This window comes from Hyaena hyaena, unplaced genomic scaffold, assembly GCF_003009895.1.
Source record: "Hyaena hyaena isolate Hyena2069 unplaced genomic scaffold, ASM300989v1 scaffold_94, whole genome shotgun sequence".
Taxonomy (NCBI): Eukaryota; Metazoa; Chordata; class Mammalia; order Carnivora; family Hyaenidae; genus Hyaena; species Hyaena hyaena.
Window position 1 is genome coordinate 984,160 of NW_024080726.1, and position 68,398 is coordinate 1,052,557.

A 68,398-nucleotide genomic window follows, 5' to 3' on the forward strand; every position below is an offset into this window, starting at 1 on the left:
ACCTGCCTCTTTCTTCTTTACACTCCTACGCTCCCGCCCCCAAAACTTCACACAAACAAATGTTCGGGCCATCCTCTCCACTCGCAAAATTTGGGAATTCATGTGAAACCCTTACTGCCTCCGATAAGGGATGAGTACGAGGAGAGACAAAAGGGAAAGGTAGGCCAGAGAAGGAGTCTGTTGGGTTGGGTTTGGGGTTTTTTCCTCCTTCTTCCCTCTCCCTCCAAAGCGGAGGATCCGGCCGGGCCAGTTTGGATATTTATTAAGAAAAAGCCAAAGATAATTAACTTTTTTGTTTTTGTTTTGTTTGCGGGTGCCTCCCCTGCTGGCACTGCTGACTGCCTGGCAAATTAAACCTGCTCCCTGCCCCGGCAGCTCTGCTGTTGGCTGTCCCGACACTGCCGGGCCCCTCGGCTGCCCACCTGGCCACCCACCTTGGGTTTCAGACCTAGGGTCACTTTATGCCACCACCGATGCCATGTCCCCAGGCTCTTCTGACTTCTAGAGCAGCCTTTAGAGCTGGGTAAGTGGCCTACGGGGGATAGAGAGGAGGGCTCCTGTTGGGGTTGGGGCCAGCATTTCCCTAAAAGGAGAAGGGGTGAAAGAGTAAGAGCTGCCGTGGGGCCAAGGCACGCCCTCTGGCCAGTTCAGGGCTGCCAGCTTTCCAGAAGAGGGTGAGGAGAACAGAGAATGAGCTGCAAGTACAGGAGAGGCCAGATTTGGGCCGTGCCCGTCACCAGCCTTATCCTGGGAGGCTGCGACACTGCCAGGGCCCGGGGCCCCCTGGGATCGCTCCGGAGTAGACTTGGGGGCCACAGAACCATACCCTGGTATCTGTCCACCCTCACCACTGCCCTCCATCCCCCTCCCACATCTGATGCAGCCTGAGTCGTGTGGGGGCCCCCGCAGATGGGCCAGGGAGCCGGCGCTGCCTTGGGTCTACTGCCCTAGAACCATGCAGAGCCCTGAGGCCGAGCTCCGACCTGAGCCTGAGCCCTTTCCATGGGCCAAGTTATAGACCTCCCGGTGGGTGGACAGAGCTGGGAGCATCTCGGGAGCCAGCACAGCCCGTGAGGAAGGCAGGTCCTCTCTAGGGGCCAGCCAAGCCCAAGCTTGGGGTTGGAGGTGTGGTTGGACCCTCTCCTAAATTAATAGGCCTCAGCCCCTCCCCTGGCAGAGCCCTCTCCTCTGCCCCCCTGGCTTCATCCGCAGCTGGGCGAGTAGGTAGCCATGTGAGGTCCTTCCAGGAGGGGAACCTGCTTGGGAGCTGGGTACAGAAAGGAGGGCATTTTTTCAAGGATTTTGCTGGCCCTTTTTTTTTCTCTGAAATATAAGGATGTGCAATTTTTTTGGTTTCAATTTAGCATTGGAGAATTTTATAATTTAGTAATTAAAATCTCTGATAGGCTTTAGAAATTGCGGCTAATTGAATTTAATGGGAAGATGATTTTCAATTTTATTTGATTACCGGGACCCCTGGCATCGGTATTTATGGGAAAAAAATGGGAAATGTGCTGTGTGGGCTAAGATGGCATAATTGAATTAGGGATAATCGGATTTCTCCGTCATGAATTTCACTATAATTTTCCTATAATTTTCCATTAGATATCTAGTTTACAAATATTCACAAAGAAATGAAGCTCTTTCGGAATGGAGATTGCTGGCTAACAGGATTACGGGGCCGAGCGCGAGGCTGTGCCCGCCCCTATACCGCCATAATGTGGTCCCTGTATCTGCCTTCTACTTAGCTTAAGCCTGGCCTCAGCCGCGGGCTCCGCCACCCACACCGCCACTCCTCTCTGTCCCTATTTGCCCCCTGCCCCGACACCCGCCCGTTCACGGCCCACGGCTTCTTGCGCCCCTGGCAGACTGTCCCATCCCCGTGGCCTGGTGCTTCCTGTCCACAGTTTGCGCACTTGACATCCTCCCGGACGCCCTCCCTCTGTCAGCCCGAGGAGCGCACTCACACGCAAACACACGGACTCCCTCGCAGGTGCGAACATGCTTATTCACATGCACACACACTCCTTTGGCCAAGGCTCCTGTGCCCTGGCCCAGTCGCCTCAGAGAGAACCAGTTTATTGGGATCCTGGGGTGGGGTGCAGAAACAAAAGGAGCTTTGTTCAAGTTTATGTGAAAGTTACAAATTCAGAATGAGAGCAGATAAAGCCTGAGATATCTGGTGTGTAAACAGGCTGGTGAGTGAGAAGGCCCCGGGCTCGGGAGGGGGAGAGAATGAGTGGGCCCTCTGGGGGTGTGAGCCGACCGACTGGGAGCCAACCGCGGAAGCCGGCCTGGGGAGGGCCAGTGGTTCCCCCTGGACTCCTATGAGGGGCCTGGTGGGTGGGCTTGCTGAGCACAGCTCCGCATTTGCTCTGGGGACCGGGTATATAAGGATGAACTGGCGTCTCTGGGCCCGGGGCCTCAAGACCGGGAGGGATGGTGGCATTGGGCTTTCCATCCCAGATCCCAGGCGCAAATGTCCTCCCTGTGGCCTGGCCTCAGGGTCTAAGAGGTGTCACCACATCGGGGTCCTCAAGGCAAAAATGGGCCAGAGCCTCAGAGAGGCCGGAGTTGTGGGCCTCTCCCCTTCGTACGAGCACATACCCAAAGAGAAAGAAAGAGAAATCTGGGGACCCCTCCATTGTGCAGACTCTGACTCACACCTCATGATCTTGACGCCTCAGCCTTCTTTCTTCTCAGACCTTCTCAATCGTAACATGCCAAGATGGCCTCATTCTCTGTACAGCTACATTCTCTCGGGCCTCTGCCCCCTCTTGGACCAGGCCTCGCAGGCATGCAGTGGCTGATGGCGGCCATCGCCTGGGCAGGGCAGAGGCTCTTCAGGCAGCCCACACCTCCCTCCACCACTTTGCCTGATGCATCCCTCTAGCTGGCCCCGTGTGTTCTGTGTCTGGCTCTCCAACCTTTGTCAGAGGTCCCAAAGTTACTGTGCAGCCAATCCAGTTGGCCTTGTCTAGGTCACTGGAAGGCATGCCCTCCCCTGCTGTGACCACCGTTGGCAGAAGCCCAGAAGGACATTCAGAGACAGCCAGCGGGTCGTGTGGGTCACATACGCAGGGGGCTCCTGATACGCACCCATCAAATAAATGAGGGGATCGTACTTCCACTCCTGTGTGGCTCTTCGGGCTTCCTTCCACCCCCTAGTTGGCCAGGTGGAGAAGCAGGCACTCAGGACTGGGGCTTGGGATTGACTGCCTGTTGTGACAACCCAAAGCTGTAAGCCTTACTTTGGAGAGTCACAGGTGACAGCACCCAGAGGCATGTGTATACTCCAGAGTAGTTCTGGACACAGAGGTCCCCTGTCCGAGGTCCCACGTGGGGAGCAGAGCCCAGGTCTTCTGTGTGGGATTGCCCCACACTAGCACCTGTCCTAGCTTCCGGGTAGCACGTGGCTGGGTCAAGAACCTCTGCTCCTTTATTCAGGGCTTTAGGGTCACGGGACACTCAGTAAAGCTTCTGGGCCTCTCCAGCTGCTCTTCCTACAAAGAGACAGGGCGGGTCTGGAGGGTGGAGGGTTGTGGGTGACAGGCAGGAAAGAGGGTTGCTACCAAGTCCACAGGGAGGGCGGTCAAATAGTGAAGAGATGCAGACCTCCTCCTGGTGAGGCCATTTGGAACTAAAAAGAAGATGAAGAAGAACAATAAGGGCAAAGTGGGAGAAAGAGTAGATTGGGTTTTCTCGGACTTCTTTGCCCCAAGGTCTCCCTGGGCACCTCCCTTTGCAAAGTAGAAACACTGCAGAAATAGGCTGGTGCTATTCTGCTGAATGCGGCCCAGAGACCAGAGAAAACCCAGGGTCTATTCCACTCCCCTCACTGAAGGCAGCGTGGCTTCCCCGAAGCAGGAGGGGAGGAAGGCAGCAGAACGGTTACACAGGGATCGACGGAGAGCTGGAGACAGTAAGATCCAGGTGCTGTCGCAGCCAACCTGCCCATGGTCCTGTCCCTGCTCACCTGGCTGCCTCCTTCCTTGAGCACCCCTCCCCCAAATCCAATGGGTAACTAAAATTTAAGGAATTTCCACATACCTGTCTGCAGCAGGGACTTCTGGGGACAGGGGACCCACCAAAGTGATTTCTCCAGGGGAGGCGGGATAGTGCTTTCCAGGGCCAAGGAGAGCACAAGGAGCCCTGGTCCAGAGAGGAACTGGGAGGCAGGAGATGCCGCTGCTGGCCGAGGGGCTGGTGGCACCACCCTGGCTCCTTCAGTCAGGGGTGCCTCTGCCCTCTGTGCCCGGATCCGTACTGGAGCATGACAGAGGCAAAAAGGTGGGGGGGGGGGGGGAGTCCACGCGACGGCAGGGATCTGTGGTGGGGTGCTCAGAGTAAAGGCTGCCCAGCGGGGTGAGGGAAGGAGGAGGTGCTGGACACCCCTCAAGGCTCAACTGCGGGGCTGGGGGCTGAACTCTCAAGGAGGAGGAGAAAGTCCAGGAGAGCAGAGATTGGCCCGGGTCGGGAGGGCAGCAGGGCCCAGTTCAGGGCAAAACCAAGCGAAAGTGGCCGAAGCCAAGGGTCCTGGCTCTTCTGGAGCCTGCGGCGGCTGCGGTGACGGCGGCGGCGGCAGCCGGCGAGCGGAGCAGCGCGAGCCGACTCACGTGTCCCGGGCCACCCCCCCCCCCCCCAGCCCCCGCCAGACCCACCACTCAGCAGTCTTTCCTCCCTGGAAGTAAAAAGCCCCGCCATCACCCCCACCAGGAGAGTCCGGTTTGAGGGGACACAGACGCCTTGCTACCTACCCCCGCACCCGGAGCCCGCCGGGCGCGCGAGGGGGAGCACGAGGGCGCGCGAGGGGGAGCACGAGGGCGCGCGGCCCGGCGGGCGCGAGCCCGCAGCGCTCACACCTGCGCCCGCCCGTGCGGAAAAGTTTGCGCGGCCGCGCGCGCCGCGAGCCCTTGGCCGGGAGGCGCCGGGAGGGAGTGCGCGCGCGGCCGTCGTCGAGTGGCGCCCGCGGCGCCCGGGGTGCAGAAGGGAGCGTGCGAGCGCGCGCCCGCCGGCGTCCGGCCGGAGTTGGCTCGGGGACGCGAGCGCCGCCCGCCTCGCCCCTCCCGCCCCGGTCCGCGCGGCGAGTCCCCGCCTCCCTCCTCCTTAAGTCTAAGGTTTGGGGACTCGCAGAGCCAATGAGGCCGGTCGCCCGAACGGGTGCGCTGGAGGCGCGCGCGCGGAGCGGCGGGGGCGCGCGCGGGGGGGGTCAGCGGGGCGGGCGCGTGCGTGCGGCGCGGCGCGGAGGGCGAGCGCGCGCCCATTCACTCCAGCACCGCGGCGGGCGGGCGCGCGCGGGCGGGCCGAGCTCTGCTCTTTCACCTGCCGGGGCGGCGCGGCCCGGCCCGGAGGAGGCGGCGCCGCGGCCGCCCTGCCAATCACCTCGGCGCCTGGCAGCGCCCCCGGCCGCTCCCGCCCGCCCGCTCCCTCCTGCCAAACTGTTACCCTGAGTGTTACCGTCAGGAGCAATGACATCAGGGCTTTAAAACAACTTGTTATTCGGGGAGTAATCAGTTGCAATTAGGCATTAATTAAGTATTATGAAAGTTGATTATTTAAGTGAATTCGGCTTTCGACTCTCCGACTATGGTGAGTACGGGAGTGGGGCGGGGGAGGGCAGGGGGCGCCGCCGCGGGGCTCGACCCGGGCGCGGGCGGGGGGCGCGGGCGCGGGCGGGGCCAGGCGCGGGCGAGAGCGCCCCTCGGCCTCGAGGGCCGCCCGGGCCCCCGACCCGGGCCGCGTCTATAAATAGTTTCTCTTTTAGTTTAATAAACTCGGGAGCAGAGCGGAGCGGCTCCGAGTGTGCAATGCCGGAGCGCGGGAGCGAGCGGGGAGGGAGGGAGAAACTTTCGCTCTCCCTCCCGGGTCCCCCTGTCAGTGCTCGCCGGGTCGCGGGGACCGCTCCGGCCCTCGCTGGGGGGTGCGGCGAGCGGAGGGGGGCGGGAGGGGGGCGGCGGGGGGCACCGCGAGAGACTAAACCGATGTTTTTTCTTTCCTCTTCTGTTTTTGGCGTTCCTCGAAGAGTTTGGGACCAAGGAGAGGAGAATGGATCTCGGTACAGGTACCGGCGGTGGGAACCAGCGGAGGCTCTTTCGCTTTTCTTTCGGTTCTTTTACGGAAGTTATTATTTTTAGCCCAATGAGGTAGCAGCTGAGCAGGGGGTGGGGGCTGGCCTGGGGAGGGTCCGGCGCCCGCTGCGCTGCTCGCCCTGGTTTCTGGATTGCGAGGCTTCCGACGATATTATTGTTATTATTTGTTACTTGCTTAGTGACTGTGACTAATTTGATGCTTGTCATTATGAAAGAACCGAGGGGAGAGGGAGCTGGGGGGCACCCAGAGAGAGGATTTAGGGGTTTTTCGTGGGGGTTTTTGTTCTCCGTGTTTTTTGAGTGGCTCCGTGGTGTGTGTGTGTGTGTGTGTGTGTGTGTGTGTGTGTGTGTGTGTTTCTTTTTCCCCTGCAAAGATCTCTGTTTGTTGGACTGTGGGGTGTGTGTTTTTATTTTTTTAGTTGGGGGGTGGTTTAGTTTTTGAAAGCAGCGTCCTGTTGGGAAAGGTGGTTAGTCTGGTTTCGGGGCGACTGTCTCAAGGTAAAGGAATTTAATTTATTTGGGACAAGGCTGTGTCGGATGATCAAACTGCTTATTATGGCTAATGAGTATTTTTCACCTGAGAATCCGTGGGATGAGGCGGCTGTTATCAGTTCAAAGTGAGGGGCCCAGGACGCTCTCCAATCCCCCCTCTTCGCTCCCCCCCCCCCACAGGGGGACACCAAACAAACTACTAAATTTGGATTCTGGGTTTTGGAGGGCCTAGTATGGTGCACAGGCTAGGGTTCCGACAGCATGATGCTGGCCTGGGGCAGCTTATCCTGATATTTTGGAGCTTTTCTCAGTTTCAATCCAAGTTTTTCAATAGTTCTCTTTTCATTTGGGGTTCCAACCTGAGCCCAGAGTGAGGTTTACCATAAGCTCCTCAGGCTTTCATTTAGCCGGCTCTGTTGAAACCCCATTTTGACCCGGACCCTCAGATCCTAGCCTGACAAAAGCCACTGTCCTCTTCCTAAATGGTTTTAGAAGAAGTCAGTCGTAAACAGGTTGAGAATTCATTGAGGCTGATCTCTGAACCCTTGTGTTTGATTTATAGAAGAATAGATGGTTGTTAGGGTTGTTATTTATAATGGGCCCAAGTTCATGGCATTGCCCCTTGGGACCCATGAGCTGACATTTGACCTTCTGAGGTCAAAGGAGAGTGGGCAGAGAGGGCAGGAGGCAGCAGGAGGGCAGGCAGGGCCGGTGACATGGTGACTAACTTTGGGAAGTGGGCATGTGTTTGTGGGGAGAGGGTGGCTCGGAGTTTGTGATTCCATGCAGCCAGGTGTGATCTCTGATAATCAGATGCGGAGGTCCTTGGGACCTCCGGTGCCCAGGAAGGGTGTGACACCCCCTGCTGGGCAAAGTGGTGAAGGTGTCTGAGGCCACTTCTGCCACCCTGCCCCTCCCTGGCCTCCACTCCCACTGTAATCAGGTGTCTCAGCACCTCCTTCTCCCGGGCCCCACCCCCTTTCTTCAGAAAGAGGGCCCCCACCCAACCCAGCCAAGAAGCAGCCCTTACAGATGGGCCAGGGTTGGCACCACCCCCTACCTGGGGCGGAGGAGCCTGTGCGTGTGGGCGGGCACAGTGGACCCAGGCATTACTCAGCTAGAAGGCCGGCCCTCCCCATCGTCTTCCTCCTTCTAACCTGTGTGCCAACCGGAGCTGGCGTCCGTTCTCCCGCCCTACACCGACCAGTCCCTTCCAGTCTGCTATGAGTGCAGGACTCCAGAGTCCTTCTAGAGGGTGTCCCCGACCGGAGAGAGAGCCCCCGGGCCTGTGGGTGGCAGGGCCTCTTGTAGCGTCTCTCCTGGGCCTTAGGGGGAGACCTGTTTCCCCTGGCATTCCAGGGACAGCCTCTGGAAACTTTTCCTAGAAGCTAGAAGAGCCGCTGAGGTGGACTCATCCCTCCTGTAGCTGGAGTGAGGCTCTTCGAGCAGGACCCAGGCCTGGCCTCTGGCCACTCGGTGAGGAGAGAGAGGTCAGGGTGTCAGAGTTCTCACTGTTTTCTGGAGGAGTCATTTGGTGATACCCCCTCAGCCTTTTCTTTGAACTTGGAAGTTTCACTTAATTTCAGCACTTCAGAAGAAAAGCACTTTTGTCCCTGTTCACAGAAAAAGGGAAGCAGGTGGGAACTCTCAGATCCCCTCTGAGCCCATCTCTGGGCTGATTCCATGCTCCTCTTCCATTGACATCTGGAATGTTCTCCTGGACACAGCATAGCCAGAGACCTTGTCACTGGCCAGGGCTCATTGCTGGTGCTGTGAAGGGCTCTCTTTTTGGGGGGGGGGGGCGGAGGGGACCATGGACACCTGCTGAAGGCCTCTCCGGCACAGTAAAAGGCTGGAGGTGCAGGACCCAAAGAATAGTTGGCACCAGGGACCCAATAAGCATTGGGTTGTGGAGTAGCATCATGTCCAGCCTGGGACAGGTCCAGGTCTTGAAGCGCTTTGGCTATAAGTCACTCAGTGGTGGGAGAGCCAAGCTTCTCAGGAGAGGGCAGCAGGACCTCAGGATCCTCGGGGACCATGTGGACCCCTATCCCCCCACCATAGTTCAGCCAAGGGCTGGATCAATCTGGACGTCTTTAGCAATAAAAAATGCCGATGTCGTCCTAATTCACCAGGCCCCGAGATGACAGCAAATTTACATTTTTTAATTAAACTAGCAGCCAGTTTTTATGAGAGGGGGTTGGGTTATGCAAATCAAATGGTTGTGTACGGAAGATTAGGAGAGTTTGGGAATAAATTCCACAAATGCTAATAAAAAAAAAAAAAAGGAAAGGGAAAGAGAGGAGGGAGGGAGGAGAGAGAGGAAGAGAGGAGGACATAGTTCCATTAGGCCCTTTTAGAGTGATTTCCCTGGGGGAGGGAGCCAGGCAGGGGAGGGGTGGGGAAGGGAGCTTTCAGACACAGGTAAATCCATCCTGCAGTTGGGAAGCTCCCCAGCCCAGGATTAGGGACCCCCTGAACTGATTGCTAGGCCCCCCAACAGGACTGGAGGCGGGGGCAAAACGGCTGTGAAGCAGCAGCAGAGCTTTGAGAAGGACCTTGCCCTTGATTCCCCGGGGTCTGGTTGTCACTGCCCCGCTTTCCCTAGGGGGAGCATGAGAAGAAGAGGAGGGGCTGTCCAGGGCTAGAGCTGTCCATCAGGATCCAGGCTAGGCTCTACCAGGTAGAGGGCCTAATAGGCAAGAGAGCGAGTTTAAGGGGATGGCCATGGACTGCACAGAGGGCCAGAGAGGGCTGGCACTGTCCACTTGGGGCCATGGCTGTAGCCCCATCGTCCAGGTGAGCCAGTAGGAGGAAGTGGGGTTGCTCGCTGAGCCACTCCTACTACTTTTGCCCTGGGATAAGCTCTGCTGACTCCAGACCAGCCCCCCCAACACACACACAGACACACACACAGACACACACACACACACACACACACACACACACAACCCTCTGCCACTGCAGCCCGGCCCTGGCTCAGCTGTGGAGGAAGCCCAGGCAGGTTGCCCTCGATTTTCCTTCCTCAAGCCTTTACTTGGCTAGATACACCCACTCAACCAGTCTAAGCTGGGGCCAGTCCCTGCAGTCAGGTTGGACACCGGTTTTGCCAGTCTGCTGCAGGGGGTGGGTGCTTTGGTGCCATCTTGGCAGGAAGGAGCCGTCAGAGCCAAGGACAGAATGGGCTGCCTCGGAAGTAGTGAGTTTCCTGGTACCATTCAAACAGAGGCTGGCTGTGACGTTTGCAGGGACTTGAGCATCAGATGACCTTTAAGTCTCTGGCTTTCCAACTCCCAACTTGATTTTACCGGGCAGGTTCAGTCTTGGGGGGAAGGGTTGAGTGCATGAGGTGAGAAGCACATCATCTGGGCCCGGCCTTTGGTGGAAGGCATTTGAGACAGGCACCTCTGGACCGTGAAGTGGTCCTTGACCCAGCTCTTGTCTGAGCTGTAAGACGTCAGAGCAGATCTCAGGACGAAAGTCCTGGCGGAGCTGTTCTCCTGTAAGAGGAGGCAGAGGCAGCAAGGGCCAATCTGGAAGGATCCCTAGAGGGGCCCCACCCCAGGCCCTTTTTTCCAATCAGGACCAGCCAGGAGAACCCATTAGCTCTTCTCCCCAAGAAGGGCACTGGGGCCAGTTAGTCAGACCTCTGTGCCGCCTCGCCAGTGCTCCCGACGTTCCCCCATCCCCCACGGCCAGGGAATCTGGCTGAGTTGCAGCTTGGGTTTTTATGATGGAAAAATAAAATAAATGGAGGCACCTTTGGAGGGCTGAGTCACACAGCAGCATCTCCTCATTAAAGCTGCTGCCCCTGGCTCAGGTCCCTGGGCTGGGGATTGGGTGGGGCCCGGGAAGCCTCTGGGCGCCGACTCCTCTGCCTGGACCCCGCCAGGTTAGTGGTGCGCCTGCCCCGCCACCAGCCTCCTCTGGCTGGCCCGCCATTCTTAGAGGGACCAGGTCGCTTCTCCGCCCCCGGGGCCCCAAGGCTTGTCCTTTACCGCTGTCCTTTCTGACCTGGTTTTTATAACTTGACCACTCTGGCTACTGCCACATCTCCTCCTTTTCCTTTTCCTTCTCTTCATCTTGGTTTCCAGGACCTGCCTGGTGGAGGGGGACAGGTGTGCTCATCTGTCACACGGGGCAGAGGAGCACAGGGTAGAGAACGCAGGGACCTCTGGGAAGGGGGAGCCTTGGAACCTGATAAAGGATGGGACATACTGGGACAGATGAGGGGAACGGATGTTCCCTGCACCCCCCACACCTTTTGGACTTGCACACGGCCTTACTCTCCCTTGCCTTGTACTCCTCTCCGCCGCCCCCAACAGAGCTCCTGCTTCCCATTGTGCAGCCCCAGCCTTCTGCCCTTTCCATCCAGGCACCCAGCTCCCTAAAGCAGGCCCTCCCGCCTCCCTCTCCCCCTCCTCCTTGCAAGCCTCATACCCACTTGGTCCTGGAAAGAGATAAGAGCTAAGAGGCTGGCTGGAGGCCTGCATGTCCGAGGATCTGGTCACGCCCTCGGCAGTAGTGTGTCCAGGTGGCGCTCAGACTTCTGTACCCTGCTCCCCAGGAGGTCAAGGCCAGGCACCTGCTTGCTTCTGCTACTCCGGCTCCCAATGGCAACCATTAGAGTTAGCTCTGCGTTGACATCTCCCAGCACTTGGTACAGGACTGGTCTCGCGCCCTCCCACCGTTAGGGCCGGTGGAATTGAGTGATTGCTGTGCTTCTTCACCAAGTGCCTCCCGCTTAGTGGGGGCAGCAGGAGGCGGGCAGGAAACGTTGGCCGATTCCCTTGGGACCTGGGTTTTAGCTCCTTGAGAGCTTTCTATAGCCTGGTTTACAGGAAGGACTGGGGCCGGGATTAGGGGTGACATAAAGGGGGCACAGGATAAAGATGGGCATCTTGTGGCTAGATGGGGAGCCTGCCTTAGCTACCGGCTGACTGTGGCTTGGGCCTGGGAGAGTCTTGGCACACACAGCCGGCTACCCTGTGGGAGACAGGAGGGCGCCCGGGACTCTCCTGTGCTTCCTCCCCTGCCCATCTCCATCGTTTCCACCTCCCCCCCCGCCCACCCGGCCCCCAAGCAGACCTCATGGCAGCTGTGTAGCCTCTCTGGGTCCTGTTTCCAGTCCCTGGACCCCGGCAGCTAGGTGGACCCAGTGCCTGAAAGAGACTTGGGACCTCTGCCACCTGGCATGGAGCTTGGGCTCCTCCTGAGCCGTCTGTGATTCTTAGAGCTTCCCCCAGGCTGTCCCAGGGGGGCTCTTCTGGCCCCGTGGTCTCAGCCAGTGCCGGTGCCGTGGGCTCTGGGCTGCCGAGACTCTTCTGAAAGCCAAGAGGGCCCTTCCTGTCATCTGAGCCAGGGCACTGCGAGGAGCAGGGTGGAGGAGGGAGAGGAACACATTCTGTGTCTCCAAAGACCGGGGTTCCCGAAGGAAACCTTCTTGAGTTGAGCTTTGGCCTGTGTTGGCCTTTTCTTCCAGGGCTTTCTCCATGAACTCAGGGGACTCCTGGGAGGGAATATGCTGATGAGAATAGGAGGTACAGTAACCAGACGTACATCTCCCTGGCTAAGATGGTCCCCTCCCTGTAGACCAGGGCCTGCCTCCCCGCCACAACGCAGCCCAAGAGCCCCAGGCCACAGCAAGCCTGGTGGGCCGCCCCCGGGGAGGGACTGGCCAGGTGCTGCACCGCCCAGTAGGGGGCGCCCCAGTGTATCTGCCCCAGCTCTGGGGATGGGGAAGCGCGCCCAAGGGTCTGGTCCAAGCCTTCTGGCCGGGGCTAGGGGGAGGGGACGCCTCCCCTCCCCACCCCCAGAGGTTCTTCGGCGGAGTTTGTTTTGCCAGGGTGACCTGTTTAATCATCTCATTTTCTGGTGGCCGTTTATTCCTCGTTTCCACGGTTACGGCCCCATTAAGGGGAGAAGCAATAAGGCAGCGAGTCAAACAGGTAATAAAAACATTAAAGCCCATGTGCACTGAGGGAGGGCGGGTGGGTGGGAAGGGGGCTCAGTGAGGTGAGACGGCCTGGGAGAAGCGGAGGTAAGAGGCCACTGGCCTTGTCCTCCAAGGCCACTGCACGGGCTCCTGGCTGGAGGGAGCGGAGGACTGCTCCCTGTGTCCCTGCTCCTGGGCCGCACCCTCGGGGGCTGAGACCCAGTACTAGCTTCGAACCATCCCCAGCCCTCGGTGCCCTGGCAACAGGCTGTATGTTGGGAAGTCAAACAGGAAGGAGAGCCATGAGCGTTGACAAAAGGCTCCCCCAGGACTCCTCCTGGCGGGTCGTGCAGTCTGGCTGCAGGCCTCACCTCACTCACCCTCGTGCGGTGGGGGCGGGGGGTTATTTCTGACATTGTTTTGAGCCCTAGAACTTTTTTTCTGCCAACTTTATCAGAAGGCATATTTGTGGTGAGTGCTGCTAACAGGGCCAGTCTGGTGAGTAAATACTCCTGGTGTGGACAGCCCTGTGACCTTGAGAAGGAAGCGCACGGCAGGGGGGCCAAGGGCAAGGGCGAGTAGGGAAAGGAGACCAAGTGGCCCCCATGCTGTTGTTGGGGGGCCTCCTAGGAAGGGCCGAGGGGGCCAAAGCGTTTGGGTTTGTCCCTGACGGTCTCTTCCCGGCAGCGTGGTCTGTCTCAGGCTCGAGTGACACTTGGCTCGGGCTGGGGTGTGTGACTTTTCCTGCGGGGGGGGGGGGCTGGGCCATGAGCCCTTTGGTGTTGTGCTCACAGAGGAGTTTATGGCAGGTTCTCCCATGGGCTCCATAGAGACGCTGCCCTCCCTTCCTTTCGGAGATGGAAGCTGAAAGGAAAGTCAGCCTCTCTTGCCAAGCCTGTCTGAGTCCAGGGGCACGTGCCTCCTCCCCTAGGGGCCTCCTGAATGTCCCCAGCCCCTCAGCGTGGCCCTCAAGATTGGCAAGTGAGCAGACGGTCAGCGAGGCTGGCCGAGAGGGGAGAGGGAGAGACAGAGGCCTCCTTGCCAGGCAGAGCCGGGCTCTGGCAGGCATTGGCCGAAGCAAGCATGAGCCAGCCTCTGCTGCCCCGGAGCCTCGGGTCAGTGGCTCGGAGAGAAGAGCAGAGGTCTGTTTTGGGGGCGTCCCTGGGTGAGGAGCCCCAATTCCACCCACCACCCGCCCCCCCGCCAGTGCTCTGATCCTTTGCAAACACACCGAGGTCTGTGTCTCCAATTATTAAATTTCAAAGTTGATTTCTGACTATAGAGAGAGAGAGAAAGAGAGGAAGGTCTGGGAAATGGGGGAAACCCTCTGGCTGGGAAGTGTGTCTTGGGAACGGACCTAGATGAGTTAATATTCCGATCAAACAATTAAAAATAGAAAATGCTCCCGCGGCACCAGCTGCTGGGGCTTTTCAGCAACTGTCACCAGTAGGTTCATGGGGCAGGTGGTGCTGGAAAGGCGTTTTTCCACAAACAGCAAATATCCAAGATTACAGCGTGCCCCCCACTTCCCTCCCAGGACCCAGGACAGGTGTCTGGGGGCTCCCAGTTGCCCCTGAACTCCCCTCGGGGGCCTGAAGCCAAGGGTCTGTGCAGTTTCAGGGCTGCCCTTCTCCGCTCCACGGCCCGGCCGCAGCGGTGAAGTCATCGCCAGATGCCTTGTTAATTGCTTTAAGAATCTAACTTAAAATAAGATGAAAACTTATATTCCTGGGTGAGGAGTAATTTCCCATCGAACAGTAAATTAATGGAGGGGTTATGCCGGGGGCCTGGCGGGGAGGCCATGCTCAACTGGTAAATCCAGGTGGCTTGGGCAAAATAGGTCTAGATCGGGGCAGGGGGGTCCCCTAAGCCTCAGGCCAGGCCCCGCTCCCTAGCCCCTTGGGGGCTCCACCGTGGCCTGCTGAGTTGAGTGGGTGCATTCCACGTGTGCCCAAGGTCCCTGTCAAAGATGGGGACCAGCGTTTCAAAGCCCCCAGGTGGGAGAGACTCCATCCGATGCCCCTCAGGCACGAGAAGGTCCTGTGCCGTCACATCACCTGGGAGACAGAGCACGTCTCTTGATGGCCAGGAGAACAGAGCTTCAGAAGCACTTTCCAGTGGCTGTGCTGTGTAGTCACCAATATGGTGACCAGCCGCCCCAGTCTGCCCAGGACTGGAGAGACCCACGTCCCTTAACACCTCAGTTCTGGAGGCAGGTGGATGGACTGATTGACATGGCCCCTCCTTTGGGATCCGGGAGAGCCCAGACACCTCGTAAACTAGAATATTCTCTGTTCAGGGTGGGTAGCTGGCTCCACCTCAGACACCCAGCTCCTTGGGCCACTGCGTTCAGCTAGGTGCATGTGAACCCGAGTGGGCGTGACACGCCCCTTCCCACGCACTGCCCGCAAACCTCTGCTAGATGCAGGAAAGGACTCAAATCTGTGCACCCCACCTCCATGCCCCACCCCTTCAACACTGAGCCCTTCCCCCTACGGTGAGGATGCAGCTCAACGGGCAGAATCATAAGAGCACCCGTGAGTTTATCGAGGACCTTCCTTCTGAGACATTCAGAGCACGCCACATTTAGGGTCCCGTTTCTCCTGTCGGTTCCCTGGGAGAAAGACGGAGTTGTCCTGTTTTACTGGTGGGGAAACGGGAGTCCGAGAGCTGCCGACGGGGGTGTTCCCACACACAAGAAGCAGGGCTGCCTCCCACGGGGAAGAGGAACTCTCTGGAGAACCGTTCCAGTGGCAGCCCCGTCCTGGGTCTGTACTGTGCTGCCTGGACTGCAGCCCCAGACCTCTCTGGGCCCCACCTGTATCCCACCTGTAACACGTGGACACATCCCCGGGCCTTCCCTACAAAATAAAACGCGCTCATTGGTGCAGTTGTATTTTGAGCTCTTTGGAGGAAGCTTCCCCTAGAGGCATTCGTTCTTGCCCATCTCTCGAGAAAGGGGTCTTCCTGTCTGTTTGTGGGGACGGGTTGAAGGGCACTCGGAAAACATTCTGACTTGTCTCTTTGGTGAAATGGAAATGAGCAGACTGGACACAGGACCCTTCAGGAAGAGTCGAAATGAGTGGGCGTTCTCCCAGGGGACAGGCTGGCAGATGTGTGACTGTCAGGTGTGTTTCTGTGTAAGCATATACCTTGCTGGAGGGGAAGATCGGGATGTGGCCCCTGGTTCACTGGGAGACCCCAGCGCCTCGGCTCGGGGATGTGTGTCACCACTGGCCCTCATTGCTTCTAGAAGTAATGGGGCCTCCTTGGAAACTATACAGGATAAACTTGCTGCTTTACCGGCAGCTGTGCCTGCATGGGGTTTGAGCCTGGGGGCCATACCGAGAGCAGCAGGTGTAATCCTAGAGAGAACCCAGGATTTGGCGTTGACCTCGCTGCTCTGAGAGGTGGGGAATGGCCAGGTGTTCTTGGGAAGACTGGGACCGCTTGAGTGGCCTCTTGCCACCTCCCACCGCACCCCTTCCCCCACCCCAGAGGAAGGAATTATGGGGCAGTAGGACTGAGAATTCCTAGTCTAAACAACTCGGGAAAGCATGCCCCAGGAGTGAGCCAAGCCGGGACCGCAGATGGTACGATCCTGGGTTGTAACTACAAGGACGGAGGCTGTGGGTGTCCCAAGTCTAGGCTGCAGGGATCCGAGCGGGCCCTCCTCTGTCCATCTTCTCTCACCCCCAGGGTGTGGGAGTGAGTGCGGCCTAGACGGAAGGGACGGCCAGCCGGCCAGCCCTAGAGGGGCAGGCAGAATGGGTGGGAGACAAGTAGGCAGCCTGGGAGCACCCTGGCCCTGGTGGGGGCGTGGCCTCTTGCTTGCACCGCAGGGACCTCTCTCCCTGGCCTGCCTGATACGAAGGGTCATCTGGGGGCTCCCCGGAGGCCTTCAGACGGGCGGCCAATGGAGCTCCTCCCTGGAGACCCCAAGGCAGGGCCAAGAGCCCAGAGAAGGAGACGGGGATGTTTTCTGTTTCTGGGTCCCTTGGGGGCCCAGGGGCAGATTGAGACAGGCTCCTTGCAGGGAAGGTGTTAACAAACAGCAGGTGATTAAACATGACAAGCGGTGACATTTCTGTGCAGGGTTCTCAGTCCCGGCAATGCCAAGAATGAAGCTATAAACCCTGACATTTTGTGTTATGCACTGAGAGGTTTTTAATAGACCTCTCTCCCTCTTCCCCAGTCAACTTCTCCTTCCCTCATCTCCCCACCCCCGTTGCAGCCACTGCCCCCACGGACACCTCCTGCCTGCCCGCGCAGCCTGGCCCTGGAAGCCTTGCAGGACCCTCGGGCTCCTGTGGCCTCTCCCTCCCCGGGGGGACCTTAGCAGGCCCAGGTCTCCCAGCTCTCCCGCTGCCCTCCACAGCCTCTCCCTTTGCTTTGATCTCTCCCCCGTCAGCCTTCACTCCCTTCTCCTTTTTTTGGGCCCTGATCTCACAGCCTCACCCTTTGCTGCGGCTGTCCCAGTTGTTTGCAATGGCAGGTGGCTGTCCCCTGTGCCTTCTTTGTGTTAATAACGTTTTCAGACAGACTTGCTAGGGGGTGTAGGGACGTGGTAGGGCTTGGGATGGGATTTTTTCCCCCCATCTCTTTTCAATTTCCTTTTCTCCTTTTTGGGACAGAGACAGGAGGTGGAGGGAGAGAAATGCACGACAATGCAAACAGTTGCTGGGTTTTTTCTGAAAGGGCCTGGCCGGCAACAGTTGTTCCTCTCCCAGGGAAATGCTGTAACAACTGGGGCCTCTTTTGTTCTCGAGGCAGAGAGGGCCCTGCGAAGGGCATTTGGAGGTGAGCCTGAGGCCCAAGAGGGTCAGAGGCCCAAGAGCTTCAGCCTCAGTCGCACCCAAGGGAGGAAAGGGTCGTGGAGCTCCCCAGGGCCGGCTTGGGACAGGAGTCAGGCCACGCCCCCCGATCCCAGCTCTTCCCCTAATGAACTTGAGAAGCACTTAGTTTTCTGTATTCGTTCAGTAAATATTTATTTGGGTCAGGCGCTCTGCTAAAACAGTAGTCCCTTCCTACGGACCCTACAGTCTAGGGACATAGAAGGGTAATTAAACAAGTTATTACAGAAGTGCTACCGCATGGAGCGGGCGTCGGGAGAGGACGAGGAAGGGGCCCTACAGCGCGTGGTGATCTCGGAGGGCTTCCAGGAGGAAATGAGGTTTCACCTGGGATCTCTGAAGGATGTGTGGGGTCAGGGTGGAGCCGTGCCAGCTCCAGGGCTGTGCTCCTTCTAGCCCTGGGTTACTGGCCCAGACCTCGCTCTTCCAGCTGCCCTTCTACCAGTTCCACCCATCTGTGCCAGGCCTGGTGCTTGGGGGCAGAGCAGGAACGCAGCTCACCCTGTCCCTGTGGGGGAGTGGGGGAGCGGCCAGGAAGTCAGCAGGTGCCACTAAGGACCAGGATCACTCCTGCCTCCTAGACTCACTGCAGGGGGGCAGGAGGGAAGATGCAGACCTGCAAGGAGGGCATCCTGCAGTAGGAGTCGGAGCCCCGGGGTCACCGCTGGGACAGAGGCATGGCTGTGTGTCTGCTTCCTCCCCCTCTTTACCTTCTGCACCTGCTGGCCTCCCAGGCACGGCCAGGGCCTGGGCTCCAGGAAGTCATCCCGGAGCTCACAGCTTGGCCTCCCTCCTGTGCCTCTGCTGGTGTGTGGGATGCCCCGGTGCTGGTGTGCTTTCCCCATCAGACTCTGCACCCTCTGACACCTGAAAACATCTTCCCTGGGACACTGGGGTCCCCCAGACCCTGGGAAATGTATCCCTATAGGTACTTGAGATATATTTGAGAAACTCACCCATCCCCTGGAAGAAGGGGATGTGGGCTGACCCTTAGAGCAAGGCCATGAGGAGCCTGTAGACAGGCCAGAGGGCCCCTGGTGTCTCTAGGCCCCTGACTCTGGAGGTCCAGGTCCACTCACCAGGAGCAGCCTCATACCCTGGAGCCATTCAGCCCCAGCAGCGGGACAGCCCCCAGGCCTGCTGCCCAGGAGAGCCTCAGCAAGCCTTCAGAGCACTTCCTTCCCCACCTGCCTCTGCCTTTGCCCAGAAGTCTGACCCAGGACATCCTGCCTCCAGACCTGTTCCCTGAGGAGGACCAGCTTAGCTTCCTGTCCCCATTAAAGGATCCAGGGCAGATTTCAGCCATTACTCCCCTTCCCCAGCCCATCCCGACCCTGCCCTTCTACCAGATTTGGCGCTGGTCCCCTAATGCTACCCTATGTTCTCCACTTCTCAGAGTCCAGCCAAGATCCCAGGAAGGACCCAGAGGCTTAGCCGTCCTGGGCCCTTGGCAGCTGAGAGGGAGGAAGCAGGCAGAAATGGGAGGGGAGGGGAGTCCCAGAGTCAGGACTTGGCCCCCTGCCCCTGTAGATCCGGAGCCAGGTTTTACAGTAATCCCTACATCCTGTTGCAGATCCTTAATCAGCTGGAGCCCAGGTTGGGCTGGACCCCGTGGTGACACTCGGGGCTGTAGCCTGGAAAACCTGAAGTGGAGCCTCCAGAGTTGGGGTTGGGGGCTGTGAGGAGGAGGCAGGTGGAAGGGAAGAGAGCGGCCAGTGCAGGCACAGGATGTGGACAGAGCCCAGACTGGCTGGTCACCCACCTGCCCCGGGTTGGGGGACTGGGGGTGGAGGAGCAGCTGTTGCAGGCTGGGAACTGGGGACGTGAGAGGGCAAGGAGGGGCCCACGTGGGGGCCCTCTCCCAGAGAACACGAGTCCGTGGGGGGGGGGGTGCTGCTGCATTGCCTTTGAGCACCCTTGAGACAGCTGGCCCTGGAGTGGCTCAGATAGGTAGCAAGGACCCCAGCCCGGAAACAACGGAGAAGGGACGCTGGGTGATGTGGGTACCAGGGGTCTGCACTGACCAGGGCCTAGGGGCTCCTGCCTTCCTGAGGAGGGGTGAGGCAGAGGACCCAGAAGTGCCTTCCTGGGAAGGGGTGAGGCAGAGGACCCAGAACTGCCTGCTCTGGGCTTGAACAGCCAGGAGACTAGGCTCGTCAGGCGGACAGCAGCGGCCCGTTAGCAGGAAAGCAGGGTCCCGGGACCTGCCACTCCTCTAACCAGGGGCAAGCCGGCCCTGGTTGTCCAGCCCAGCTCAGCAGGCCCTGCCTGCGTCGGGGGGAAGAGTTGGGAGCAGTGGGGAGTGCTGGACCTCAACTCCATCACCCCCAGGAGCAGTGATGGGGCAGAGTTGGGGTCGGGGGATGCACAGGCCAGAGACAGCCATGGAGCGCAGGCCGGGAGCAGGCGGGCTGGCACGGGCGGGCAGACGGGCGTCTGTCCTGCCAGGGGCCGGGCTGGCTATGCAGACAGCCTCTTTTCTATATGGAAATGAAGAATTTAGGCTAATGGAGCTCAACCATCTCTAATTTTGCGATGGCAGGAGGATTTTGATTGAAAGTAATTAAGCAAGCTAGCTGTAAAATTAATTAAAGCAAAAGGGGGGGATTTTTTATTGGATTGGATAGCGATATAGCGTCTGTCAGGCGGGGGACGGATGGGGGTGACCTGAATCCTCTGCCCTCCCCCCTCCCACTCGGGACGTTTATGTCACTTTAATCTCCTTACAGCGGCTGCTGTGCATTTGTTTGAAATAATCAAGGAAATATGGTCAGAAATTGTCAGCTTTCAGATCTAATTTACCTGACGGCCCCTGCGCGAGCCGGCGCGGCCCAGGGAGTGAGCGTGCGTGAGCGGGCGGGGGAGCCTGAGTGGGCACAGAGGACACCAGGCTCTCCAGCCCCCTCCCCAGCCCCCGGCCCCTTCCCAGGGCAAGGGGAGGTGCTTCCCAGGCCTGTGGGCACCTCCCGGGACAGGCCCCCACCCTATCCACCTGCTGCCTCCCCCTCGAGCCTAACCAGCTTTGGGTTTAGGGCTCTAGGATCAGGGAGGTGACGGTAATTCCTTACTCCAGATGGCTGACAACTGCTAAGCCCCTCCACCAGGGCCACAGTTTTAAAAATACTCCTAAATTAGTCCCCTCATGTCGTTGGCGGCCTTAGCAAGGGGATTGTGGAGATGGGCTGGCTATGGGGTGGGGGTGGGGGTGGCGTGTCAACCATAGCACCTCTCTGCCACCTGCTGTGCCGTCCCCACCTTCTCTCCTGGAGGCTCCTGTCTCCCAGACCCTTCCTCTAATCCCAGAAGGGCACTCGCCCTGTTTCCCCTTTACCGCACAACTCCTAAGTTCTGGGGGTCTCAGTCTCTGCAAGAGGAAGGTCCCCTCCCTCCGATACACCTGCTCCCCACCCCATGCGCCCAGGCATGCCCCTACCTCAGCTAGTCCCCCACCCACATGTCCTGCCCCTTTTCAGTGGGTGAGCCAAGGCCAGAGAGAGCCAGACTCTACTTTTGCTTCCCTTGGAGAGCTGGGAGCCTGAATTCCACGCCCTGCACCCTGGAGGTGCTGGTTCAGAGCCACTTGGGGTCCTTGGCCAGGTGGGCCAGTGTGGGGTTGGAGCTTTTCCAGCAGGGAACCCTCATGGTGTTTGGGGCCATTGGGTCCTGCAAGTTCCCCCTTTAAAGCACAGATGTGTAGCAGTTTGATCTGCTGCTCATGGGAGGGCTGGGATGGGGAGTTGGGGCTCTGGATTTGTCTCCTCCTGACAAGTTAGGGACCTGGGCTTCTGAAGAGCCTCTCAACCTCTTGGGCCCCAGTTCCCTTCCAGCTCTAAAGTTCTGTGCAAATCTAGGACAACCTGTGCTCTGATAGCCCCCACCCTCTGGAGCTCCCTGCGCAGCCAGAGCTCCTTGCCATGTGAGGCAGGGGGACAGGGGGGAAGGTGGAGGGTTCTAGAAACAGGGCAGATTAAGATGAACAGTCTGCTCCCGGTTTGCCCATGTTAGCGTGCATCTGTTAAAAGCCCTCTGTCCCCACCTTCCCCCCCTTCCCTTAGTCCTTATCCTAACCTAGATTGTGTCTCCCTGCTTCCACCCGAGCTTTGGCGCTGGGTGCCTCAGGGGGCCTTCTCCAGCAAGCAAGGGGGTTAAGCCCCTGGCTTCCTTCCAGGCCAGCTCCCGAGCAGAGCAGCTGGGGGTGGGTTGGGAAGTTGTCGCCTGCCCCCTCCCCTTGAGCTCCCTCTGCCTGACCCTCCACTCTCCTCTTGCCATGAGTCACTTATCTTGGGGCAGGAGGTGGAGCCCCAAAGAAGTCTGCCCAGGAAAGGGGGGCAGGGAGAGCTGCTGGCTCCTCTCCACGTCTTCAGGGCAAAGTTCTTCATGCCCAGAGCCCGAGCGGCACTGAGGTCATCTGGGCCCAGCACTCTCCCGGCTGTGCCTGCAGGAACTTGGTGAGAGGCAGGGGCATGGCCAGGCACCACAGAGGCCAGCCAGAGCCAGAGTCCCTGCCCTTCGTGTCTGCCAGCTGCCCAGGAACCAGATCCCAGGAGACACAGGGCTAGAGGGCGTGTCTGGCCCACGGCCCAGCACCTCACCTCCACGTGTGGCTCACAGCTGCTCACGTCAGCCCCTGCAGCTGTGATGTGGCAGAACCAGCCTGGGCGCCCGTGCCAGGGACCCAGCGGGGCTGCTCTCCCTGGGCGGGGGGCTGCTTTCTGGGCTTGGTGCTGGTCCAGGCTGCGGGGTGCAGGCCCCAAGGTGGATCCCCGGGCCGGCCAGGGCAGGCCGGTGCACCGCGTGAGGCACAGGGAGGTGGAGAAGGCCAAGAGGAGTGCCCTTGGGGCCCCCATGGTGGCCCCACATCCGCCCTTTGCTCTGCCCTGTGGGAAGACCCTCCACTGGGGATGCTATTCCCAAAACCACTTTGGGAATGAATCCTATGTGGTGACGAGAGAACTTTGATTCTGCAGCTGCTTCTCCTTGAGGGGAGGCATAGGCAGTGGGTGGGCAGGGGCAGCAAGACTGGCCAAGACCCCCCTACACACAGCATAGCCTGGGACAGCCCATCCAGGGCCCAGGGAGTCTGGGAGAGGGAAGAAGGGAGGACATTTGGGGGCTGGTAAGTCCCAGGCCAGCCCAGCAGGACCCGGTGACTGTCACCTGGCTGGCGTGCGGTAACACACATGCATAGTGGCTTCCAAGGTCTCCCTTGCTCCTCAGCCGCCACGGCGTTAGGGGAAAGCAGAGCATGCTGGCCTCGTTCAGGTGGAGCCTCTCCTCTTTCTGGGCTTCTCCCCAGCACTCTGCCTTCCCCTACAGCCAGGTGTCTGAGCCTCTAGGCGGAGCTTGTACAGGGAGAACCAGAGGGTGAAAGGTGACAGGCCTGCCCTTGGACCAGACCTCCAGGCCCCACTGTCTGAGGCCCTTTGTGAGTGAGGACTCCCACCCGTGGGGGTCCACGCCGACCTAGGTAGCCCTATGCTTCCCCGCTTTCGGTGGGGCCCAGCATGAGTTGGGCCAGCTCATCGCTCCCTCACAGAGGGCAGAGAGGAAGTTCTTCCCCCGGAGTCCTTACTCATGCTTAGTAGTGGCCAGTAGCTTCAGGAGAGTTCTCAGGGCTGTGTGGTGCCCCGGCCACAGGAGCAGGGAGAGGTACCTGCCCGACTGGGAGAGAAGCCCAGAGTGGCCGGGGTCCAGCCCCGGGAATCATTAATGGCAGGGTCTGGCGATGCCCACGCTACTCCCCCGGCCAGGCCCCTGCCGGAGTTGGCTGGATGTGACCCAGGCACTGGGCTCCCGGAAGTGCCTGGGGCCAAGCTGGGCCCTGGCCTGACGAAGCCTCGGCTCGGCGGCTTCCTGCCCGCGTCAGGCCTTCTCTCCTGCTCCTACGGCGCCCACCCCGCCTCTCGGGATCCTGGTGGGGCTGGTGGCCTCGCACAGACCCGAATGAGCCCCGCGGGTCCCTCTTCCCCTCCCTCCAGTCTGCCTTTGCTTCCTTACCCTTTAGGCCCAAGGCCTCCCTGGCCCCGTCCCGGCCCCGTCCTCCGTCCCCCCTGGCTTCAGAGTTGCATTTTGCTGCCAGCACAGGGCACTGAAAATCTGCTGGCACTGCCAAAAACCCTGTGTGCGCTATGACTCCCCAAACATCCCTTTATTTTTATTGTTCTGTTAATTACTGTTTAAACTTTAATAAGTCACTTCGTCAGGAGGGGGGACCTGCCGTGAGCTTTTCTGTGCAAACACGGGCCCGGGAGTGACTCGGGTGTAATATAACCCTTTATGCGATGTGGGAATGTTTAGATTGTAACAGAAACTTGTTATTTTAATGACGGTTGGGGGGGGATCTGAACACAGAAGAGGAGGAGGGTGGGCTCCCCTTGGGTCCCCACCGAGGGCCGGGGCGGCCTGGCCATGGCGGCCCTGCTCCCTCGCTGCTGCCGCCGAGGCTGCTGAGGAGCCCTTCCTGGGCTGCCGAGGGTCAGGCTCGTCCAGAGGGAGGGAAGCCTCCCGAGAGATGCTCTGAGACTCGAGGGCCGGAGGGTATGGGGTCCTCCCCAGGGAGAGAGCTGGGCTCTGGGTGGGGTGGGAGGAGGGTGGGATGAGGGAAGCAGGGGGACCAAGGGTGCCCAGGTCTCAGGGAGGCTGGGCTTCCTGCCCTGCCCACGCCAGCCCCCAGGCCAGGGAGGAAGCAGCCCTTCCGCCTCCCAAGGCAGGACCCTGCCCACCGTCACCATCCAGTAGAGGGGCAGCCTCCGCGTGCCAGACAGCCCAACAGCCCTGTTTCCAATGAGGACACCGAGGCCCAGGGCAGAGACCAAACTTCCTTAAAAGTGGGGACCAAGTTTCTAATGTCGATCTGTCTGATTTGGAAGCTGCCAAAGTGCTGGTCGCCCGAGCATGGTGAGGGAGGGCCAGGCACAGCCCCGTGGGGCAGGTCAGCCCCCGGCCTCCCTGCCACACCCCGTCAGGATGAGGGGCTGCAAGGTGAAGGGGACATAGAAGTACGGGTGTCCCCAAGTCTGGGCATAGGCCGCTTGGCCTCTCTCTCACAAGGCCTGGCTCCAGCTCGGGGAGTTGGGGTTTGGGCCCAGGGTCGGGGTGATGGTAGACAGGCCACCTCCTCTCACTCTGGTGCCCCCCCCAATATACCTAGAGGCACTCCTGCCCCAGACCTGCTTCCAGAGCAGGTGACACCTGGACAGGGGGCCTTTCTCCAGCATCTGAGCCTGAGGGTATCTGGGCCAGGTTTCCTATACTGTCTTCACTCCCTCCGTCTGTCTGTCGGTCCAACCATTCATCCACGGAGCTGAGCATCTGTTCCATGCTGGCACTGGGTGGCAGAAAGGCCTGACCCCTGTGCTTGCCCTCAAGGGCCCATGCCTGGTGGGGCGGGAGGAGGAGTGTGGAGGGGAGAGCACAACAAGAGGGACCGTCCCCTGGCCTGCCCGGGTGCTCCCAGCTAGCCACAGCGGAGACCCTCGGCTCCCTCGGCGGGCTGCCCCCCCCACAAGGGCCCCCTCCCCCTGACCTCCTGCGGGCAGGGCCAGAGGTTCAGGGGCCGGGCTCGCCTGAGCGCTGGAGGCGAGAGCCCCCCAGATGGCGGCGGCGTGGGTCACGAATCGCTGAGGTTTTCCTTTTCCGAGCAGCGCGTTTCCCTAAATTGTCTTTGACTGCGTGCATGGGTAATGAAAGTTTATGCCCTTGTTAGAAGGACAGGCGGCCAGTTCCAGTTAGAACTGGGGCTGTCTCCCTGCCAGCCCCCCGCAGCCCCCCTCCCCAGCAGGAGAGGGAGCAGTAGGAGCACAAGTGTGTGTGTGCGTGTGTGCGCGTGCCCGCACACCCTCCCCGGTGGATGAGAAGGCTGTTAGGGGAAGGGAGAGGGGACAGGGAAAAAAAGAAAAAAAAATTTCCATATTTGTGTAAGTTGCTTTAAAAGCATTTTATCATGTCATAAAAAAGGGAAAGTACTCTCAGAAATTGATCCTCTCCGCCAGCCCATTGGACAGAAGGACGTTGGGATGTTAATGGCCATCCTGCTCCAGGGTGGCTTATTAAAAAATTTATACATAAATGCTTAAAATTGCATAAATTATTTAAAAAAAACCAACAAAGTAAGCAATTTGAATTCCCTCTTTTCCTCCTCTTCTCTTGGTCCCCCTTCTGCGACCCCCCCTTTTCCGGCCCCTCATCGCGGTCCTCCTGTTCCCAGGGTCCCCCGTCCCCCATCCTCGGGGCTCCCCCCAACACTCGCTTCTTCCACTTCCCACCGCACCCCTAGCACCGTCCGCCCTGCCCTCCTCTGGGGTTTCCCAGCCTCACCCACAAATTAACGGAACGGCCGGCCCACCACCAAACACTCACATGCACACGCACTAATAAAAACACCACTAATAATGCCCCAAATCGCGAAATTAAATATTAAGGCCAGAGGAGGCGGACATGGAGCGGCGCCGCTGCCACCGTAGCCGAACTTGGAGCTGATGAGTGTGTCTCTCACAGGCGTGGAATGTCACCCACACATCCCGGAGACCGGAGTGGGGAGTTTTATGATGGTTTTTCATTGATTTGTTTCCCCAGCGCAGCTGCCGACCTCTATTGAGGGACAAACATAATCAGCACTGACGCAAATTAGATGGTTATTCGTTTTGAAAATTGACAGAAAAACAATAAAAAAGATGAAATGCTCCCAAATCAATAGATATAATGAAATTCAAATAATCCGAGAGATGAGGTCTCCATGGCAACTGATAATGTGGAAAAGAAAACAATTTAATAAAGGACAGACACACTTTGAAAACAGATTGGGCCCAGGGAGGGGGGCGGGCTGGCGGGCGGAGGGCTGGAGCGGGCTGGCGAGTGAAGGATCACTGTCCGTCCCAAGGACACCCGCCATAATTAAGCGAGGCTTTCGGCCCCAGAAAGTGCAGATTCAGGTTTTAATACACAAAATTATTTCAGGAGCAGTGAATCGGAAAGTCGTTTGTAATGACCTTCCTGAGAGGCCCGGGCGCGGGGCATGTTGGAGGCTGGGCGGCCGGGCCGGCTGAGTTATGGCATATTTGTGTTTTTATAGTGCGGAGGGGAGGGGGTGGGGGGGAGGGGGGGAGAAGGTTAAACAGTATTTACAGCTCAGTTGTTTTCAGAGAGGAAAGAGAAATAGAGTTCACGGGAGATGCGGCGGGCAGGCGGGCGGGTGAGCCGGGAGGCCTCCGGGGCGAGGTGGGAGAGGTGGGCCCTTCCACCCTGGGGCTGCCTCGCCTTGTCTTGGGGACCCACAGAGGATGCCAGGAGAGGCCTCTCCCACTCCGGTGGCCTGGTGTGGCCCGGCTGGTGGTTCCTTCCCGGTCTGGGGCCTCCCTGGGGAGGGGGTGGGAGCCTGTGTCGGAGCTCTGTGTGACTCCGGACCCGCGGACTCCAGTAAAAAAGGTGGGGCGTTCCCGAGGCTGCTCTGGGCGCTCAGCTAGCCTCAGCACCCTCCCAGGTGGCCGGTCACTCCTTTGGATGGTGCCACCCTTCTTGAGTCCTGTGTTGTGTCTGGGGCATGCCCGGCCTCGGGCACGGCTGGTGAAGACCTGGGGACCACAGCATGCCCCTCTGCGGTGGCCCGCACCCAACGGCCTCCCTGCCTCTTTCCTTTGGCTCCACCTCCCCTCTGAGTGCTCACCTTGGGCACACAGAAGGGGAAAGCTTGATCCTTTGGGTTTGCAGTGGCAGGGGCCACAGAGAGGGGAGGGGACCAAGCAGAGCCCCACCCCCGCCCCCACAGCCCTCAAGAGCCACTGGCTGGGCAGGGCAGCTCCGACATGAGAGCCCGGCCCTGGGGGCCCTTTGGAGGGCTCCCCTCCCTCAGGCTCCGACTCCCTTTGGGCTGCAGGAGCCCTGCTGGTGCTCTTTTATCACGACCACACTCAGCGTTGCCAGTTTCCGGGCCGTTCTGCATGTGCACGTGTGAATTATAATATGATTGTACAAACACGGAGACGCCCGAGTGTGCACGCGCGTGCACAATCTGTGTGTGTGCCGTATGTGTGTGTTTTAAATCTCCCCTGGGTGGTAACTCTTTTTTTCTCCCCTTCCTGTTTGGCTGTGACCTGGGGGAGATTGATAGCCAGCCTGTGCGGTGGATGTTAACAGTTCCCCTGATTTATAGAGTTACTTACGCTAAGTGAGGCCACTTAGACGCGTCTGGATAGTAAACCTTTTAACTGGACTAAAAAATCATAATAAATAAATAAACAAAGGGGGGCAAGTAGGGCCCAGCAGCCTGCCCCCCCACTTCCCGTCTTAGAGCTATTGGGGACCAGGGGTCCTGGCCGAGAGCCCTGGGACGCAGCGGTCACCGTTCCTACCTGCACAAGCTGGGCGGCCCTTCTGTTCCGATCTGGGAGTGGAGGGCTCAGGCCCAAGAGAGAAGGACACCCTCTCCTGTGGGACAGGTCTTGGCGGGGATGGGGGTCACAGCTGGAGGAGATAGGGGAGCGAACTGTTAACACAGAAATAGGCTGGTGGGGGCGGTGAGGAGACGGGTGGGGAAGATGATCAGGGAGCTTGGGGGGAACATGGCTCAAAGGACCTTTCCTTGCTTCCCAGGCTCGCTCTTGCTGTGGCACCTGCACTTTTCCCCGTAGTGATTGCACTTACAGTGACTTGAACATCTGCCCCCTTGACTGCATTGAGACAGTCTGTCTTGGGCACATGCTGTCCTCAGGTTTGAGCCCAGGGCCTGGCTTGTAGAAGCTCAGAGAGTGTGTTGAATGAACCTAGACACATCACTTGAAAACTGAGGCTTGTGGCCTGTCAAGTTCAAGTTCTTAGGGACGGCAGGGTGGAAGCTCCAGCATCGGCACCACCCTGATTGGGAGGCTGTGGGAGGGGTGTGTGGGGTGTTAGACCATGGCCTTGGACATCTGAGCCCCGTGAGAGTCCAGTTCCAGCACGGACACTGGGTGACCGTGGACAATTACCAATCTCACCAGACTCTGCCTCCTCATCTAGAAATGGGGACAGGTTAACAACCTCATGGCGAGGGGGGGGGTGTCACTGGTACAGGGGAGGTGTTCAGAGGGTACCGGTTGCCCTGTCACTCCGGGCCATGGGACAGGGCAGCCACCAGTGGCCTGGCGGTGTCTGTGGCCCCTGAGCTGCCTGGCAGCAGGCAGGGGGGCCCCAGAGCATCCCTACCCCAGGGGACCAGTGCCTGGCCCCTGCCTCCCCACCTCCTGATATACAGCGGGCATTAGGCCGCCCAAAGGGGACACTGCATCCTTAGGAAGAAATATGTCCTCATTTTTCTTAAACACCGTTTCCACTGAGTGAAATGTTTAGAAGGGACGCACAGGGAGAACTTTATTTCCTACCAGGGAGTTCAGAGCCACCAGGCAGAGCCCATAAAGCACCCGGAGCCTGGTAGCTGACAGGCCGCCCGGCCCCGAAACACATTACTCACAAGTTGGGGGGGGTGCTGCCAGGCCTGCCCAGCCCCAGGGACTCCCCCCCCCACCCCCCGCTGGCAGAACAAGCAACTTTGAGACCCAGGCAGTGGGCACTGGGCACTGGAGCCTCTCAACCCCCTTGAGCACAGGCTGCCCGGGGCAGGGGAGGGCCTGGCCCCAACCTGGCAAGGAGGTGGAGCCGTTCCAGCCGCCCCCAAGCCCTTCATCCCCAGAGACTGGGGACCGGGGGCCCAGGTGCAGCGATGGGAGCCCCCCTGTCTCCCCCGTAACTGGCAGGAGCCCTGGCCTTCCCCAGCCTTTGGAGGGAATGATGAGGTTCCTGCCATAACGGGCCCTTCTCCCGAGGCCCTCCCTTCATTTGATTTCTGAAGCTGGCTGATTTGAATATTTATAAATATCAGTAAATTATTTATTGTAGCAATCTGCTGCACCATTTTACCCATTGCAGTTAACACTTTAGGGGGCTCCGTGTTACGGGAACCAGGAGAGGGAGTGAGGAGGAGACCGGGCAGGGAGGCCCGGGCCTTCCTAGAGCCCACCCAGAAGCCTTAATCAGGGACATGGTGGTGGCTGCAGCGCCTGGCTGAGCCCGGGGTCCCTGTGAGCCTGAGCTCTGGGGTGTCCGCGTGACTCCAGGATCAGTTGTCTCTTCTATCAAATGGGATGATGATAGTACCTGCTCAACAGGGTCATTACGAGGCCTCAGGGGACCATACATGAAGATGTGCAGGGAAGGCCTGGTTTTTGCCCCTCCTTTCCTCCACCCTGAGCAGGATCTGCTCAGCTTACACAGGGGAACTGCTTGCAGGGGTGGGGCTGGCTGAGTTTGGAGCCCTGGGAGAGGAGGTTCGGACCCTGAAAGCTGGGAAGGGGCTGTTTGTTGCTGAGTGGGCAGCCTGCCCCCACCCCCACCCCCAGCCTCTCTGGTGTCCCCTCTTTCTTCCGGGCCTGGTGAGGTTTCCTGGGCTTGGGATCTTGCACCTAGATGTGCACCGCACCTGCTTGCTTGTGTCCCTCTCAGGGCTCAGCGGCCTTCTTCAGGTCCTTGCTTGCTAGAACCCTCTCCCCTTACAGTCCTGGGCGCTTTCACAGGGCAAGAGCCTGCCTGGGGCCCTTCCGCCAGCAAGGGAGAGAGGCGGGCCCTGCCCTCGTGGTGCCACCGGCTGGGGCTCATCCCACGATGCAGAGGCACCGGGACCCGGAGGTCAGAAGCCAGGAGAGCCCCTGGGCTGGCTGCCTGCGCTTGGTACCGCTCACTCCTCTCCCCACTTTGCCCAGTTTCCCAGGCCTGACTAGGCTCCCCTCCGCTGCCCCGCCCCTTGCCTCCTTTCTGGAGCCGGGCCCTGGGTAAGCGGGGCAGGAGTCCCCTCGCCTTCCCACCCCCTGGCCCAAGCCCACCGCCTGGGCAGTATTGTTCCCAGAGGAAGTGTCCAGTGTAAATAGAGCAGCGGGCAGGCTGGTGGCGGGAAGGAGATGAAAGGGGCAGTGACATGGCCGGGGACGGATGGCTTCCTCCCATTGAGGCCCGGCCACGGCGTTTATATTTTAGGGAAGAAAGTCGGGGGAATGTTTACATGGACAGGAGCCTGGGGTCAGACCACGAGGGGGGTAGTCTGTGTGTCCCAGAGCCCTGATGGAGTGGGGGGGGGGAGGCGGGGAGGAGGACCCCACAGAGTGGGCCGGAAGGCGGATGGGCAGGCAGCTCAGACCTCGGCTCTTTCATACTCCCCACCCGCTGCCCTAGGCTCTGCCTCCTGCCCTGCACCCCCGGCCCACACGCCTCCTCCACTTCTGCCCCTGGGACCGGCAGTAGAGTCAGAGGGAGGGCAACATCTGGAAGGCAGGTGGGCTGGGGCAGAGCGGCAGCTGGAGGGCAGGTGTGGGGGGTATAGGCGGAGCAGCGCGGCCTGGGGGCCGGGGGTGGGCCCTGGGTGCACAGCTGCATCGCAGCTGGTGGGGGCCCAGGGGGGACCGAGCCAGGCACACGGCCGAGAGCAGGAGTGGGGGGGCCGGACCGGGTGGGCCCCAAGTGCCGCGAGGCTCCGGGATGGGTGGGAGCCCAAGGAGGGGGTGTCACCAGCAGCAAGTGCAGCCCTGGGAGTTTCTGCTTCCCTCTTCCTTGGGATAAATATTTATAGATCCATTTGCTGTCTGCCTTACACACTTGGCTGCTTACCTCCTGGTAAAAATAGAGCAGGCTCCCCACTCTCCCCTTCCCTTCCCCACCAGGGCAGGGGACCAAGGGGACCAGGTGAGGCCCACTCCCTGTAGATCTGCTGGGGGAAACGTGGCATCGTGCAGCCTGGCAGCTGGCCCAGAGGCTGGGTGGGATGGTGTGACTAGGGGACCCATCGCTGAACTCAGGGTTTGGAGACTTGGGTGTGGGCGGCACTGACTTGGAGACGTGGACAAACTTGGGTAGAGTGGGCCCAAGCCTGGGCCAACTGGTGTGAGCCAAGCAGACCCTTCTGGGGAAGTTGGCTGGCTGGACTGGGCTGGGGCCAGTGGGTCCCTGGGCCGGGCGAGGCCATACGCACTGGCAGCTGGCTTCGGGGCAGGTCTGGGGGCGCTGGGCATTGTACAGCCACCTGCCTGTACAGGCCAAGTCTCCTTGTGGGTCCCCGGGCACGCACGGGGTGGCCATCCTGTCTGTGGGACAGGGTCCCCGGGCAGGCACGGGGTGGCCATCCTGTCTGAGCATGCCTATTGGTGGGCTTCTAGGCGTGGGGGTTGTTGGGGTGTTGATCTTTTCTAGGGGAGCCCCTTCTGCCCATGGCCCTGGGAGCAGACCCTTCCCTCACTCAGCCTTCTGACCAGTGCGGGGGGAGACTCAGACACGCCCACTCATTCCTCTGCTGGGGGACACACAAGGGGGCCCTGCCACTGAGAGGCTCCAGTGGGGCCCCCTGTGCCCAAATCGGCTGAGACCGTCTGCTGTGCCCCCCACAGGGCCTGGCACACAATAGGAGCCGACTAAATGGACAGACGGGAAGGTGGAGGACAAGCAGACAGATACACAAATTAAAATCTGTACATGTGTCCACTCTTGGCCTTTGTGGCGGGTCCCAGGCTGTGTGGTGGGTGGACCTGCTGTGTGCTCCCCGCCCCTAGACCCCCGGGCGCCCCACTTAGCAGCCGTGAGGGCTGTGGCGAGACGTCGGGCCTCCTAGGTAGAGTTTCCGTTGGACTGCCGTGTGCAGGGATTAGACACAGCAGCCACAGCTTCTGGGCCTTCCGTTGGGGAGGAGCCCCAGCCTGTCCCAGTGGTGGCTTCTCAGGGCTGGGAAGCGGGCTCTCTGGAGTCAGCCAGGCCTCCAAGGGAAGGGGCTGTGGCCGTGGCAGAGAACAGAGCGGGATCCTCGGACAAGGATGAGCAGTTCTTGGAAGGACTCTGAGCAGCTCTGCCCTTTGAATGGCCCTGACTGAGGCTTGAGGAAGGGAAATGGCCAGAGAAGACAAGAGAGGGCCAGTGAAAGGGAGGGGAGTGAGGATAAGTGGAGGGCTTCGGAGGGCCCTGGGTGGCCGGGAGAGCAGCAGGAGATCCCAAGGCTCTCCAGGGAGCAGAAGTAGGAGTGAGGTGGGGCCAGGGACCAGGTCTGGCAGGGGAGTGCCAAGGACCAGATGCTCCAAGGGGAAGGTGGGCCGGTAAGGCAGGAGGTTGGCTGGGGCTGGTCCCTGGCTCTCGGTGGCCTCCTCCCCGTGGGGCAGGCCATGGGGGGCGGGGGGGGGGGCAGGCTGCTGTCACTTGCCTGCTTTGCCCAGTGACCTGCGCCTCAGCCTACGTGCCTCAGTGTCCTTGTGTGGCAGAGGACACACCACCTCCTTTATCTGGGATCATGTTGTGCCCACCTCTCAGAAGAGGAATTTAGGGCCAAGCAAGGGTAGGAAACACTTCCAGGAACCAGGTGCTGAGAAGTCTGCCCCTCGTGTTTGAGGAGTCATTCATTCATTCATTTGTTCGTTCTTATGTTCATTCCCAAACTGTCCTGAACCTCCCAGTGTGCACCGACCTCTGTGCCAGGCTCTGGGGATGGAGCGCTGGGCGAGCTGAGCCGCTGGAGCTCACAGTCTGGTGAGGGGCGCAGACCCCCACCAGCCAGGGGCAGCGTGAGGAAGACAGGATTGGGAAGACCTAGGGCCTGGTGGCCGCTCCCCTGACCTCTCCCTCCGCCCCCGCAGCTGAAGGGACCCGGTGCACCGACCCGCCCGCAGGCAAGCCCGCGATGGCGGCCAAGCGCAAAGGCGGCCTGAAGCTCAACGCCATCTGCGCCAAGCTGAGCCGCCAGGTGGTGGTGGAGAAGGGGGCAGAGTCAGGCCCCCAGCCTGAGGGCAGCCCGCTTCGGCCACGGGACCGAGAGGTCGGCGTGGCCCGGGGCGCCCGCAGCGAGGAAGACAAGAGGCGGGCGGTGATCGAGAAGTGGGTCAACGGCGAGTACAGTGAGGAGCCCACGCCCGCACCCAGCCTGGGGCGGATCGGCCGTGAGGGCCTGGAGCTGCCGCCCGAGGGTGTCTACATGGTGCAGCCTCAGGGCTGCAGCGACGAGGAGGACCATAGCGAGGAGCCCCCCAAGGATGGCAGCGGCGGCGCAGAGGAGAAGGAGTCCGATGGGGTGGCCTCCAAGGACGACAGCGGCCCCAGTACCAAGCAGGCTTCAGGTAGGTGTCAGACAGCCGCGTGGACAGATGGCACAACCCTGTGGGGGGGCCGGCGGGGAAGGAGGAGGGGGTCTGCAGAGCACGCCCACTTCCGCCACTCACACTCCGTGTCCCGGCACCTCACTCCGCCCCGTGAGGACTCCTAACCCGGGGCGGGGGCCGCACTGGGGCCTGGGGCCAACGTAGGGGCGAGAACAGGGGAGACTTGCTCAGGGGGGAGGGAAGTGTCCCAGGTGTGAGCCAGGCTGGGGGCGGCTGTGAGCACGGCGGGTCTGAGGAAGTGAGGGATGGCTGTGCGGACGCGGGACAGACGACAGACTAGGGGACCGTCTCCACACCTGCATCAGAGGAGCCTGCGGGGTCAGCCCTAGAGCCATAGGGGCAGAGCTCTGGGATAGGCCGTTCTCCCAGCCTCCCCTGCCCTTTCCCAGAAGCCTTCTCCTTCCCAGGGACACTGGCTCTGCTAGGCAGGACCTCTCAGGGGTGAGGCACAGGGCCATGGGGTGGCCCGGCCCAGCCCACAGATCCCATTACAGCTGCCTGCCCCGGACGCGCTCCTCTGGCTGACCTCTTTCCCACGAGGTGGCTCAGGCCTGGCTTTTCTGCTGTTTCCTTGTCCTTACGACTCAGAGCAGCCCAGGGTTCCTCACACTCCAGGGAGGGAGGGGCTGCGGTTTCAGGTGGTAGAGGGTCACCATGGAACCCCTGGGTCCAGGGCCTTTTCTCCAGCTCCCAGCCTCCTTCTCAGGCCTGTGCTGGTGCCCCGCTGCTCCCCTATCCCCTTCCCCCTGCAGCGAGGGGCGCATCTCCTCCCTGCACGGGGAGCCCTGCGCAGCCACATAATTATGCATATAAGATATAAACAGAGCTGTTTAATTATCCTTCGCCACATCAGTGACAGAGTAATTAACAAACATTGCAAGATCAATGAGGAAAAGTGTGACCTTCAGTTTCCTCTGATAGGAAAAGCCCTTGCCGTTCCCAGACACAAGGTGATTGTGCTGAGCCGGAGGAGAGGAAGGGATGCGGACGAGGGCTGCTGTCCCATGAGGGCCCCGGCCCCTCCCCGGCCCAGCCCTACCCTGACTCCTGCCTTCTCTCACCTCACATGGAGAGCTGGGACAGTAGGAGGCAGGGCTGGAACTGCCAGTGGCCTGGTGACCTGGCCATCACCCCTCTGGTTGGAGCCGCAGAGGGACTGCCATCTGACACCTGGAGCGGCCTGCTCAGCCCTGGGCACCAGAGGAAACCGGCTGGAGCCTGAGCCACCCACCAGGCTCAGGCCACCTTCTCTGGGCCTGGGGGCTCAGGAATGTAGGCCTCCAGGCTGCCTCAGACCCCCACCCAGCCCCCTCCCTCCTCTAAGCTGCCTGCCCTTCAAAGCCTTCTGTCTCTCTGCCATATATAGCGAGGGCTCAGCTGCCTCCTGCTATTTTTAGCCCCTTTCCCTGGTCCCTGAGCCACTGAATCTAGCAGCCAGAGCCCACTCGTCCCAGGCTGGGCCCCCAACCCCGCGTAGCTTGAGGTCGGGACAGTGGCCCATCGGCCACCCCGCCCCAGGGAACAGCCATCCGCTGGCTCCTGGAGTCACTCTGCCCACCTTGGGTCCCAGGTGCCGCCTGTGACTGTCTTCTTCCTACGCAGACCCGATAGGCTGCCATGTGGGTTGGGAGGCGACCCTCCTCTGCCACCCTGCTGGGGCCCTGGGCCTCCCACCCCTTCCTCAGCCATGCCTCCCCCTGGCTGTGCTCTTAGGACTCCCAGCCTGGGGCCCTGCCGCTGTCCGTGTGCCTGGCCCTGCTGGCTCAGACAGGCACGGAGAAAACATACATGTGTGTGGGGCCCGCATGGGTCTCGCCGTCCTCCGTGCGCCCGCCACTGACCCAGGCCGTAGCACAGAGTAGGTGTTTAGCGAGTGCCCTGCACAGGAATGAGTAAGCCCGTGTGTGCTGGGGAGGCACACGTCTGATGTGTGGAAGGTCATGTGTGCACGGACGTGGGGCTCCAGAGAAACGCCCTGGGCAGAATGGGATCGTCTTGCCTCCGCCAGCCTGAGACTCACCCTGGGGAGACGAGTGTGGGGTTTGGGGTGGTTCGTGTCCACGCATGTGTGTTTGTGGAGCTGGGAAGGTAGCTAGGGATGTGCACAGGTGCGTGTGCGGTGTTTGCTTACGTCCTGCGGGGAGGCTGCTCCGGGGTCTCTGTGGGCCCTGGAGTGGACACGGATGGCACCTATAGAGGGGCTGTGCTCGGGCCACTGCCCTGGGGCCAGCAGGACCAGCCTCCTGGGCGCTGACTATCCTCAGGGTGGCCACCCTCATGCGCGAGCACGTTTGTACAGCTCCCCACGTCATAAATCTTGGCTGGTGCAAGGGGCCTGAGTGAGTCTGAGTAAACACGTCGGCAAGGCCTCTGACACCTCAGTCTTGTTGTCTGGGACCCTTGGTATGCGGGGGGCTGGTGGGGAGCTGAGAGGCCAGCTCCTGGTGAGGCTCGGGGTAAGCCCTCTGCCTCCCAGGGATCCGGGGCTGTGTGTCCGCTTGTGGGGTCAGGGAGAGTTCTCCGGGTGGGCTCAGCCAGGCCCACCCCCAGCCCTCTATCCCTGGGGTCCCTCCTGACTGCCCAGCTGCCACCCCACATCCCTACCTGTCCCCAGCCCCCATATCACCCACCCCTGGGAGGCAGGTTGGGATCTGGCCTTACTTCCAGTAAAGTGACTTCCCTTTCATATTAGGCCAAGGCGAGAGAGAGGAGACATTTATGAAACTTTGTTTAATGTACTGAAAAGCCATCGGCCAGAACATTTAGGAAATTGATTTTCCTGGCATTGATGAACTCGTTTTATTTTACCCCGGTATTAATTACTTTTTTTTTAAACAAATTAATTTAAGAGTCGTAAAACCTAACAAGTGAGCCAAATGTCCATAGATCATGTCGTGCTCCGCCCCCTCCCCATGCCAGCCTCCTCCCTCTTTGGTTGGGGGTTCACGGGGAGGGGGTGCCCCCGTCCCTTGGCTACCCTGCCCCCTCCCGGAGGTGACTGGCATCTCCCTGTTGCTGCAGGAGAGGCCTCCTCGCTCCGGGACTACGCGGCCTCCACCATGACCGAGTTCCTTGGCATGTTTGGCTATGATGACCAGAACACGAGGGATGAGCTGGCCAGGAAGATCAGCTTTGAGAAGCTGCACGCAGGCTCCACCCCCGAGGTGGCCACCTCCTCCATGCTGCCCGCCTCCGAAGATGCCCTCAGCAAGCGGGCGCGCTTCTCCAAATATGAGGAATATATCCGCAAGCTCAAGGCCGGGGAGCAACTCTCCTGGCCGGCCCACAGCACCAAGGCCGAGGATCGGGCCGGCAAGGAGGTGGTGGGGCCCCTGCCCGGCCTGCGGCTGCCCAGCAGCACGGCACACCTGGAGACCAAGGCCACCATCCTGCCCCTGCCCTCACACAGCAGCGTTCCCATGCAGGGCCTGGTGGCCCGCACCTCCAAGTACGACTTCTTCATCCAGAAACTGAAGACGGGAGAGAACCTGCGGCCCCAGAACGGCAGCACCTACAAGAAGCCATCCAAGTACGACCTGGAGAACGTCAAGTACCTGCACCTCTTCAAACCCGGGGAGGGCAGCCCCGACATGGGCGGGGCCATTGCCTTCAAGACGGGCAAGGTGGGGCGCCCCTCCAAGTACGACGTCCGGGCCATCCAGAAGCCGGGCCCCACCAAGGTTCCGCCCACCCCCAGCCTGGCTCCTGCACCCCTCCCCAGTGTGCCCAGTGCTCCCAGCGCCCCCGGGCCAGGGCCCGAGCCGTCTGCCTCCCTGCCCTTCAACACTCCCGAGTACCTGAAGTCGACCTTCTCCAAAACAGACTCCATCACCACGGGGACCGTCTCCACTGTCAAGTAAGGCACACCCATCCTGAGCTGGGCACTGGCGTAGCCACTTCCTGCCCCTGAAGCCCATGCTCGTGGGCACATCCACTCGTACTTGAGCACGCCCACCACACGGCCGGGTTAATACGTGCACTGGTTCTCACATGTGCCTCCACACACGCGTGCCTGAGCACACACGTGCTCACACACACACTCGGCTTGCGTAATCATTCATGCCCAGCACACTATACATCTTGCAGTGTGCACACACACATCACACGTCAGGTATTTCTGTGCACGTGCTCATCTGCTAACACGCATACCAGGGACCATAACCCCCATTCCCCCATTTGCCAGTGATGGGCTTCGTCTGCCTCACATGCAGTCTTGTGGTTGGCTGGGAGAGCCCTAGTCTGGGATAAGGGGTCTAGGCTCCAAGCTGGTAGCTGTGGCTCCCAGGTTCAGGGCCTGGGCCACGGGAAGGCAACAAGAGAAGGCAGGAGTCTCAGGGCACACTCATCACTAACCCTCAGGGAACGGTCAAATTATCTGTGGACCAGTTGTGTGGGGCTGGGGGAGACCCTTTCCCACACTCCTTTCCCCCCTGAGGTAGAGCTGAAAACCTGGAGCCAATCTAGGGAGCTGCCCGCTGGCCCTTCCCCAGTGCTCTTCCCAGCATCCTCCTGACTTCCAGTATGCAATGGAGGCCAGGCCCCAGCTTTCAAGGCTTCCTCCCCAGGCCCGTGACAGCTTGGGATGGCACTGCCCTTGCCGGACAGAGTTGGGCTAATTGAACCTGTGCCAAGGTTCTGCCAAAGGGCTTTTCAGTCCCACGGTGAGGGCCTCAGAGCACAGCAGAGCAAGAGTGGGAAGGGCCAGGGCCCCAGGACAGGGAGCTGCCCCTCGACACCTCTGGGCTGTGAGGCTACCCCCGTCCGCTAATCGGCTGTGCCCTGTGTGTCTCTCACCAGGAACGGATTGCCCACAGATAAACCAGCTGTCACCGAAGATGTAAACATTTATCAGAAATATATTGCCAGGTAGGCCCCTGGGGAGAAGGGGGGGGTGGTGCCAGGAGTGCCCGTTCCGTGGGACCACAGGTCCATCTGACCGCTATGCCCAAGTGCCTACTGCTTCCCCACCCCTGTGTGCCCATGCCCTCAAATTCCTCTGAGGGACTGCACCCCTGTCTCAGAGCCCCTGACCCCTTGATGGGACCTGGGCCACGTGCCCTTGAAGCAGCTTGTACGCTAGGCAGGGCCAGGATGCCCAAAGGGGCCCGATGGCAGTGCCTGGCCCCAGGTGAGCACAGAGCCCCCTGCCACGGCTTATGCGGAGTCTGGGGTGGGACGCAGGCCAGCGTGCAGCCGCTGGCGACGAGAAGGGGCACAGTCGATTAGCCTCTCTGACATGGCCTCCATGTGCTCCCTGGGCCGGGCCTTGACCCTCATGGTCCGCCTCCAGACCTGCCCCTTTACACTTTGAAGGCAGCAGGATGGGCAGGTAAAGAACCCTTGCCTCGACTGGTGCCCCCCCGCAAATCCGGCTTCTTGCTGTCAGTGCCCGACGGGGCAGCACAAGGAGGGAGCGGTGCCCCAGTGTGCATCTTTCTGCTGATCTTCTAGGCTCCTCCTGTCCCTCTCTGTCTTTTCAGCTTTGTTCCAATCTCTTTATTATTATTATTATCATTATTATTAGTGCCTCAGCAGATGGCCCTTTTGGCAGCTTCAGCTTAAATATTTATTTACAAGTGGCTCTCCCTTTACAAAGGGGTCTGTGTTTGTGTATATGTGTGTGTGTGTGTGTGTGTGTGTGTGTGTGTGCGCCCCACAGTCTCAGGCCAGCCTCCTTCCCATTGTCCTGGCAGGCTCTCCCCAGAGCGGCCTCCCCGGGGTAGCCATCGCTGCGACTGAGAACCACAGCCCAGCGGCTCTGGGGCCCGGAGAAGGCCGGGCTTCCTGGGAGGCGGGCGGCGCGGGGCTGCTGGCTGTGGAGTTGGCTGGAGCGCACGCTCCCTGCCGCAGGACGCTGAACAGATGCTGTGCTTTAAAAATTCATAACCCTGGGCCGTTTCAAGTGTCAGGAAAGCCCAGGACACAGAGAGGCTTTAACACCTCTCGGCAGCGGGGCCCTGGGCTGGCCCAGCCCATGTCTCCATCACCTGGTGTCGCACTGGGCCCGGGGCCGGGGGGGTGGCACCTGCTGAAAGGCAGCCACATTGGGGGTCCCTACCCTCACCACCTCATCCCGTCCCACCCCAGGCCTCCTCCCTGTCTCTGCTCTGCTGCCTGACCCGCCTCGGCGTCTCCCTCCCCACCTTGGTGCCAGGCCTCGGGGCCTCACTGGGCCCTCATTCCCAAGGCAGGACAGGTCTACCGTCCAGCGTTCTAGGATTCCCAGCAGGCCCAGTCACTCACCCTGGCCTCTGCCACTTCACCCCCACAGACCACCCCTGCCCCCCCGTGCTCCCACACAGGGCACGGGCCCTCCTAAACCCTAGCGGCACTTCCCCAGGGTATGGGCACAGATTTGCTCTGCTGCTTTGACAGCAGAGTCCTCCCTGGGGAGGGAGGGAAGGGTCTTCCCTAGGGCTGCTGCCCTGAGAGGACTGAGCCCAGCCCCCCTCCCTTCAGGTTCTCGGGCAGTCAGCACTGTGGCCACATCCATTGCGCCTACCAGTACCGTGAGCACTATCACTGCCTTGACCCGGAGTGCAACTACCAGGTAGGGCCTCGTGGGCACCAGCCCCGCCCCCTTGGGCTGGCCCGTTGGTGGGGGGCCTCTCAGAAGTGGGATGGGGTGTCCGGTTCTGCCGAGGCCACCTGAGCTTAACTCACACAGGCAGAGAACTCGGAAAACTACTAGCCTGATAGGCATCTGATAGGGGCTGGAGCCACCTGCCTCCTGGGATGGTCATTCAGTCTCCCTTCGCTGGGGTCCTGCCCCGCCCCAGGGCCTCCGCACCTTGTCTGCCTCTTGCCAGTGCCCTCCTGCCCCATCTAGTAGATGATAACATTGAGGTGCAGAGAGGTCATCACTGATGGGCAAAGCCACCTCTGATAAATGCAGAGCAGGTGAACGAGAGGGAAGCGCACCCAGGGTTGTCCTCTCTTGCTCACCAGGGATCCCAAGCTGGCGTAGCCTGTAGGTGGCACTGGGCAAGACGGGCTGTCCCCTGTCAGAGCTGCTGCCTTCAGGGCCTGGCCGAATTCACGGAATGAGGTCACGGAAGGGTCTGTGGCTTAGGGACCTTTGGAGTGGCTCCATCTATGGTCCCCTGTGCTGGTCTGGGGACCCCCCGGGCCACCTCTACCCCAGGCAGGATTATTTCCAGCGAGAGCCGAGGGGAGGAGACGGCACTCTGGGCAAGGGGCCGGCACAGGCCCCTGCCGACCCGGTACTCTCCTACAGAGGTTCACAAGCAAGCAAGACGTGATCCGGCACTATAACATGCACAAGAAGCGCGACAACTCCCTGCAGCATGGCTTCATGCGCTTCAGCCCGCTGGACGACTGCAGTGTCTACTACCACGGCTGCCACCTCAATGGGAAGAGCACCCACTACCACTGCATGCAGGTGCCAGGGGCGGGGTCGCGGGGGGCTGGGGCCTGGCAGGAGTCGGGGGGGTGGCAGGCGAGTGCAGAGTCCCGGGGGCACGGGCCCCTAGTGGTGTCTGGCAGGGCCCGGGCGGGGCCGTCCCCATGGCCATACTTGGTGCGGGTGAAATTCAGGGAGCTGTTTATACAGACCAACATTTTTCAGGCTTTAACACCAAGAGGAGCGTTGCAAATGGTTCCTGAGGAGGTTTTTGTTTAATTCTCTGTTTTAATGCCACGCCGAGTCTGGGCTTTTTCAAGGTGTCAGGCCCAGGGGGAGCGACTTGGGGTTGCAAATAGCAGCCGCTGCACCTCCCCCGGCATTTGTCAGGGGGTTGTTATGGGCTCCGAGGAACAACCTGGGCCAGGAGGAGAGGGGGGCTCTCTCTCCAGGCCCTGAGATGGTGCAGACACTGGCACGGCCCAGCCTTCAAGCGTGCTCAGATTCCACTGGTTTTTACTCAATATGGCAACGCTGCCTGCTTGGCCCAGCTAGGGTGGGGTGGGGAGGGCCCTGTGCCAGGAAGTGTCCACCCAACGAGTCCCTGGACCAAAGGTGACTGCCGAGCCCCCAGGGCCAGCCCTGCCCACCACCAGGGGCCCTCGAGGCAGAGTCACAGATCAGGACTCCAAACTCCCCTCCTGCAGGGCGGGACTCCCCCACCTGTCTGTGCCCGGAGGCCCTTGGCACAGGCCTGGCCTGCCTGCAGGGCCTGAGGGGTTTATGGGCACTGAAGCTCCCCACAGCAGGGAGGCCCCTGGCTGGCTGAATGGCTGCTCTGACCTTGACCCAGAGGAGCCTGGCCTGTTTCCCTGACGGCCATCTGCCCCTGCAGGTGGGCTGTAACAAGGTGTATACGAGCACATCAGACGTGATGACCCATGAGAACTTCCACAAGAAGAACACCCAGCTCATCAATGACGGCTTCCAGCGCTTCCGAGCCACCGAGGACTGCGGCACGGCCGACTGCCAGTTCTACGGGCAGAAGACCACGCATTTCCACTGCAGGTGGGCGGGGAGCCCGCCTGGAGGCCGCCTGGCCTAGGCGAGGGATGGGAGATGGGGAAGTGGGCCCGTGCAGGGCTCGGGGTCCTGCCTCCTCGAGGCCATAGGCGCAAGGGTGGGGGGTCCCTCTGGGTCCGGAGGGGGAGCAGGGCAGGACCACCTCGGGGCCCCCGTCCTCCCTGAGGCCCTGCAACAGGCCCCACCATGTCCTGTCCAGGCGCCCCGGCTGCACATTCACCTTCAAGAACAAGTGTGACATCGAGAAGCACAAGAGCTACCACATCAAGGACGACGCGTATGCCAAGGATGGCTTCAAGAAGTTCTACAAGTACGAGGAGTGCAGGTACGAGGGCTGCGTGTACAGCAAGGCCACCAACCACTTCCACTGCATCCGCGCCGGCTGCGGCTTCACCTTCACGTCCACCAGCCAGATGACCTCGCACAAGCGCAAGCACGAGCGCAGGCACGTGCGCTCCTCAGGCGCGCTGGGGCTGCCGTCCTCGCTGCTGGGCGCCAAGGACACAGAGCACGAAGAGTCGAGCAACGACGACCTGGTCGACTTCTCGGCCTTGAGCAGCAAGAACTCCAGCCTGAGCGCCTCCCCGACCAGCCAGCAGTCCTCGGCCTCCCTGGCCGCCGCTGCCGCCGCTGCTGCCACCGCTGCCACCGCCGCCGCCGCCGAGGCCGCACCCGGGGCCGCCAAGCCGCCCAACAGCAAGATCTCCGGGCTGCTGTCCCAGGGCCTTCCCGCTTCCCTCCCGCTGGCGCTGGCCCTCTCCAACTCAGGCCTGCCCACCGCTGCCCCGTACTTCCCTATCCTTCCAAGCCGGGCTAGCGCCTCCCTGCCCGTGGGTGCCCCTGGCCTCCTGGGTGCCATGTCGTCCGGGGCAGCGGCCTCAGCAGTGGCCGACACGCCCGCTCTGGCTGTCTCGGGAGCCGCTGACTCGGCCCCCGCGGCTGCCACCTCTGTCCCGGTGCCCCCCGCCTCCATCATGGAGAGGATCTCGGCAAGCAAGGGCCTCATCTCGCCCATGATGGCCAGGCTGGCTGCGGCCGCCCTCAAGCCCTCTGCCACCTTTGACCCAGGTGAGCAGGCCGGGCCTTGCCCAGGAAGCGAGCGGCTTACGGACCCCGGAAGCCTGCCGCCTCAGATTGCAGTCGGGGGGTGTTGGCAGGGTGTCTTTCTACTCCTGCGCCCACCTCCCCCCCCACCCAGCCCCCCCTTTCACCCCTTCCCTTCTTTGCCTGGTCTCTCCCTCCATCGTGTTTGCTGTTCAGGGCCCCTTGTTCTGGCTGCCCACCCCACCCCAGGCAGCTCTGTTCTCTCATCTGTGAAGCAAGGGCCGTAAGCCTGGCCTCACTGGGAGCCCGGGTCCCCACCCCCAAGTTCTCACCCTACCTCGTCCCAAGTCCGGCCCCTGCTGAGAGGAGTCCCAGATCCCTGCGCCTCCCTAGGGCCCCCTCATGTCACCTGGAGGGGGCGTGAGTCCAGCCACGCAGCGGGTGGCCGCCCTTCAGGGATGCTTGGGATTTATGCCCGGCCAGCCGCTCAAGGCCGAGGATGACCTTCCAGCATCTCCATCTCCGTCAGTGCCATCTGGTAGAACTTTCTGCCACAGCGGAAACGTTCTGTCCTGTGCTGTCCGGTGCGGCAGCCGCTAGTCACCTGCGACCGTTGAGCATTTGAACTTGGCTCTGTGACCAAGGAACTGGATTTCCGTTGGAATTGCTTTAACTCAGTCGCACCTGGCCAGTGGCTGCCGCGTCGGACGACACAGCCAGACCCCCCGTGTCTTATCTCCGGCTCACCATGGGGAGCAGTTCTCCTTCACAAGTTTTCTACTCTTTTAAATGTTTTCTCTGTCCCTAGAATTCTTTGGCTTTTCTGTTTCCCTGGCTCCTCTCCCTGCACTCCCCCTTCTCGGTACTTAGCTGAGAACAGTCAGCTGTCACTACAGTCACTCATTCAGCAACCCCTGTGTTTGCTGAGGGCCGGGCACCTCGCCGGTGCTGGGGACACATCAGGGAGGCCAAGTCCTGCCTGCTAGAGCTGATGGGGCAGTGGGGGCAGTGATCCTGGGCACGCAGCCAGGAGGAGGCCAAGTCCAGACCTGGACCTCAGTGGTCCGGCTCCTGAGCCCAAACGCCCTGCTCCTCTGGGAGACCATCTGCAGACCAGCCAAGATGGAAGGCCCCTGCGGCCTAGCGCAGGTCTCCTGGAGGGCCTGCCACTGTTTGGCGAGGGGGCTGGGCCACTTCCCAGGGGACCTCGGGCAAGTGACTTTGGGGAGCCCCTGGCATGAGTTCTGAAAACTGACCTGTCCCGAGTGGGACGCTCCCATCAGCTGGAAGCATGGAGTGACCCTCCTTCCATTCCAGGTGTGAGAGGGATGGCAGGACTGGCCCGGGGGCCTTATGCCTCTGGCCAGACGCCTGTGGGCCAGGGTGGCGCCCACTTTAGGACCACACTGAGCTCAGTGGCCAGACTGTCAAGTTTTTTCTTTTTCATCAGAAAAATCTCCTTTCCCCAAAAGAAAGGTCAAGGGGGGGGGGGCGCTTTCCTTTATTTTTTAATCAAATGCCACTTGCTGTCTGTGAAGCAGCTTTCTGTCAGCTGTAGCGCCTTGGGGCAGATTAATATTTCAGCCACTTGGGGATTGTGGAGAAGGGCTCGGTGGGCACGCTCCTGTCAGCAACTTCCTTTGCCCCTGCTCTGCCTGGCCTCCCAAATCAGCTGCCCACCCAGCTCCGGCCTTTCCCCAGATGGCTACTGCCTGCCAGCTCCCACCCAGACCCCGGTCCGGCCCAGCCCGGCCACAGTGGGCCTCGCATCTCTGCTCTGGACAGCTTGACGGGCGAGGTCACATAGTTTGAACCGCTCTGATTGGCTGTCAGCTCCCATAGCCCTGACACAGCAGATGCCCCTCCTAGGCATGCTCAGTGGAAAGCAGGGACGTCGCCCCGGCAACAGCGGGCCGGGGACCTGCGGAGGGCGCGGCTCCCAGTCTAGATCTGCCACTTTCCCTCAGCATTAACAAAGTCTTTAATAAAAGCCTAAGCGGCAGCCCCACAAATTGACTGTGACAGTCGGTGGAGAAAATGAAGGGCCCCCACCCCCGTTCCAGCCCCCTCCCCAGCCTCCCGCCCTTCTCCTCCAGGAGGCCCTGAGCCGGGACAACTTTGACATAATTTTGCAATAATTATCACTTGAAGAATTGCCACACAGGGGTAAGCGTCACGAGCGATCATGTCAATGGGGAGAATCGCTGACCAGCAGCCAGGCCTCCCCTGGGGGCCTGTGGCCCACCCAGCCCCACTGCTCTCCCTTCTGGCAGTGGGGGATTCCAGTCTGTGCCCATAGGAAGCCCTCAGCCCCTCTAACACCATCTTCCCTCCCTTCCCCTGTAGGAAACGGGCAGCAGGCCACCCCTGCCAGGTTCCCCCCGGCCCCGGTGAAGCAGGAGCCCGGTGAGAGCGCTGGTGCCCCGGTTCCCCACGAGGCATCCCAGGACCGCAGTTTAGACCTGACTGTGAAGGAGCCCAGGTGAGGCGAGGCCAGCCCCGCCCCCCCCATCGCCACCAGCTCTGCCCCACTGCAGGAGGTTCTTGGGGACGGCACCCTTGGAGCCAGACCCCACCGAGGCCAGGGGCCAAGCCCTCCTGGCGGGGGGTCCTCCTCCAGCCCAAGCAGATGTAGTGGGCGGGGCCGAGGCCTTCCGGATGGGCAGGGAAGGGTGAGTGTCTGGGCTCAGTCCCACGTACATCTGAGCTAAAGCCCTTTGGTTTGTGTGTTCCAGTAATGAATCAAATGGCCATGCAGTCCCGGCAAATTCATCTCTTTTATCCTCGCTTATGAATAAGGTAAGAACCATCCATCACACGCCTCCCATTCCCCCACCCAGAGAAATTAAAGCTATGCTGGGGGGTGGGGGGGAGGTGTTTGTTTTTTAATGTTTTGCCTCTAATAAGATGAGTTTGTACCATTTAAATTTTGAGGCCATTTTTCATCGGATATAATTTCAGAGCCACTGCTTACAAATTAATTTAATGAACTGGCTGAAGAAATATATTCCAGCCTCTGACACCCTTTTCTTCCCTTCAGATGGAGGGCTCCAAAAGCTTTTCCAGAGCCCTTTAACTTCTTTCCCTTTCAGTTATTAATTTTATTTATTTATTTTATATATTTTTTGTTTGTTTAAAAAGGGGGTGGGGGAGGGGCGCTAAAGTGGGAGCAAAGCATCAATTTCCACTTTTCGGGTTGAGTAATGGTCTCGGACGCCTTCTGCAGAGGTCGCTCCAGAATATTTATTTTAAATAATGCAGGGTCTTTGTAAATTATACATCATCTCAAATATATTTCCCCCCTTCACATGATAAATTTGACTACAGCAAGATTAATTTGGTTACCATACACAAGTGACTGCTCGGGGAGCTGGGCCTGGGCCGGACCTCACGGGTGGGGCTCCCCGCTGGGCCCTTGGCAGGAAAGGGGCCTCCCGCCGCCCTCTGCCCTCTGCCACTGGCTCGCACCCCCCACCTTCCCTCTCTCCCTCCTTGCTCTCCTGCTCTACGTCTCCCTTCCCAGGGGGTCGCTGGCCCCTGCACCCCGTCCCTCCTTCCTGTTGGAGCCCCACGCCTCATGTGGGTCAAGCCTTCACACGGGCTCCCCCTCGCCACCCTCCCCCCTGGCCCAGCAACCGTGAGGCATCTCTGTCTCACCCCCTGAGCCTCCCTCCCTCCCTCTCTGTTCCTCCTTTGTGTGCCTTCTCTTGTTCTCAAGGAATTCATAGGGGATCCCCCTCCTCCTCCTCCTGTACTTCTTTTGAAAATCTGGCAGGAAAATAACCAGGGAGCCACAAAGTCTGGGGAAAGCTGGTCTGGTGTGTGCCCAGAGTCCCGGCCTTAGCTTGAGTGATGGATCTCAGCACCACAGGGTTTGTGTGGAGGAGCCGTGGCATCTCCACGTTGCCTGTGGCAGCACCATTCACAGCGGGCTCACCTGCGGCCAGAGCTGTGTAGGGCCAGGCACCCTCTCCCCTCCACTGCTCTAGTGCACTGCGAGAGGTCCGAGTGGCCCAGAGCCGCTGCTGCTCCCATGGCGGCCAGCCAGCCCCAAGCACGGGCCCTGTTCTCTTTGCAGATGTCTCAGGGCAACCCCAACCTTGGCGGCCTGTTGAACATCAAGACAGAAGCGGAGGGCAGCCCCGCCATGGAGGCCTCGCCTTTCCTGGGCAAGGCCGTGAAGGCCCTGGTTCAGGAGAAGCTGTCCGAGCCCTGGAAGGTGTACCTTCGAAGGTGAGGGGCTTCCTGGCAGAGCAAAGGAGCAGGAAGGGCCACGCCCACCCGTCGTGGTGTCCGGTGCCCCAGGGTCTCCTCTGACCACCGCTTCCTCTGGCCAGGTTTGGCACCAAGGACTTCTGTGATGCCCAGTGTGACTTCCTTCACAAGGCACACTTCCACTGCGTGGTGGAGGAGTGCGGAGCGCTTTTCAGCACCCTGGACGGGGCCATCAAGCATGCCAAGTGAGTGGGGGGGCCCAGGGCCCAGGGAAACCTAGCCTCTTTCATCCCAGCCTGGCTCCAGGCTGCGTGGGCTTGCAGGCTGCCAGGGTCTCTAGCTGCCTTCCAAACTGGCCCCGTGTGCTGCTCCCACCAGAACTCAGAAAGAGTTGAGATGGTTTCTTAAAAGATACTGCCTGAAAAAGGTGGGCTTCTCCATCCTTCTACCTGCTCAGCCCTCCAGCCGGGTCCTCTGAGCCTTTCCAGGCCCCACCTAGAGACCCTCAGCAGCTACTTCTGCCTGCCCCCCGCCCCCGCCCAGTGTGGCCGGCAGCTCGGCCACAGATGTTCCCTATGAAGCCAGCTGGAGAGACCCTGCCCTGACCCAGGCAGGGACCCTAGGTGAAGGCCTTTCCAAGCCACAGTATTGCATCTGTAGATTCTCTTTGACCTAAAAATAATGAAATTAATTTGTAAACCCATTGAACTGAAAAGCAGCAGGCCAGCCACCTCTTGTAATTGAACCCAGAACTCACAGACATTTAACACAGACCTTGGCCACTGCTGGGCCCCAGCTCGGGCTCTGCTCACTGTTCAGGCAGCTGTAGCTGCTAGTCTGCAGAAGAGCTATCTCCAAAGGCCGAGCAAGACCCACCTTCAATTCTCAGGGCAGATTCTGGAAGCACAGACTTCGTGCGCCCTCCCTGTCTCCTGCTGTGCATAGGAAGGGGCTAGCGACAGACACAACAGGAAGACATAGCGAGGGCCGAGCCAGGAGCCCAAGTTCAGAACCAGAGGACACAGCTGTTTGTTCTCAGTCCTTCCCTCCTGGTGGCATCACACCTGGTGCTGGGGACTAGGGGGGGACACTGGCCCCCTAGGCTTGTGATGGGGTCACACCCAGGGAAAGGCTACCTGTGCAGGGCCCTCTTGCTCCCCACCTGAGCCACCGTTTCTGCCTGTTGCAGCTTCCACTTCCGGACGGAGGGAGGAGCAGTGAAGGGAAACCCAGAGGCTCCCTTCCCCACCTCAGCTGCAGAGACCAAACCTGCCTTGGCCCCCTCGTCCCCTCCAGCGCCTCCTGTCACCACAGCCTCTCTGGAGGGTCCCACTCCCAGCCCGGCAGCCGTGCCCTCCACCCCCACGCTGCTTGCCTGGAAACAGCTGGCCTCCACCATCCCCCAGATGCCTCAGATTCCAGCGTCAGTGCCTCACCTGCCCACTTCGCCCTTGGCAACGACTTCTCTAGAAAACGCCAAGCCCCAGGTCAAACCCGGATTCCTCCAGTTCCAGGAGAAGTGAGTCCCTCGATGAGACGGGAGTCCCGTGTCCCCCGCGTGTCTCGGGAGTAGGTGCTAGCAAGGGCGGCCAAGGACGCCCTGCTCCTCACCCTGCAGTGGGCCCGGGCTGTCCCCAGCCTCTCTGGGACACGGTCATCGGACGCTGTCCTTCTAGCCAAAGATGCCGCGGCTCTGGCCTCGCTGCCTGTTCCCCGAGCGGGACACCAGGGTGGGAGAAGGAGGAGGTGGTGGTGGCGGCGGCCGCTGTTCCAGAGGGGCAGTGTTGGTGCCGTGAGGACCAGCTTAGGTGGGCCGGGCAAGGAAGGCCGCGTCTCACTCTGGTCCTCCTTGTTGGACTCTGTGACTCGCGCAGGCGGCTGAGTCTTTGCAGGAGAAGCGAAGTCATGGGCCGAGGTGGGGGGTGGGGGTAGGCGCCCCCTGCAGGCCCACCCCCGTTTGCACAGTGGTCTGAGCTCTCAGGGGTGGAAGGGACCTTCCTCACTGGATGGTGGTGGCGCCTTGCGGCGAGAACGGTGACTTTGTATCTTTATGTGTGCGGCTTCCTGTTCTCAATAAAAGTAATAAATTGGATGTGAACGTGTACCGCCTGAGTGGCAGCTGTCCCCCCTCTCTGGGCACCTGGGGCCGGGCCTCTGGCGTGGAAGGGGACCTGCATTCCTCTCCGTTCCTCCCCGAGCTCCCCTTCTTCCGTTCCACCTCCCCACAGCGGCAGGCCTCTTAGTTTCGCCAGTGTGGCCGGATTCCGGCCCTGGGGCCACCTTGGGGGCAGCCGTGGTGCCAGCCAGGGCAGAAGGCAGGGGCATGGCATCCTCCACCCCTGTCTGCAGCCCAGGAGGCAGGCTGTGGGGCAGGGCTGCTGCTCTTAGGGCAGGCTGGCATGGGGGCTCAGCCCAGCACCCCTCCCTGCCCCGAGCACCACCACTCAGCAAGCTGGTGAGGTTCTCTGAGTGGGCGGGAGCCCCAAGCCCCGGCCTGACCCTGGGGCCCCCAGCAGCTGTGCGCCTCAGCAGGACCTGACACCAGGCACACATTCCCCCTAGCCAGGGCCCTGAGGGAGCAGAGCTTCCGGGTAGGGCTGCCCACCCATCTGCACCCTGTCAGTCAGCCACACCCAGGGCAGTGCCTGTGCCATGCCAGCTAGGCACTTGCTGGCACCCGCCAGGGCTGGCAGCGCCATCTCTCATTTTCGTATCCAAGAGGTTATTGCAGCCGCCTTATCTATAATCCTGAGGTGTGGCCGTGGAAACTACATGTCCCAGCATGCAATGCTCCGGGCAGGCTGCACACTGCAACCCTTTCTGCAACAGCCGAGCTCCAAAAAGAAGGCAGGAGTGCATGCTGGGATCTGTAGTCTCCTCTGGCCGAGTCCACTTGTGGAGCAGGAGGGCAGCCCCAGGGGCCACTCCCTGGGCCGCATCACAGGGAATTAGGGAGCAGAGCCCCAGCATGACCAATGTCAGGGTGTCGGCAGGGAGGGCTCCGGGAACGCCAGTGACCTTCTGGGCTGTGGTTTCATTCCAGCGATCCTTGCCTCGCGACGGACTGCAAGTACGCCAACAAGTTCCACTTCCACTGTCTCTTCGGCAACTGCAAGTATGTCTGTAAAACCTCGGGCAAGGCCGAGTCCCACTGCCTGGACCACATCAACCCCAACAACAACCTGGTGAACGTGCGAGACCAGTTTGCGTACTACTCACTCCAGTGTCTCTGTCCCAACCAGGTCAGTCCCGGGGACAGGTGGGGGTGGGGGCCCGGGGTGGGGGGACAGGGAGGCAGCAGGGTCCCGACTGGCTCCTCCCGGCAGGGATTCGTTCCATCTCTCACGCCCGTTTTGAATTGGCCTCGTCCAGGCTCTGGAAAGGGCACTGTCTGCCCCCGGGCCCTTGGAGGCCCCTGGGCAGGGGTCCAGAGTTGGTGAGGGCTGTCATTTCATCCTGACCCTCCACGGTGGCCCCAGGCTGGGCAGCCACTGTGCACCTGGCATCATTCTGCCCATCCTGGAACTATGCTCCCTTTCCCCAGAGGCCCAGAATTTTAAAATAGGCCCAGCGGACAGCTAGAGATTGAACTGCCCGTGCCCCAGAGAGGAAGGGCAGATCAAGGAAGGGCAGATCAAGTTCGCCGTAAAGGCCTACCCCGAAACTGGTAGGGGCTGTTTGGCAGAACGCCTTGAGAAGGATCCTGATCCTAGAGCTGGGCACTCCAGAGAAGAGTGCTAGGCCAGATTAGTGATGTCTGCTGAAGCCCCAGCCTCCAGAGAGGATGCTGGGATAGATTAGTGATGTCTGCTCTGGGTGTGGAATTAGAGATGGGTGGCACGATTACCAGGAAGGATATTTCAGTCCGATTACAAAAGGAACATTCCACTTTTTTAATACATGAAAGGCCTGTACCCAGTTGTGTTTTCTGACTTGAGCACGGAAGGGCAAAGGGCCTGCCAAGCCCAGAGCCATGGGCCAGGTGGGAGCTCAGAGAAGCGGTCAGCCTGGCTGTGACCCTCCTGTCCCTCCTGGCAGCACTGCGAGTTCCGGATGCGTGGACACTACCACTGCCTCCGGACCGGCTGCTACTTTGTGACCAACATCACCACCAAGTTGCCGTGGCACATAAAGAAGCATGAGAAAGCTGAGCGGCGGGCAGCCAACGGATTCAAGTACTTCACCAAGCGCGAGGAGTGTGGCAGGCTAGGTACTGAAGGCTGGGGTCGGGGGCAGAGACCCGCAGCAGGCAGCAGGGTTGTGGCTCTGGCCCCTGAGGCCCTGGTGGCCCGGGCCAGCTTTCCTGGGACCCACCTCTTATCCCTGCACATCAGACTCTGTGTTTTGTTAAAAACGCCGTTGATGTCACCAGGCATCGTCAAACAGGGGAAACTGTCAAAATACAGAGAGCCCAGGAAAAGGGGTGAGAGTGACTCAGAGTGCCCCGCCTACCTCTGGGGAAAACGCCTGGGGCCTCGTCATCCAAGTCAGGCCCTGGACTCGGTGCTCCTTCCTGTTCTCTCGAGAGGGCGGGCCGATATCATAGGAGCCCCTGAAGTTCCTTGCTCTGGATCTCTTTCCATGGCTCTGACTACAAGGGCTTTGCCCAGGATGGACCCTGGTTCCTTTGCTCATTCAGCAGATGCCTATCAGGGACAGCGGTGCTCAGGGCTCCGTGCTGTTACCGGAAGTGGGGGGTGGGGGGGAGCTCAGGGTTTTGAGTATCTGCTCTGGCCAGCACAGTGCTCGGTGGTGGGGATCTGGTGGGACGAGCAGGTATGCTGTAGGTCAGCCCAGAGCATCTGTGACCTGGTGCGACCCAGAAGGAGGTGGCCATGGGGCTGGGAAGGAGGCCGCAGATGGCTCTGAGCTTCGCAGCAGACGCCAGGGAGCTGAGTCTGCTGCTGTTGAGGGCTGGTCCCACGGCAGGGAGGCCACCCAGGGCCCCGGACCCGGCCTCCCGAGGAGCTCCCTGGCCCCAGCTTGCCCTGGGGATTCCTTCAGGCGGGGTGGGGGTGGGGGGCGCAGAGCCCACCCACCTGCCTCAGGATGGAGCCACACACTCGCAGGCCTGCAGATGTGGGGTAGGAATCTGCCAGGGAAAAAACTGGAAACTGGAAGGCAGGTGGCGGCCAGGCAGGCCAGGCACAGACAGCTGGGCTGCAGGCCAGGCCTGTTGTGACTCAGGTGGTCATAGCAGCAGGGCCTTGGGGGAGCAGAGGTGGGGCCTCGCGGCTGCTGCACACCGGCCCCTCTGCGGGGTAGGGGTGAGATACTCAGAGCAACTGCCAGAAAAGACAGGAAACAAACCTTTCTTTCAAGTATTAATTCAAAAAGAATTCATGGCCTGGGAGAGGGTTGGTAACCATGACAACAGATGTCAACATTTGGTGGCCTGTGCCGTCCTTGGGCTCAGTTTACGAGGGTCAGGGTATTCTGTAGCTGTCGGTATTTACTCAACTTTGGGTGTTTTTGGTGGTAGTTGGGGCCAAACAAAGCTGGGGGATGATAGAAGACACCTGGCCAGCCCCGGCGCCATGGCAACGGGCAGGCCCTCACCTGCCCTTTGCTGACACAGTTGCAGTCTCGCCCGCTCTGTTTGTACTCAGCCCAGAGCGACGCAGAGGTGGGCGGGGGCGGGGCAGAGGTCTACACAGGTCTGGGGGCAGGCCCCCCGGGCTCCCCAGAGATGTGGAGACAAGTGGCTTGCCTGGAGGGGGATGACCTGGCGGACAGGTCAGTAGGGTCTCTCACCCTGGAGCCCCGGGACCCCCTCAGTGCAAGGGGCATGGGATGGGACCCTGCCTGGCCACTGAGGCCAGAGGGGGTGCGCCTAGGCTTTGGCCAGCCTCAGGGCCTAGGACCCCCTCCCCCTGGGGGTGGGGAATGCCACTGTGGGGCATGCGTCCCCTCCCCAGATGCCGCCATCTGCCTTGCCCTGAAGGCGCGGTGGGTGCCCTGTGCACGGCCGGGGGCAGGAAACTCACGGCCCGCGGGGCTGTGTCCGCAGGCTGCAAGTACAACCAGGTGAACAGCCACTTCCACTGCATCCGGGAAGGCTGCCAGTTCTCCTTCCTCCTCAAGCACCAGATGACCTCCCACGCCCGGAAACACATGCGGAGGATGCTGGGCAAGAACTTCGATCGCGTGCCCCCCTCCCAGGTGAGTGCCAGGGCGCCAAGAGGGCGTCCCCCTGTCCCGCCCGGAGGGATAGCCTGCCCTCTGTGCGCAGCACAGCGCCGCCCCCCCCAACCGGCCCAACTTCCTCAGGGCACCCCCTCTTCCTCTCAGGGCCCCCCGAGCCTGATGGACACGGAGACAGACGAGTACATGGATTACACGGGCTGCAGCCCGGGCGCCGTGTCCTCTGAGTCGCCCACCATGGACCGGAGCTGCTCCAGCACCCCCGTGGGCAACGAGAGCACGGCGCCAGGTGAGCGCGGGGCGGGGCGGCGAGCAGGCCAGGAGGAGACTTCGGGGGCCGGACGCTCCCGGCCCAAGGCGCCGCAGGGTCCGTCTCAGGACTGGAGGTTCATGGTCAAGCGGCCTCGAAGGACAGAGGCAGCCTCAGTGTGTGGCAGGGCCAGCTGGTCTGGGGGACGCTGAGGGCCCCCTCCTGCCGGCACTCAGCCCTCGGCTGCGGTTTCCCGGAGAGGAGCCAGGCTGGTCCTCGGTGGGCGCCCCGGCTCAGAGCAGCCCAGCCCCCAGCTGGAAGGGCAGGGGGGGCCGGGGACCTGCCAGGGCCCAGGGCCCGGGCACGCGGCCTCTCTTCTGGCCCTTCTGCCATCGTCCCGAAGCTCGGGCCCTGGACCCCAAACTGGGGTCCCACCAGGGCCGGGCTCTGCCGCAGGCCCTCTCTGAGCCCCCCCACGGCCCCTCCCTGTACAGCGTCCCCCCCCCCCCGTTCTCTCCTCCTGTCACCTCCTTCCCCACTCTTCTCTTGTGACGCTTCTCTGCTCGTCATCTGTCCACGTGTTTTCATATCATACTTGCTTCTGCCATTGGGTTTCTCATTTTGGTTCTTTTTTTTGTTTGTTTTTTCTTTGTTTTCGTTTTCTTTTTTTTTTTTTTTTTCTTTTTTTTTTTTCTGCTTTTCTCCACCCTCTCCAGGCTGCCCGGCTCCTCCTCCTCCTCCTCTTCCTCCTCCTGCTGCCGCTGGCGACGAGGCTGCCCCCGTGGCTCCGCAGCCCCCACTGACCCCATCCTTCTCAGCGGCCGTGCTCCGGGCGCCCCTCCCCTCCCTCCCATGCCTCTTTTCTCCGCCCTGTCTCTCATACTCTCTGCTCAGTGCCACTCTCGGAGCCACCCGGGGCCTGGGCCACCCAGTCAGCAGCCCGCCCCGCCTCCCGCCCGCCACTGCCACTGCATCTCCAGTAAAAAGTGACGTCCCCCTAGTTCAGGACGCTGCAGGTAACTCGCACATGCCTTCTCGCCAGTGTGTGTCACCTCCGCTGACCTGCGAGGCCGTGGTCCGGGACCAGACCTTTCCCTGTGGCCTGCTGGGGCCAGGACAGGGCCCCCCTGCGTCCCTCACAGCCCAGCACCCCACAAAACCAGATGTCCTCTCGGCTCCTGCTCACCACTGGGGCCCAGCAGGGCCCTGACACCGGCCCGACCCCCCAGCCCTGGAGCCAAGCAGGAAGAGGGAGTCTCTGTGGCCCAGGGCCCGGGCAGTGCTCAATGGCAGGGGTGCCTCTGGGTCCCACCCCCACCCCCTCACCCCTGCATATCAGATGCCCCGCAGGGCTGGGACCTGCCTGCCCCTCCCCTTGGTGTGGTCATCACCCCGGCCCCGCACCTTCTTCCTTCACTCATTTTTGCTCCCGTTCTGCTGAGTGCTAGGCCAGCCCTGTGCCAGACCCGGGGGTACGGCAGAAAGAAGGTCTCCCTTCTGGAATTCTTCCCGTGGAAAGCAGTCACTGGCATAACCGCACAGAGCCCTGGGCCCTCAGACCCAAAGCAGCCACTTCTCTCTCACCCAGATCTCCAGGCCCCACACCCTCCCGTGTCCTGCGCCGCACACCCCGCACCGTTCCCGCCCCTGGTTTCTCTTGACCTGCGGGGCTGGGGTGCCTGGTTTGTTCCCTAAATGGATGACGTAGCACAGTGGTGCCGTGGAGGCCGGGCATTCTGGGCGGGTTCAGGGCTGGCAGAGCAGGTCACCCACACGGGAGAAGCCCGGAGAATGCCCACCCTCAACCCTGGGTAGGGCCAGCCCCTGAAGGTTTCTCTCTTTTCTGGGGTGTGGAGCCGGGAGTGCCAGGGCCGCTGCCCCTCGAGCCACGGCGGCAGGGCCCAGAAAGGGGGTGACAATTAAAACTGCTCTCAGTCAGGCAGCCCTGGTAATGGACCACCCTGGGTCCAGGGCGGCAGTTGGGTCTGGTCGGGAGGGCACAGATGGGAACCTCAGACCTGCCCTCTCCTGGCTCACTGCGGGCAGAAGACCCCAACCAGACTTCAAAGAAGCTTCGGGTACCAAGGGGAAGGTGTCCCTCAGGGCAGGGAGTTACAACTCCAAACAGCCCCGGGGCGCAGGGCATCCCTGCGGGGAAGTAGGCGGGTCTCCTGTGCAGACAGGTGGGCAGCCGGGGAACCGGGTTAGCCGCCGGGAGGAGCCCGCCTGTCCCTCATTAGAGGCGGGAGTGTGATGGCGTCCTGGCGTGCGTCCAACCTGGGCAATTACACTCCCCGACCTAGATTCCCCCTCAGCTTCAATTAGCGCCAGGACGCGTCCTCACTTCCCACCCAGACTGGCCAGGAAGCGGCCACCACATCCCCCGGGCCGCTGGCTCTGCCGCACGAGGGGCGGATGCCTGTGTGGTCGCCCGTCCTGCAGACACGGGATGACGCAAGGGAAAGCCTGGGGCTCCCTGGCTCTGCTGGGGAAGGGCAGTGGGCGAGGCCCCCCCGAGTGTCGGGAAGCCAACCCCCCAGCGCTCCGCCCGACCACCGGGCGGGACCGGGGACCCTGCGTGGGTGTGATCCTGGGAAAGGCGACCCCGTGCACACTGACCTCCCCCGGCCCCTCCGCAGGGAACACCATCTCCATGCCCACGGCCTCTGGCGCCAAAAAGCGTTTCTGGATCATCGAGGACATGTCGCCGTTCGGCAAGAGGCGCAAGACGGCCTCCTCGCGCAAGATGCTGGACGAGGGCATGATGCTGGAGGGCTTCCGGCGCTTCGACCTCTATGAGGACTGCAGGGACCCGACCTGCCAGTTCTCGCTCAAGGTCACGCACTATCACTGCACGCGGGAGAACTGCGGCTACAAATTCTGCGGCCGCACGCACATGTACAAGCACGCGCAGCACCATGACCGCGTGGACAACCTCGTGCTGGACGACTTCAAGCGCTTCAAGGCGTCGCTCAGCTGCCACTTCGCCGACTGCCCCTTCTCGGGCTCCAGCACGCACTTCCACTGCCTGCGCTGCCGCTTCCGCTGCACCGACAGCACCAAGGTCACGGCGCACCGCAAGCACCACGGCAAGCAGGACGTGATCAGCGCGGCGGGCTTCTGCCAGTTCAGCTCGAGCGCCGACTGCGCCGTGCCCGACTGCAAGTACAAGCTCAAGTGCTCGCACTTCCACTGCACCTACCCGGGCTGCCGCCACACGGTCGTGGGCATGTCGCAGATGGACTCGCACAAGCGCAAGCACGACAAGCAGGAGCGCGGGGAGCCGCCCGCCGCGTCCCCGGGCCCCGCCGTCGGCCTGGACGGCGCGCTGTCGCTGGGCACCGAGCCCGGGGGACCCCTGCTCTTCCTGCCGCCCGCCGCCGCCGCCGCGCCCGCGGGCCTGGGGCTGGGGCCTGGCAACGCGGGCGACTCCGGGGACCCCGGCCCGCCCGACGGCCCCGCGCCCCGCGACTGCCCCGCCGCGCCCGCGCCCGGCCCCGCGGGGGCCGTTGAGTCGTCGCAGGACGACGAGGAAGAGGAGCTGGAGCTGCCTGAGGAGGAGGCGGACGACGACGACGACGACGACGAGGACGACGACGACGAGGAGGAGGAGGAGGAGGACGACGACGACGACGACGAGGACCTGCGCACCGACTCCGAGGAGTCGCTGCCCGAGGCGGCGGCGGCGGCGGCGGGGCGCGGGGCGCGGAGCCCGGAGCTGACGGCCCCCGCGCCCGCCGCAGCGTCGCCCTAGCCCGCCCGTCGGGGACGCGTCGCCCGCCCCTCTCCCGTGGTGGCCATTGTGATTCCTTTTGTAAGAGATGCTACTTATGTGTAACGCTGCCCCCTCCTGCCCCCCCCACCCGCGGCCAGAGCTACGCCATCGCACCCGGGGCCGGCGTGGGGAGGCGCTCCGGGCTCGGGGCGGCCCCGCTGGTGCTTCCGGACCCCGAGTCCGTCTCAGGACAGAGGCGGGGGCCTCCCTCTGGTGCTCAGGGCCGCCCCCCCCCCCCGCCCGCGGCGCGCGGCCAGCGGCTGGAAGGACAGGCTGCACTTCGGGGATCTTCTTCTTCAGGGAAACAGAAGGTGCTCTTGTCCGGGGTGGGACCGAGGAGCAGGGAGCCCCCCCCCCCAGTCCCCGAGGGCGAGGCGGGCGCGCAGACACTCGGGCAACGGCCCCGCGCGCCCCTCCCCGCGGTCGGACCCTGGGCCCCGCGACCACGCCGGTGGGATTCCTCATTGCTCAGGAATGGGAAGGGCGCTGGGGGTCACCGCGACCCCCACCCCGAACCCCCAGAGGCGGGCCCGGGTTGCATCTGGCAGGGCCTCCCCATTCATGCAGCTAAGATCCTCCCTCCTGGCCCTGGGGGGCGGGGGAGGGCGGGCCAGAGGCGCCAGCGCCAGCGACACTGCAGGGACCGCGGAGGAAACCTCACGGAATTGGCAGACCGGGGCACGGCCCCCACCCCCCCTCCGCTGGGACCGAACCCGCATCTGCCACCCCCACCCCCAGGGCTGGGGCCTGGACGCCAGCCGCGCGGTGACTCCCAGGCCCCAGCCTCTGCGCCCGGAGGGCCGAGGCTGTGTCCGCTTCCAAACGCAAGAGCGGCAGGTGCTGGGATGCTGGGCCCCGCCGGGGTCTCAGCCACCCACGTGGCGGGAACAGGAAGGATACCACTGTTTGGGGCTTTAATATCCAAAATGGAAAAAAAAATGCGAGAAAGTTGTACAGTATTTTTCCTGTAAAGGTTATTATTCTACATAGAACAAAAAGAAAAAAGAGGCAGGCGGGCTGTGAGAGCGCAGGCCCGCCTCGGACCAGCCCTGAGGTTGGAGACCGAGTGCAATCGCTCACGTGGGACTGCGTTTAGCATTTATTTTAGAGGCCTTACCAGTTTGAGGCTGTCTGTCTTTACACTAGCACTGACGGGAGCTGCGTGATTCCAACTTTTAACTTGAATTTTGTAGAAACAAGAAAAAGGACGATTACTGTTGATACAAGTTTGTATTTAACATTTGAGTTTTTCTCTATTGGTTATGCGTGTGGCTTTATAGGGCTTCCCCCCCCCCCCGCCCCCGGTTGGTTTTTATTATTTTGTTTGGGATGCTTCGCCAGTGCAACCCACCCAGGTTTGGGTCCCTTTTCAAAACATCCCCACTTCCTGGAGAGGAGGAGGCCACCTTGCCCGACTTGGGGGGCTGGGGGGTCGTGGGGGGCATCTGGCTGACGCACACCCGGCCACGAGCTCTGAAGGCGACAGGGACCCAGCACAGGCTGCCCAAGCTTCCCGGGTCTCCAGTCCCAGCCACCAGCCTGGCCCAGGTTGGACCCTGAGACTCAGTCACAGGCAGAGAGCCGAGCCCAGCCTGTCCCTGCAGATCTCCAAGAGGAGCCCCACCTGATGGCGGGGAGGTGGGCACTGGTTTTTTTTTTTTTTTTGTCCGTGTGTGTGTGTGCGCACATGTGTGTGTGTGTGTGTGTGTGTGTGTGAGTGTGTGTGTGTGTGTGTGTGTGTGTCCCCTCTTGGCTGCCCACAGCCAGAGAGCCAGGATCACCTGCACTGGACAGAGGGAGCAGGGAGGGAGGAGTGGTCAGACGGAGCGCACCTGACTCAACAGGGAGCAAATCATTTCCTAACCCGTGTCCCGCACCAGAGCCTCCCGAATTCTGTGGGCGCCTCGCGCTGCTGCTGACATTCGCCCAGACTCTGTGCCGAGCCGCTGGGTGTGTGGAGGGAGTTTTGTAAAGGAAACAAAACAAAAACAGAAAACAAAACACAAAAAACATTTTTCAATGTAGCAAAATTAACAACAAAAAAAGCCAACAAAAAAAAAAAAAGAAAAGAAAAAAGAAAAAAGAAGATGCCGACAGTGGGAAGTCTAGCCTTTTGTAAACTCCATATTGCACACTAGGACTATAAGCCATTGCTAGCTCATTTTGAATTTTAACGTGTAATTTTTGTTTTATTTTCTTTCTGTGGGGAAAACAATGCTTGATCCACCAATGCTCTTTTTAATGTTTTATAACTATGTATGTGTATATATATAAATATAAAATAATATGTATGCACATATGTGTGTGTATATATCTATATGTATATACATATATAGATATATAGAGATATATAGAGAGGTTTTGAGACGAAAAATGCAGAACGTGAAAACCGAACTGAACAGCGTGTGCTCTGATTACTTGAATCTGGTCTCCTCGGCACCTGGTTATTAAGAACTGAATATTTTTCCACTTGAATTTAGTGCTATTAGAAATTTAATATATGTGTTTTATTTATTTGATTTTTTTTTTGCATGACTGATGCAAGGTTTGACATTTTCACTCAATAAAAACTGGAAAAAAAATCTATCAAGGGATCTTTTATTTTTAAAATCAGCCTCGAGTGGCTGGCAGTGATCTGGCCACGCAGGACGGCACAGCCGTGGCCGGGCTCCACGTGCCAGGGTGGGGACGAGGGGAGGGAGTCGGTCGCTCCTCAGCTCTGGCAGGGAAGGGGCAGACCAGCTTGGCCCTGGGATGGGGCCGAGTTCCCCCAGGTTGCCGGGACAGACGGTGGGGAGCTCGGGTCCTGACCACCGGAACGGTGACCTCCGTCCCCGGCGCTGCCTGAAGCCCCCGAGTGAGGCTCAGGGGCTGCCGGACGGCAGAGCTGAGTGGCCTGGAAGCCTCAGGCAGAGGCTCCGTATGCCCCCCCCCCCTCCCCCGGCACCCCTGCCCCGAGACCCGGGCCCACCCCGGCCTCCCCCAGCCAGGGCCACTGAGCAGGCGCTTGGCAGGTCATCCCTCGCCGCCTCCTTCGGCTCCTTCCTCCTTCCTGCAGGGACCTGCCTGGGCTGGGAACGGCGCGTACCCGGATCCGATCCGGATGCTGGCTCGGCTCCTGCCCGGAGCACGTGGGGGCAGAGCCAGAGGGGGCCAATTCCTAGGTCTGCAGCCACCAGCCCCGGGCCTGAACTGCGGCCCTGGGGCCTGACGGCGGGGGGCTCCCTCAGAAGCATGGGTGGCAGGAATACAGGCACCGGGCCTCGCCTGCCCTGACATTTCTAAACGGTGACCTGCTTTCCCATTTAACCGCGTCGTCTGCACCCACCTTGCCAGTCTTGCCCTGAGCTGACCTCCTCCCAAGTGGCCAAAGCATCCCAGGGCCCGGGGGAGGGATGTGTGGGACCCACCAAGTACTTCCGCTTCGAGCATCTCGCTGGGTCTGCCACTGCTGTGATGAGCACCCCTGCCTTCCAGAGGAGGGTAGTGGAGGGGCAGGAAGGTGAAGCCCCAAAGAGCCCCTCTCCCCGTGACCGGGCACCAGCAGGAGGAGGGGTCGGGATGGGGGGGGAGAACTGTCCCCTCCCACCGGGTCCGCACCCTCCCAGCACCCTGCTCACTGTCGTTTCCACCACAAACGCCTCGGTTCCAACCCAGCCCCAGCACAGAAGGCCCTTCCTTTTCTTCTTTCTTCCTGGAACGCAGCCCACAGGCTATTTACATAAATATGTTTGTAACAGACGCGAAAATATATACTTTTTTCTGTCTTATTAAAATGTTCAAGTTGGAACTCGCCTATTGTTTGTGGATATCTCGATTCTGTTAAATAAAACAGTGACTAATTTATGGGATAAAACACAAGTTCAACAAATTAAAACCATTATTGGAGCTTCACAGGCCCTGGTGGGCCGCTCCCGTGGGGCCGAAGGGGAGGCACGGAGCCAAGGCCAGACCTCAGTCGGGTGAGTGGGTGGCGTGACCACAGGGCCGCCTTTGGGCGCTGCGGCAGGGGGCAGGGGCCCGCCGAGGCGTGAGGGCCAGCTCTCGGGGGCTCCATCTTCAGCTGCCCCTAGGGGGGACTCCTTGGGGCCCAGGGGAGGGAGGAGAGACTCAAGGTGGACGATCTCTAAAACGCCCCTGCGCTGGCTGCCCCCAGGTCTTCGGGGCCCAGAGGGATCTCAGCGGAGCCACACATGGTGGACAGGTGGGTCTCGTACCTGGCCCAGGGAGGGGGTCGCAGGTCTCAGGGGGCCCCTCAAAGAGCCTCAGGGGGACAGGGACCTGTGACCCATCAGGACGTTGCCCCGGGCCAGCTCACTACCCCGAGTCCCAGGCACTGCCCCATATGAGGGCAGAGAGAGGTGGCCACATGGCACACCATGAGACCATGTCCCTCGTCCCCAAGAAGGCAGTGGGGCTCGCGGTGCAGGGGTGCCGAGTGGGCCCAGGCCCCACCGCACTCCCTGTGGGTTGTTGGACTCAGTAGGAAATGCAGTAAAACATGTTTTCATTCTTGGATTTAATTAGCTGTGGTGGTGTGATGCTCCTACACCCAAACTGGGGCAAATTCAAGAGTTTTGTAACCTCTTGGAAAGAGCCAGAACCAGCTGCGCAGGCTCACGCAGAGCTCAGTGGCCTGCCCACCTCCCACGGACCCGGCCCGGCCTGGGAGCTACCAGCCGCTGACTCATACATGGGAGTCGGGCCTCGGCACTCATGATTGGCCGTGCCCCCTCCCGCCAGCCCCTTCCCCAGGCCACGCGGCCAGCCTGCCCCGTCCTTCACAAGGCGGCCCTGGGCCACAGGCTGGCTTGGCCCACAGCCAGGCCACAGCAGGTGCCAGGCAGAGAGGCATCCAGGAAGCAAGGTGGACAGTCGGGGCCCTCAGACGGGCTGGGGCCCTGGGGACCCAGTGGGGCCCGGCCTGTGCCACCCTCGCAGGGAGGAGCCGCCCCACCCTCTCGGGTGGGCCAGACAGGAAGCAGCTCCCAGGAGGCCCGCAGCCAGCACGGGAGGGAGGCAGACGGTGCCTAGTGGCCGGACGCAGCTGCTGCTCCTGTGCGCCCTGTGCCCCATGCTGCTCAGGGGCGGGGGGTGGGGGACACATGGCCTCGGAAAGTCCAAAGCTTTTTCCCCACCAAAGGATGCCCTCGGCCCTGGCCAGGGCCCCCGCAGGCCTGGGTGCTGCGCCCTGGGTCTGGAAGGCACCCCGGGAGCTGCTTGTGCCTGGAAACAATTCTCCCAGGGCTGCGGCTGCGGGTGCTGTGCGGAGGGCCGGGTGCTGGAGTTTCCGGGGTGTATGTAAAACTGCGGCCCTGTCACTATAAAGAAGATCCTTCCAGGGCTTGTCAGGGAACAAGGAAAGGCTTCGGGCGCTCTCCTTACGAAATAGTAAAATCATATCTCTTCTTCTCGAAGAGCATGAACTTGAAAGTGATCAGTAACTACTAAGGGTTGCTCGTAATTCAGGTGAAAGGCCCCCACAATTTTGCTGGGGTGGGAGTGGGGGATGGGAGCTGGGGGGGCACAAAGGGGCCGCGGAGAGCACCCCCCAGCTCAGGCCCTGCATGTCAGCCTAAGCCGGCTCTCCCCAGGCGGGGGGCGGCCGCCACAGATCAGCGCCCCACCCTGAGGGGGGTCTATGGATCCGCGGGCGTGGCGGATCCCAGGGTCCAGGGCAAAGGCATGGGGGGCAAGACTGGGGTCTACCTCTGGGGGAGCACTTCCCCCGAGGCTGGGGCCACACCTGCAGGGTCTCAAAGGCACCTTCACACCTGCCGCGTGGAGCCTCCGACCCTCTTTTCTGGGTGGCTTGGCAGCAACCGTCTTAAGCAAACAGACGAGGAAACACTAAGGATGAAGTAAACTCCTGGGATCAGGTTGTCAGAAAATGTCTCCTGCCTGCCTTCCTCCTCTTTGGGCTCCAGGGCAGGGGTAGGGACAGGGCTGGGGCAAGGATAGGGGCAGGGCAGGGGTAGAGGAGGGCTGGGGCAGGGCTGGGGCAGGGGTAGGGGTGGGGTAGGGGCAGGGCAGGGGTTGGGGAGGGCTGGGGCAGGGACAGGACTGGGGCAGGGGTAGGGGAGGGCTGGAGCAGGGGTAGGGCTGGGGCAGGGGAGGGCTGGGGCAGGGGTAGGGGAGGGCTGGGGCAGGGACAGGGCTGGGGCAGGGGTAGGGGAGGGCTGGGGCAGGGCTGGGGCAGGGGTAGGGGAGGGCTGGGGCAGGGGCAGGGCCGGGGCAGGGGTAGGGGAGGGCTGGGGCAGGGACAGGGCTGGGCAGTCACCAGAGGAGAAGGCTGTTCTGGTCCCAGACCCAAGAACCAACCTCAGTGCTCCTGGCTAGGCGAAGGGCAAAGGTGAGAGAAGAACCTTCTAGAGAACCCCCGCTCCCACTTGGTGTGAGCCCGCAAAGACACAGGATTCACTCTCAGTGAGACAGGCAGGTCACAGGACAGGGTGAAAGGAATGTCCCGTCTTTATTAAAATATAGGCGGGGCTGGGGGGGCTGTAAGTGCACCCGCAAAACCAGACAGACAGTAGAGGGGAGATCGTGTGCTCTCTGCTCCCTTCTATAGTGACCGGATTTTTTAAACATCTGAGATGTGCTTCCATAACATGAGAGAAGACGAACACGTAAATCTCAGCAGCCCCTTCCCTCCCCCAGGGAGCTCCCCCTCCCAGACCTGGGGGGCGGGGGTGGGGGAGGCCGGGCGCGCAGGTGGGGGAGCAGCCTCCCTGGCCTCCGCTCTGGGCTCTGCTCCTGGGACAGCGCTGACGCTGACGCTGACGCCAGGCCCCGCAGAGCCAGGGGGTCACAGGGGGTGGCTGGGGAGACCCCGGGGCCAGGAGGGCCGGCCCACAGCCTCCCCGCACTGGGGCCTGTTCTTTCCTAAATGACGCTTTACCAAACTACATTGTAATTGAGTTTAATAATCTTCCCCCTTCCAGAAAGGCCTGACGGGCGCTGCCTGCTGCTCACTTCTGCCCCATTCCAAATATTTTTACCTTATTTGGATGAAATGCATTATTTTTCTAATGAAAGGCTTTTTTTTTCAAAGCGCTGTTTCCCTCCGTCCAGCGGCTGCCTTTATTAGGCAGCACTCCTGCCGTTTTGGGGAGGGGTTTTCCCCTCCCTGAAATCTCGCCAGACTCTCTGTCCTCAAAAGCCAACACTGGAGCTCAGGACCCACCTCATCTCCTGCCCGCGGGCCAGCGGACCCCCCTCTGCCCCCCGCTGGGGACGCTGAAGCCTCAGGTAGTCCCGTCTGGGGGAAGGGGGCACTGCCCGGACTCCCCTCCAGTGCACCCCCCCAGCGGCTCCGGCCAAGGCCACCTGCCCTCTGCTCCCCCCATCTGGTGCCATTGCGGGAGGGGCCTCCGGAAAGCTCAACACCAAGTTAGAGACAATGACAAATGGTCACCAAGCTGACCGGGGAGAACCCCAAAGTGCCCACCGAGGACCCGGGGTTTCCCTTCACTGAGGAGAGCTTGCGAAACAGCCGCTCTCCAGCCGCGTCCCACGGACCCCACGTCGGAGCCAAGGGCGCAGCCCAGGCGCCAGGCCCTGTGCTCCTCCGTCTCGGCCCGGCCGCCCGGCTCCCCACCCGGGGGTCCTGGCCCAGGGCAGGCTCGTCGCCCCCGCACGGAGTCCCTGAGCGTTCGGCCTGGCCCGGGGGGGCACGTGGTGGGAAAAGGGACTGCAGGGACGTTATGGGAGGATGTGAGCATCAACGGTGACACCCAGAGGCCCGGACGCTCAGGAGGGTCGGGAAGGGCCGAGCCACCGTCCCCTGACGCCCTGGGCCACAGAGGCGGGTCTGCGGCGGCGGGAAGGGGACTGAGCTCCCAGCCCCAAAAGGGAGCCCAGGCAGGAGAAGGAACGCTGCCCGAGACCGAAGAGCAGCCCTTTGCCCGGGGCGCCGGCTGGGCACGAGGCCGGGGCACATGGGCACCAGCAGGGAGCGAGGCGCGCGCCCGCAGGGCTCCGCCTCCCCGGCCCTGCACTCTGTCCCCAGCTGGTATCTACACAGGGCGCCTGGAAGTGGCCGTGCCCACCGTCCGCACGCGGCACCGGGCTTGAGGGAGCAGGGGCCCCTTGGAAGGAGCGTCGCATGCTTTTCCGGGCACAGCTGAGCGCTGTGTGAAGGTTAAAGGGAGACGGGGAGGGAGAGCGGGAGACGGGGGAGGAAGACAGAGCGAGACACACGCTCTCCTGGGAGCACATTCATCCATTTAAGGAAGGAGAGCTCATCACCCGCAGCACCAGGTCTATATACAGTAACACGAGGTCCCTTCCCTGCATCAGGATGTCGCCCTTCCGCGCTGCGAGCCGAGGACCAAACCCTCCAGCTGTCGGTGAGCAGCTAACGAAACCTGCCTCGGGAAAGGGCCCGTCCCCCATCGGGCCCACAGGAAGGGCCGCCCAGACACCCCCCTCGGCCCCCTTCCGGGCTCGCGGGTGCAGCCCCCGGCGAGCCCCACTTCCGGGCGGCGGGTGCTGCGAGCAGACAGGGAGCCACAGGCAGGAATTAAATAGTGACAACTCGTATTTATTACAATTATATACAGTAGTATCTTATATTCTGAAACCTATACCTGATCACACAGATGAACATGTGTTTTTAGGGGGGAAGGGCAGGCGGGGGCCCTGACGCCCGGCTCCTACGTGGGAGTGAGAGCCACGTCCCGCCACGGGGTTGGCTGAGTCACAATGCAGCGAGCGAGGACGGGAGAAGCGCAGATGATGCCACTTGCCTGGAAGGACGCCGGGCGCGGCGGGGCGTGGACGGGGGCGCGGGGGCGCAGCCTCTGGACAAGAGCTGGCTGGGGCCCTGGGAGGCCCTTGCCGAGAGAGAGCGCAGCCCCCCCAACCCCGGGCCCCCGCGAGGCTGGTGAAGGAGCCGCGGCCGGACATCGGCAGACGCCACGCGGACGACCGGGAACCAGGCAGGGAAACTACCTCTTGTCATGCACGGCGTCCGGTGAGCCCAGGTGCTCAGCAGGCGCGCCCTGGACGAGACCCCCGGCTGCGGCGCGGGGCTGAGGGGGGCCTGGGCCCGGAAAATCTGCACCCTCAGCGGGGCGTGGGGACGAGGTGGGGGCCCCCCCCGGGGCTGGCGTTGGGGGGGGGGGGGAGACCGGCTGCGCGGAAACTCGTCCCCAAGCACAGGGCTCAGGGCCCCCCGCCCCCGCCCGCTCAAGGCCAAGGCCGCCCTCCCAGGGCTGGGAGAAGGGGAGGGGGAGGAGCGGCAAGGTGTCCAGAGGAGGACGGCTGCCCTGGGGGGTGGGGGGGCCTAGTCCCGCTCGTTCTCGTTGCTGGCGCCCTCGGGCCGTCGCAGCTTCTCCACCTGCTCGTTGATCTGGCCGTCCCCGCCCCGGCGGTCCTCCCTCTGCACCCCCAGGCGGTCCTCCGCGTCCGCGCGGCTCCCGTCCTCGTCCTCGTCCTCCCTCTTCTCCTCCTCGCCCTGCACCTCCATCCTCACCTGGCCCGGGCCCTCCTCCTGCGGGCCGAGCAGGTGGTAGGCGGCCGTGGAGCCCTCGGGGCTGTGGCCCTCCTTCACGGGCGAGGACGACGTGGACTCGTTGCTGACGGGCGAGATGTCACTGCTGCTGTGGTGGGTGGCGGCCGCGGGGCTGGAGGGTGACGGGGACTTGACGGGGATCTGCCAGGACGGGATCTTCGGGGCCGAGGGGGACGGTGGGAACTGCCTCCTGACACAGCGAGAGAAGGAGCGGGGTTGGCGCCGGTGCCCCGGGGACCTCGCTCGGCCGAGCCACACGTGGTCCCCGGGGCCGCCGAGCAGGCGACAGGACGCACCGGGCCCCCCACCGGCTGAGCAGGCCACCCCCAGAAGCAAGGCCTCCCGGCGGCCGCCTGGGGGTCAGAGCCGTAGAGGTGGAAGCCGGAGGTGCGCTGGGAGCGCCCCGCCCCCGCCGCGGGTGCCGCCCAGGCCCTCCCTGCCCGGACCGGGCCCCCCTGCCTCGGCAGGCACTGGACAGCTGGCCCCAGGGCTGCAGCGCGCCGCCCCCCAGTCCTCAGCCCCTGGGGGACTGGGGGGTGGGGGGCCGGCAGGGAACTGAGGCTGAGCCAGGGAACTGGGGACCCGAGCCACAGGGCCCCCACTGCACCCACCGTATCTGCGGCCTGGGCAGAAGCAGGAAGGCCTGGCCACTGGCGACGAGGTCAGAAACCTCACAACCAGAAGGGTAACGCTCGGTGCCCTTTGCTAGAAAAACCCCTGAGCTCAACACTCAGCAAGGAGGTCAGTTCTCCACTCTGCTCGCCCGCCCTGGGCCCGGGCCCAGCGCTGCTGCCTGAGGGACCCGGAAGGTCAGCTCCGCTGGGCAGCGGCTCCAGGGCAGGAGGGCCCATCTCTGCCTGAGCCAAGAGGCCAAGGCTTAGGACAACGGCCAGCTCCCTGCTGGGCTGCGCACAGTCCGCCGGCGCTGGTCAGGGGCAGCTCTCCCCCGCCGCCCAGACGCCACAACACGGCGTGCACACAGCGAAGGCGGTGTGGACGCCGACAAGAAATGCAATTTGCGGTTTCCTAGGCTCCACAGTTACGGAACTCCCTGCTCTCTGTCCCCCTGACCTCAAAGGTTCTGGTCTCCTCGGTTCGAAACACAAAAGATTTCGCCTAATGACAACCCTCCAGTTGTCAAGGTCGGCCACACCTCTCTTGGGTTCTTTTCTTCCAACGTGGCCTACAAGTAGGCAGCTGGGAGAACTGGGTCCCCTGGTTGGGGCCACAAGACCCCTGCAGCCCCCAAGTCTTGACCCTGAGTGAAGGGCCACTTTGTACCTTGGGACCGCCTCACAGAGCCCCCACTAAAGCCCAGAGAAATGAGAAGCCAGGCAAGGCCGACCCAAAGTGCCCTGCGGGTGAGGTGACCGACCATCTCAGTATCCACCTCAGGACTGAGCGGCTCCTGGGACACGGGGTCAAACAGGCTGGTCACCCCTCCATTCAGGGCTGCCCTGGTGACACGGTCTCCACTGTTGGGGCTTGTG

General features: G+C 61.3%; 2 protein-coding genes across 2 annotated transcripts in view; one reads left to right on the forward strand and one right to left on the reverse strand.

The window, feature by feature from the left end:
• The first annotated feature begins 5,514 nt into the window (after positions 1-5,514).
• On the forward strand, positions 5,515-59,937 carry CASZ1 (castor zinc finger 1). Its single transcript, XM_039235028.1, has 19 exons — positions 5,515-5,589; positions 6,023-6,061; positions 32,999-33,475; positions 36,539-37,373; positions 38,315-38,383; positions 39,977-40,067; positions 40,755-40,919; positions 41,776-41,948; positions 42,163-43,031; positions 45,354-45,489; positions 45,743-45,806; positions 47,086-47,240; positions 47,345-47,467; positions 48,412-48,741; positions 50,266-50,464; positions 51,261-51,432; positions 53,233-53,384; positions 53,514-53,655; positions 56,256-59,937. The coding sequence occupies exons 1-19, from the start codon at positions 5,541-5,543 to the stop codon at positions 57,368-57,370; spliced, it is 5,355 nt and encodes a 1,784-aa protein (XP_039090959.1). The 5' UTR covers positions 5,515-5,540; the 3' UTR covers positions 57,371-59,937.
• Positions 59,938-65,915: 5,978 nt separating this feature from the next.
• PEX14 (peroxisomal biogenesis factor 14) overlaps positions 65,916-68,398 on the reverse strand; it is a 145,260-nt gene continuing 142,777 nt past the window's right edge. Inside the window, exon 9 of the mRNA XM_039235009.1 lies at positions 65,916-67,098. Coding sequence (XP_039090940.1) covers positions 66,681-67,098 — 418 coding nt within the window. The 3' untranslated portion in view covers positions 65,916-66,680. The remainder of the gene's footprint in view (positions 67,099-68,398) is intronic.

Bases quoted from the DNA above. Each gene is read 5' to 3' on its own strand.
- CASZ1 (XM_039235028.1), top strand. From the start codon at position 5,541: ATGAAAGTTGATTATTTAAGTGAATTCGGCTTTCGACTCTCCGACTAT. The intron at 37,374-38,314 runs GTAAGGCACACC...GTCTCTCACCAG, and splicing joins GGGACCGTCTCCACTGTCAA to GAACGGATTGCCCACAGATA. The intron at 40,068-40,754 runs GTAGGGCCTCGT...ACTCTCCTACAG, and splicing joins ACCCGGAGTGCAACTACCAG to AGGTTCACAAGCAAGCAAGA.